This window comes from Mesoplodon bidens (assembly GCF_964165515.1).
Source record: "Mesoplodon bidens genome assembly, chromosome: 2".
NCBI classification, from domain to species: Eukaryota; Metazoa; Chordata; class Mammalia; order Artiodactyla; family Ziphiidae; genus Mesoplodon; species Mesoplodon bidens.
In genome coordinates this window covers 88,898,200-88,969,472 of record NC_138177.1, presented here as the reverse complement: position 1 = coordinate 88,969,472, position 71,273 = coordinate 88,898,200, and the positions used below count along the sequence as shown (strand labels likewise).

The window sequence follows — 71,273 nt, the reverse complement described above, 5'->3', positions numbered from 1 at the left end:
GAAAAGAAAAACCCTTTTTATGGCTCACACAGCTTAAAAGTAGCTGTCACTCAAACGTGCGCTCACAGTTGAGCTGCTTTTGTTTTATTCTAAATAAATTGTTTCTTTTGAGGAAAATGTTTTTCTGCCTGGAAGTGAATTGACGGCAAACCTTTGACCCCTTTGTTTGCAGCTGAGGGGGTACTTGCTGCTGCTCAGATCTTGTATGTCTTGAGCAAGAAGCAGGGAGACCATCATTTTGACTATCACAGTGTGTCAATTCTGAAGGATCACTAGTGTTACTGTGACCCCCTTTGTTTGCAGTGAAGGGGATCATTTGCTTCTCAGTCCTCAACTTGATGAGGAAATGGTGCTGTTTGCTGGCACGCAAGAAGCCGGGGCAAGCACCGTAAGCCTCACCACAGTGCACGAGTCGGGGGCTTTGCTGGTTTGAAGAGCCGGAGTTGCTGAAATTTAAGTTTTGATTTATTTTGTTCACCCATCACGTTTGGCCTTAGTTTCATTTTTAATTTGAAGAAAAGTTTGAAATTGCTTTATCTTGCTCTTAACATTTGCACCAAATTGCCAAAAGAAGGAGAAATGCTCCGCTTGCTTTTTAAATGTTAATGATGATGTTAATAAAGCCTTTCCTGACACATTTGAGGAGCTCCTCCATCTTCAGGGGCTTCTTACCAGAGTTATGCAGTGATGGGTTTAGTTCTGAATGGATGAAGAGTTCCTGAGAGCTAGCGTTTGTAATTAGAACCGTTACTTGGTATCTGTGCCTTATTTGACCTGTGGTTCCACATGCCTTGGATGTGCATGCACCGTGACGGTTTCATAGGTACGAACGCACACTCAGGCCCAGTCACTTCGGTTGGTAGTACAGATTGTGAGGAAAAAATGGAGGCATCCTTAAGGAGGAAAAAGTGTTTGCCTTTAGTTCCTGCATTATCCTGTACAGGGGCTCCTGAGCTTTGGAAGCTGTTTCCAGTACAGGAGAACAACTCCCCTGTTTGCAGCAGGAGACTTCGGTGCACAGTGACAACGCTGGAGTTCAAGAGGAAGCCAGCAGTGCTGCACCATTGGCTTCAGACACCATTGTTGTTTGCCAGTTTTAAACTTAACTAGTTGCAGACGAAGACCACCTTGAAATGCAGGCTTGTTGGGCTTGTTTTGAATTTTAACCTCGGATGGAAGAGGCCTAGTGCTGTCTGTCTCCATGCGGGATGATGATTACTTAGGCAACAGGTGATTATCAACAAAGGATGCCACGCTTATACTCTGCAAGGTGGTGTTCCAGTGGCAAACAGCTGTATAAACTCTTGTAAACAGGTAAGAGGGTTTTTAGAGGTCAAAATGCATTATAATTAATAGGGTGAGGGCTTTTAATGTTTTGGGGTATGTTTCTCTGATTGTAAGTCTTTAGGTACTCTGCTGCTGTTAACTAGCTTCCTCTCCTCACCAAAGTGTTGTATTAACAAAGTTGCAGGCCAGAACTTTTGTTCTACTTGGTATTGTGATTTTTTTAAGTTTTAAAATTTGAAAAAATTGTTTTAATGTGAGAGCCAAAGTATTAAAATCCTGGTTATGGATTTGGACCTGCAAAAATTTGACGTTTTCTCTTAGCCATAGCCTTCACCCTTAGTGGTGATTTAATGGTGCTGGAAGAACTCAACTGGTATAAAAATGTTGCTTATTACAAACACTGATTTCTAAAGCTCCAAGTTAAGAATATTTTCGTATGTATAACAAAAAAGTGTATCATCAGACTGGGAATGACAGCTAATTTAGTCAAAATAGTTAATTTCTTTCTTTTTCCACAGGGAGATTTATTTAATTATAAAATTAGGTAGCTACAACGAACTTCAGGAGGTGAATGGGCAGTGTTGAGGAAGATCTAGCTCTTAACCATTTTCATTGTCCATTTAGCCCTGCCAGCCTTCTGAGCCCTTCCAGCCCCTCCCTCCAACATTAATCAAGTGTGAGGCTTTGGCCGCTTAATACAAGCACAACTTCTTAAATGTATAATACAACTTAGGTTTCCTTGCTTTATTTTAAATGGGATCAAATATTTTGAAGAGAATTTTTCTTTTTCATGAGATTTTTGTTTTTCATCTCTTTCCAAAGGGGAAAAGTGAAGTACGATGGTTTTTAGGTTCTCAGTATGTCATTTTCAACAGTTTTTAAAACATGTGCTTATGAGTTGGTAAATGATCTCTCATGTACATTTCTTTAAACAGTTTATTCCTGTTGGAAATGTTAATTTCCAGTGTGTTTTCTTTCTGTGACTACTGAAAGCCCATTAAGTAGTTTTTACAATTAGTAAAAAAATATTTAAAATCACTGTGGCAATTTGAGGAAGATTTTGTTACACTCTACATATTTCTTCATGTTTGGGATCTTTCTAAGATCTCAGGCTTCATCTCTCAAGAAGAGGAAAAAATGTTGCAGACAGGGCATTTGTTTATTTGTATATGAAACCATGTCATGCAAAATGGAAAGATACACAGTTTTTTTGAAACTACTCATGAAATCGTTTTATTTCCAGCCACACCATGAAGAAAAAATATTAATTGGGTTGAGTATTAGATCTAGAGTTCTGGTTTTATAAATTGGAAACTGCCCTTTGGAATTATATGTGTGGTTTTTCCAGTGTCTTTTGTATGATCTAAATTTAGGGTTCTACTATAAAGGAAATAGTTCCAAGAACACCCCTGAGTTGACTTGTGCTCATTTTGAAAAGTCTGGTTGTATTAAAATTGAAAATGGGGATTACCCTGAGTTTAGTAAAACAACCTAGATTTTATAAATTGCCACTTCGGTAGCTTAAGGCACATTATTATTTACAAGCTGTTTATCTGAGGCAATAAATTTAGTGCTTATGGCTTGTACAGCATCTATTTTTCTTCTTTGCAATAGGATATATGGTTATGGCTTATCTGACCATCACCACCATTTCCCATTCCAGTTTGCTCTTTTTAAGCGTTCCTGGTTAAAATAGGATTTTTACTTAAAAACTTGAATTATAACCTAGTTATAAGTTCTGAGCAGAGGAGTTTATTGAGTAACAAAATTCCTTCAAACCTCAGACAAGATTGTTGCTAAGAAGCAACCAAAAAGAGATTTTGATTTTGAGGTAGAATTACTTAACATGCTTCTGTACCCAAATGCTGTGATATTAAGCATTCAGGTATGGTTCCTGTATAAATTAAATGCTGGCTGTATGCTAAGAACTAAGATGCTGAGTATATAGAACAAAGTATCAAATAGTCTCTACCCCTGTCAGCAACTTGTACTCTGATTGGAGAAACTAGATATAAACAGGTATATAGTTAAATATCAGGGAAAAAAGTTCATAGTTTAAGACAACTATGAGAGATGTCACAGATCAAATTTGATTAATTGAATTTTTACTGGCCATATGGGTATATGATTGAGTATATGAACTTTAAGCTGGGGTGGTCAAGAAAGGCTTTACAAAATAATTTGTTAGTTAGAGAGGATACAGAATGGTGGAGGGAGGTTGGGATTGAGATGTCAGGCCAAGAAGCATGAATAATAATAGAAGCTGATACATGGAAAAGATGCAGGCTGAGTCTAGAAAACTAGTAACGTAGTTGGGTCAACAAAATAGGGAGTCCTGAAAGGCAAGCCAGTTTTAGGCAGGTGGGGAGTGAGGATGGATAATCAGTTGAGGGGTGCTGATGTAAAGCAACAATACTGATAGCATTCATTTATTAAATGGCATTCTGCCAAGTCCTTGACAAACATTGTCTCATCCACTTTTCACCACAGACCATAATCTGGCAGCTAGTAAGTGATAGAGCCAGGGTTCTAACCAGGCTTTTGTTCTAGCTAGGGCTCTTGGTCACTGTACTGTCATACCTCACTTTTTTCCAGAGGCTGGGATGGGATTAAAGCTGCAAACTTGAGAAAATGTCTGGGTAGTGTATTTCAAACTATAGTGTATCAGCATTTGAGGTTCTTGGGAAACATACAGGCCCTTGGCTCCAACCCCAGAAATTCTGGGCTTTGTTAGGGCCAACATGGCCCAGGAGTCTTTGTTCTTTTACAAGCCCTCCGGGTAATTCTGATGTCGTCTGTGGTCAGTGGCCATGGGTTGAGCAACACTAACCCACAGAGAGTAGAGTGTTGAAGTTATAAACTTGGGGTAATGTCATATTTAAGGCATGGGAAGGGAAGATGGTGCTAGAAAAGAGGCTCAGGTAGGAGAGCCAGAATAGTGTTCAGATTCTGAAGCTGAGAGGAGCTTCCAGAAGAGAAATTCAGAGCTATTGAAGAGACAAGCAGAATGAAACTGCAAATGCCGTGGCATTTATTACTTAAAATTGTCACTTAAGTAATAGTTTTATAGTCATGTAATTATACCTCCCAGGAAGATATAAAATACTAGCTTAGTATTTAATTTTACCTTATAACTGTCTGTGAAGAAGTGTTGCTGTTTAGTTTATGAAATGCTAAAGGGGTACCAGAAAAGTTTTATGGCTTGGCTGAGGGGTACATAGCCAGAAACTGATTGAGGTATCCTTGAGTTTTCAGTTAATCTAAAAAATAATGTGATTGTAGTCTATCTTGAAATTGAAAGCGATTGTAGGATTGAGTGAGGATATGTGTATGTACACAATGTAAGTTGTTTTCCATGAACGAACCATCACTTTTCTCTACTACCTCCTAACTAGGTTACTAATAGGATTGAGATACAATGGAATTATAGGTAAAGTTGAGTGTATCTTTGACTTGTAAATGGTTGAAAGATTTCCCATTTTGAATTATGAATACTTGGTTTGTCTTTGATTGGTGTAGCTAATTATTTAGTTCTTCAAATATTTAGGTACCTGTTATGTGTCAATTAGTATTCTAGGTCTTGGGAGTATATTGGTGCAGAAAACAGCTCCTTATGTCTCATGGAGCTCATATTCTGATGAAAGAAGGGAGGTAGTAAACTAAGTTAGGGCCTTGTTGCCAAGGACAAAGGGTTTAGATTGTATCCTAAAGCTGAATGCAGTGGAAAGCCATTGGAGGTTTTAAGCAGGGGGATGCAGTGATTTGATCAATATTTGACTACGTGTCTCAGGAAAGTAACAAATAAATGTCTTTCAGATTTCTTTCAATTATTCCCAAGATCTAGAATAGTGCCTCATATATAATAGGTACCCAAATATTTGAAGAATTAATTAATTAGCTACAGAAATTGAAGACAAACACAGTATGAGTAATTCAAAACAGGAAATCTTTCAACCATTTACACATCAAAGATAAATGAACATTTCAAATTCTCTGCAAGACTGTGAATATGTTCTTGCTCAGAGATAAGCAGTGTTCTTTTATTTAAATACTGTAATAGAGATTTTATTTCTTCTTCAGGCTCATAATTGTTGACTACCCTGAGGTCTTCCTCCTTGTACATCCTCATTTTCTCAACATGTCATTTTTTATTCTTTCTCCTTTCAGCAAACTGTCATGACAGTTCACACTATAGTCACATACAGTTTCTGCTATAACACACTGACTGTGTTTTCTATATTTCATAACTTGTAATTTTTCTAGTCGTATCAAACCAAACTTCCATACTAAAAATCAATTTAGAGGGTTTTTGTGGAATGGCTGTCATCCAGTTACATGTGTGTATACAGTTTTAAAGTACTGAATTAGTATCTGACCTTTCTCACGTAACCAGCAGATTTTCCTTTTACCCAAGCAAGGGGCTTAATGAAAAGCTGTCATGCATAAGCTTGTTATTGCATCTATGTTCAGGGTAGAAATATTATTACAGGTAAAATTAACACTTTGAGGCACCATATACATATACATTTTTATTACATATTTTTGAGGCATATTGAGAAAAGTGTTGTTTGATAAAATTGTATTTTAGCATACAGAAATTGACTGTCAGTAGTTTTACCTTGCTCCCAAGATAAGCATATCGTTTGTGTATATTCTTTTATAGAGAAATAGTTCAATAAATACACTCTTTGGAATTTTTCTGCATTTTGTAGCGGAGGTCTCAAACCTGGCTATGCATTAAAATCACCCGAGGAACTTTTCAGTACCAATAGCTGGGAGTCTCTTGTAGATTATTTAAATTGATCTAGGTACAGTGGGGCTCTGCCAAGGCCCCACTGTTGTTTTAAGTGCCCACGTGATTCTAGTATGTAGCCAGGGTTGAGAACCACTGCCCTAGAGACAAATCTTAAACATACGGACCAACACACACACCATCAGCCTCTTAAAAACTATTTGAACATCAAAGCGAAAAACTTTCAGTATAATTTGGGTTCAGTAGAGTATGTATATTGTTTAGTCTTCTAGAATTTCTGCTGTTGAAAGTGTGGCCCTCAGACCAGCAGTAATAGCATTACCTAGAAGCTTGTTAAGAAATGTAGAATTGCAAGGCCTCACACAGACCCACTGAATGGACTCAGATCCCTAGGTGATTCCTCTGTACTGGAAGGTTTGAGAAGTACTTATTAAGATGCAGATACATAAATGTCCTTTGTAGTAAAAATGGGTGATTAGAATCTTATCCCTCATGCATAAGATTCTCAGATTTGTGCATTAGTCAATGACATTTACTTTAAAGATTTAAAAAAAATATTTCAATAAGAAAAGTAAGAACAAGGGTTCATAGGTAGTGAGCTTCTGGTGACCAGAGAATTGCCAGAGGGTCTCTGCCACCAAGATAGGGGAGGGGTTATTGTCTATCCTAGTTGGTTGGTTCTTGCTTATTTTGTTACACTTATATTTTTTTCTCTCCCTCCTATTCTGTTCTAGCCCACTCTTTTCATTGTGAGATAGAACATGTTATTTTTTTATAGATACAGGTGAGGATATTTGAGACACTGTACTGATAGGTACCCCATAATTTAGAAAATTTGGTAGAGGTAGGTTCAGAGCTTTCTATGGAGGGGATGGATATGGACAGGATTGAGGAGTGGTTCCTAATTGCTTTTGTTTTTAAATTATTGTATGATAATAACTTCATTAATAAACTGATTTTCCTCACATAGCAACAAGAATCTAATTATGTTAAAGTTCACAGTGACAAATAATAAATATTAAGATTTGTATATATTGAAGGGAATGGACGAATGTGAATGTTCAGAAAATACTGTAAATTGCGTGATATCAATTTAGATACAGAAATGCTATTTTTAATGCATAAGTTTTTATGATAAAAGATTCTAAAATACATTAACCAAGCAACCATGTTGATATCAAATGAAAAATTGTAACCAGATTATTCTCATCCCACAATTTTTTAATTTTTAAATTGGCATATGTGTTTTAGAGGGATTTTTCATTAAGCACAACAATGTCAGCATCTCTAGAAAACTTTTCTAGGGCTCTTTTATGATTTATAGATTTCTCCTGAGACATGAGAGGTGTTTTTTTATTTTTTAGTGGAGACTTACCTGTATCATTTATTTCTCCTGACAAATTTCATTTATGAAGTTTACCCTCTGCAGTGTTATTAATCTTACTGGAAATTCATTCATGAAAAGGATGAGTTCATGTGAACTTTAAGGTTTGGTGGTTGAACATAGTTTATTTCTGTGATACATGAGTGTTTTTTTCTTTAATATTAGTGGTTTAAAGCTTTTTGAACCTTCAGAGCCACCTTTTCTTCTATTTGCTGCTCCTTAAGTTTAGAGATGTCTGAAGCCCTAATTTAAAAAAAAAAATTTAACACATGGTATTGGATCTACCTCCTCTATTTTTTTTTAATAGCCAAGTTTAAAGGAGGGAACATTTCTAAGTATAGTAATTGGTTAAAATGTCTTTTTTTCCTCCTGGGTTTCTTTTTAGGAACTACTGACAATCAAAAACCTATAGCCAACTTTGGGATATGGCTTTATTATTCAGCAACTAAAAGATGAGTTCTAATTGGCAGACTTCTGGCATTGGCACTTGTCCTTCTGTTTCTATAGAAACTGGGTTGGAAGTCAGAGCTGCACAAAGGGAAAGGGTAAGTTTCTTCTAAACTCCATATTTATAAACCCATATTAACTGTGGCATGGTATCAGTTTTCACATAAGGATATATACATTAGTGTACTAGAACACAAATATGAACTACTGATTTTTACTTGAGTGGAAACTGACATCAAGTCATTAAATATAATAGGAGGGTTTAAATATGGATTTATTTTTCTCGTGACTCTGACTTCACATTTCTTGAAGCAGTGAACTCAGTATGATAATTCTCACTTTCACTTATATCTCATTTCGGGGTGATAAAATTGGTTTTTATCCTCTTAGATCTTTATTGTCGTTTTCTGGTAAGTGAAAATTGGGGTATAAAATATGTACAGAGGACATTTAAAACGTCTGCATGAATTGTAAGTCTCTTCTCTGGGGCAAAGTCTGATTCTTTCCATTATAAAACAAGTACTGTACAACTGACTAGTTTTTTAGCTTCTCTCCTCTCTTAGCCAAGCGGGACGAGGTCGTCTGTTGGGCACATACATGTGTTCTCATCCAGGCAGACACCCATTAATCGTAGAACCTAAGACACCTGCCAGTTGGTGAGTTATCTCATTACTATGGCTTCGGAGGACTATGCTGCACAGCTGGGGCATTTAGGCTTGAAATGGTTTAATCAAGTGTGATAAACTCCTCCGATCTACAGGTTGGTGTTTGTAAATAATTTATACTAAACTTTGACTAGTTGGGATATTGAAGGAAGTTAATATTAGCTCTTGTTCTTTAAAACTTATCTATCATTTCCTTGGTCATGAAATACTGCTCTTAAGTGATAGATTTCTCTTTTCCTTGCTAAGAGAATGTTGTTGTTGGTTGACACCAACCAAAGAGTGGGACATCTTGGCTTTATTTTGGCCCAGATTGTTAGTTTTGTAAAAATAGTGTAAAAACGAAAGTTGGAAATTTTTCAATAGGGAAAGTTAATTCAGTTTTAAAAATTTCATTTCACAAGTCCTTGGTCAGTTAATGCCTGAAAGTGGATTTTCATTAAAACTGTATGCCTCCCTTCCTTAAGGACTACTGTGTATCCTATTTGTTTCTATTTGCTCACTGGAGCTTGAATGATATAAAAATAAATTGAATTTGTGACTGTTGGTAAATGTGGATAGAAAAAACTTTAGTCTCTAGCTGCCTGCTGTCAAGTATCCAGACATCCAGATGTGTCTTTACTCCTTAGTAAGGGTGGCCAGCTTGTCCTGGTTTTAAAACAGAGAGTCGTAGGTCACAGGAACTCACTGATTTCTTGGTCACCCTGTCTTATTCTCTGCATGCCTGAAACAATGTCACTAGGTTGTTACTGATCATCGTTTTGGATAGAAATAGATTTTTACGATATGTTAGCTTCTGTTGGAATGTACCAGAGAGTAAGTTCTTCTTTTTAAAGAAATGATAGTCTTGGGCTTCCCTGGTGGCACAGTGGTTGAGAGTCTGCTTGCTGATGCAGGGGACATGGGTTCGTGTCCCGGTCCGGGAAGATCCCACATGCCGTAGAGCGGCTGGGCCTGTGAGCCATGGTCGCTGAGCCTGTACGTCCAGAGCCTGTGCTCCGCAATGGGAGAGGCCACAACAGTGAGAGGCTCACGTACAGCAAAAAAAAAAAAAAAGAAATGATAGTCTTATTTGTCTCAGTGATCCTAGGTAATGCAAGCTTCCCTCTCATAGAAATAAAACATGAATTTTATTTATTTATTTATTTATTTATTTTTTGTGGTACGCGGGCCTCTCACTGTTGTGGCCTCTCCCGTTGCGGAGCACAGGCTCTGGACGCGCAGGCTCAGCGGCCATGGCTCACGGGCCCAGCCGCTCCGCGGCATGTGGGATCTTCCCGGACCGGGGCACGAACCCGTGTCCCCTGCATCGGCAGGCGGACTCTCAACCACTGCGCCACCAGGGAAGCCCTAAAACACGAATTTTAAACTGATCGATTTAAAAGGTGATTACAAGGACTTTTGTTGTTTTTCATTTGTGTCCCCATGTTAAGACCATGGGTGATAAATGTGAGACATTTAGGTAGATATTTGTGGTGAATGAGTAGCCAAATGAGGCAAATATATATGTATATATGTCTTAAAGCCTTATACAAGTTGATTCTGTTTTAAGAGAAACACTCAAGGCTTTTAATAAGTATTGAGCTTTGGTTTTGTAATGAGGTCCTCAGAGAAACTAGGTTTGGATTTTTAAAAATTACATCTAAAATAAATATTAATATATGGTGTGCTTTTTTTATTTCTCATGGGTAAAGCCAGTTTTACAATTAGGCAAGTTTATGTGCTAAGGAGCTAATTTTTTGCAAACAAACATAGCATCACACATGTTAATATGCCTAGATTATTTGAAAAATATCACAAATTATTTCAGTCCATTTAAGTATAATTATTGCTTTCATTAAATTTTAAACTTTTAGAAAATCTTTAAAGAAGAAAAGCCAGGGGCTGTGATCTAATCAGCGTTGTTAATTAGTTTTCAGAATTGGCTCCATTAGGACTAGCTTTGTAACTTTAGGCAAATAACTTGGTCTTAATTTGCTTTTATCCTTAGGTGTAAGACAGGAATATTAATACCTATCCAACTTCCTCATAGGATTGGCATGATGCTCATGAGGTAATAGGTGGGAAAGAACTTTAAAAACTTAAAAGTACTATAAGGGGTTTTATTTATTTATTTATTTATTTTTAGTAATTTAATTTAATTATTTTTGGCTGCATTGGGTCTTCATTGCTGCGCGCAGGCTTTCTCTAGTTGCCGCGAGCCGGGGCTACTCTTCATTGTGCGTGGGCTTCTCATTGCGGTGGCTTCTATTGTTGCGGAGCACTGGCTCTAGGAGTGCAGGCTTCAGTAGTTGTGGTGCATGGGCTCAGTAGTTGTGGCTCACGGGCTCTAGAGAGTAGGCTCAGTAGTTGTGGCACACGGGCTTAGTTGCTCCGTGTGGGTAGAGTTTTAGTATCAGAAATAGTATTTCATGAACAACGTATATAGAAAATTCCTTTTACAGTGGTGGTATGACATTTTCTTAGAGTAAGAGCAGCAAGAAATGGTATCTTAATAGTTTTAAATATCTCAGCGAGTAACTGTGAAGAAAGTATTATTGAACTTTTATGTTCAAATTATCATGCTCTACTAAATATGTGTATTTATAGATAATACTTTATAAACATTTCAACTAATATTTTAGTATTGAGGAATTATAAGTGGCACATACTTAGGCATTACCTTCTTTGGTCAGGGTTGGTGAATATTGGAAGACCTAAAAAAGTTCATTATCTTTAACAACTACATTATTGCATTGTAGCAGATGTGTTTTGTGGCTTTAATTTGTTTGTTTTGATTCTTAGGTACTTTGCATCCTCTTTTTCATTTCAATCTAGATATTAAAAGTTTATGCCAGTTTGAGTTAGAATGAATTTATTATAAGATAACTGAGTACAATTAAATTAGCTTCGTAATCTTGTAACACTGCCAAGAAGCCAGGGTTGTCTGAAGGGGAAAGTGTAGGGTTTTCTGTCAGTTTGTGTTTGAGTTATGACTCCTCTACTTACTGGGTGTTTAATTACTTTGACCTTAAGTTTATTCATTTGTAAAATAGTCATCATAGTATTTTCTTCTAAAGTTTGTGAATATTAAATTAAGATTAAATATAAAATGTGTCTGCCTCAGTGACTAGTATGTATTAGATGCTGAAATAAAGTTCTTCACCAGCCTACTTCTCCAAACACATGCTAAGCCTGTTTGTTTCTTCTTTGTCCCATGGGATGTCTTGAGGGGGAAGGAGATAGAAAATCAGTGTACTCTTGCTTTTCTTGAAACCCTGTATCTGTCCGAGATAGTATGTCTAGATTATGGTTACTTAGAAATGTGTTAACATCTTATAATATTGTTCAAGGGCAGGAGTAAATGAATAGGAACATTTAAAGTTAATTGTTAATATAGTGAATACATTAGTTATGAAGTCTTTAGCTTCCTGTAGTCTAGGGAGTCAGTCTTTCTTGATCCACACCACCCAGGTTTAGAGGGGCTATTAGCATGGAGTAGGATGAAGAACTGCTCTGTTGTGTAAGAGTCATAAAGCCTCTGTAAATCAGAATTCAACTTGGAGTTCTTTAGTTGGTTCTACTTTTACTGTTTGGGGGGTTATTTTTTTTTGGCCATGTGGCTTGCGGGATCTCAGTTCCCCAACCAGGGATTGAACCCAGGCCATGGCAGTGAAAGCCCTGAATGCTAAGCACTAGGCCACCAGGGAACTCCCTGTAGTTGGTTTTGCTTAAAATGTATAGTTTGCTTTCATAGGAGGAAAGAATCTAGTTGCCCTAGGTAGTTAATGTCTTTTGAGAACAGTTATTGCTCAAGAGGGAAGGGGGAACGGATGAGAGTGGTTCCTAGTAAATCATTGATTTTCTTAATCTTGTGCTTTGATGTAGAAAGAAGAAAGGAAATTATCAGCTACTGTGTATGAAGGGTATTTTGCTTGGTACAAGTATGTTTTCATTTAATCCTCATAGTATAGCTGTGAGGTAGCTTGGTGGTATCCTCATTTTACAGAGGAGGAAATTGGGACTCAGAGAGGCTAACTTTCACGAGGTTACATAGTAACAAGTAGCAGAGCTTGGATTTATTATTTTTGCTGTTTGTGTGAGGTTGTACTGTTTCTGCTCTATTCATATTGTCTTACATCTGAAATGTAAAAAGAACGTTAGACATTTACATTTAAGTGTAAAACCTATACATTTTAAATAGGACCAACTACAGTTTTTAAGATAACCCAGATTAATTTGGTTCCAGAATTGGTGCTGGCCCTTGGGAAATACATCCATCTTGTTGATCTTGCAGACTGATGGAAAAGATTGACATGTCAGCTCATATAGTGCTCTGTTAAAAGTTAGATGAGATTACAGAGGAGAGAATGACAATGCTGGGGGAGGTTTTCCAGAGGCTTTTGGTGAGTCAGATTGTGAAGGATAAGTGAGACCTTGCCTGGTAGAGAATGGCAAGCCATTGGGATTGTAACTGGTGGCACAGCTTGTACAAAGGCACACGTAGAGAGTGAGAGGGCGTGGCATTTTGGAGCTAAAACCAGGCTTTCAGTTTAGGATTTTTCTCTATAGGGAATTAATAGATATTTCAAAGCAGAGAGGAATGGAAAGATGGAATAATAATAGTAATAATCGTCTTGAGGACCATTCTGAAGGGGATTCTAGAGGAGGTTGGTATTGCAGAGAACTCTAGGGTGGTCTGTTTTTCCATTTAAAATCACCCAGATAATGAAGAGTTCTCTATCCACATGTAGTTGCTTAGTCTAAGTGACATTAACTAGTTAACATAATTATTCCATATATATATATATATATATATATATATATATATATTTTTTTTTTTTTTTTTTTTTTTTTTTTTTTTTGCGGTACACGGGCCTCTCACTGCTGTGGCCTCTCCCGTTGCGGAGCACAGGCTCTGGACGTGCAGGTTCAGCGGCCATGGCTCACGGGCCCAGCCGCTCCATGGCATGTGGGATCTTCCCGGACCGGGGCACGAACCCGTGTCCCCTGCATCGGTAGGTGGACTCTCAACCACTGCGCCACCAGGGAAGCCCCAACTTTCATATAAAACTTGTTCTAAAGATATGTCTAGATATTTAGCTTGAACATTCTAGATAATTAGATATAGTGAAAAAGTAACATTGTTTGGATGAGTAGGAATACTATTCAAATGATCTTGCAATAAAGGTTTGTTGTTTGTGGGGTTTTTCCTTTTTTTTAGCAGTTCTTATTTATTTTTTATTACATAGCAATACATGTTTATTATAGAAAATTTAAGAAACAAAATAATGAAAAGAAAACAAAGATTATCTCTAGTTAAGAAGGAAAGATAAACTATTTGGGGGGTGTATACTCTTCCAGTCACTAAACAATGTTTCAATGTTCATTCAGATTCCAGAGTTCAATGGCTCTGTTTAATACTGCTTTATATGAAGGAAAATGGTTTTCTGTCTTTACACATTTTTGCAACTGAATTACCATGGCACAACTGAGAGTTTGGTTAATTTATTATTACAGTACATTCTGATTTTCATTTAATATCTAAAGTAACTGCTTCAACTGATTAAAATTTTAGCCTATTTGATTAAATACTAACAGTTTAATTTAAGTTGCTATTACTCTTTTCTTACCACCAGTTAGACATTCTTCAGAGTGCTAAAGCAAAAAGGAGCCTTAAAAAATTATGTGGTTCACCTTCTTAGTTTACAAATGCGGGTACTTTTCTTCCATGCTTTTGTTTCCAGTGACTTTTAGTTTAGACTTTCTTTTGTTAAGCTCTCATTTGATTGCAGTCCCTCTTTCTGGTCAGACTGTTTTTCCATCTCTCAGCCAATGGTACAAAGAAAAGGGAAACTGAAGAGAGGAGATAGCATATGCCCGAGAAGTAGAAGGAGCCGGTGTATGTCTGGGTATAATCATATAACCAGCCTATACGGAAGGAAGGATTTCTGTTAGTGATGCAAACCTTTCCATTAGTAGTTCTCAGACGTGAACCGTTCCTTGAAGGAAGGAGCCTCCTGTACTTACTAGTCTGTATTGTGACCCATTAGAAAGTTAGTCAAGCTGCTTACCTGTCTTATATTCTATTGTTGAAGTTAAATCAATACCATCTGAGTTAGGGGTTTAAACCTTGGGTTAAAAGTAATTGTGAACCCAGAGCCCATCTCCAGTCTTGTAATGGAAGTTGGAGAAAATTAGGAACACATACCATTTCATTTTACAATGAATTTTATTAGAAGACCACTATTCTTGTGAAGAAAAATATTGTGAATTACTATTTTCCAAAGAAAAAAGTGAGGACTGATTATTATCTTTTTTTCCTTCACTGAACAGACATTTGAATTCTTACTATGTTCCCAGCAACGTGCTAGGTGTTAAGGATATGATAATGAGCCAAAACAGACATGGTCCCTGCCCTCATAGACCATATAGTTTAGTGGGGATTTGGTATTAACCATGTAAATTACACCTGCGATAAAGGCTGTGAGGGGATGGATGGTTCAGGAGGTTATGAGAACAAATGAAAAGGAACTGACTTCCTTGGCCAAGTGGGTTAAACAATGATGATAATTCCCCCTGAAATCAAAGTGCTCTTTTAAAGCAAGAATTGTGAGGGTCCTCAAAATCATTTGGCTAATGGCACATACTAGAACTTCGTAGGTGAAATGCTTTTTTTTTTTTTAAAGTGTGAGTTTGTGGTGGCAAAGAATATTTGTGCAAGGCACCAACGTTTATACATTATTGCAAAAGTCAACCCTGTGAAAAAAGGCAAATAATGTCTCAATATTATTATGAAAATAGTTTTGACCTCAGGCTGCCTAAAAAGGGCTCAGGACCTCTGGGGAGGGGGTCACAGTCTTTTCTAGATTATTGTATGCATATTATGTTTGTAGATGCAAACTTACAATGTGGCTTTTATAAGTTTTTATATTTAAAATCTTGAAAAACCTTAAGTCAAGGATGTTATTCTGATCATTTATTCAAAAAATTTTGGTACTCTATGCCAGCACAGTTCTGGTTACTAGGGGTAAACCCATGGACAAAAATGGACGAAAATATCTGTCTGCATGGAGCTTACATTGTATCTTTTGATTTTCACTTATATCTTGGAACATGATTTCTCACTGGATGTGTAGAGTATACCCTTTTTTTTTTGTCTGATTGTGTATGTCTCTATCTCCTCTCCTTTTTATTCTCTTAATTGGCTCTGATAAGAGACTTTCAATTTTTGTTTGCTTCATTAGCTTTTTGTTTCCTTTTCTCAATGTAATGAATGAATGGAATGTTTTATTTAAATTCAGCTAACTTTAAGTTGCTTTTACTTGTTTGATCAGTGACCTCAATTAAATGTTTCTTGGAGTTAAGCAAAATAGTGAAACCGACTGGGACAAGTCTTTGTATTATGTTGATTGACCTTTAGATATCTAAGAAACGGTTGACCAATCTATCAGTTTTTCTAGAAATTTCTATGAAGGAGGAACTGTGGAAAGCAGCAGCAACCCCTCTTATCCTTTGTCATTCTTGCCTTCGTCCCTTAGTATAGCAATTTACCAGTTTATATATAACCTGTGAATTATAAGACAGGGGTATTTGAAGTAACACTCTAGGAAAAGACTACAAACTCTTGGAGAGGGAGGTAGATAGTGCTGCTAAAAGATCAGGAGGGTAAAGCTAAAAATAGTGAAACTGAGTTGTTTTATAAATCCTGGAGGGACTAAAACAGTTTAAGAGAAAACTGCTTATAAGCCTTTCATTTCACACACACTTAAAGTCAGAATGTTGTTTCTGAAATGTGAAAGATTAAGATATATTTAGTGTATTTTCTTACCAGGGCAGGGAATTACTTAGCATGCTTTAGAACTGTTTCCATGTATTTCCATGCAAAGTTTTTATTTATTTATTTTTGTCCTGTCGCACAGCTTGCAGAATCTTAGTTCCCCAACCAGGGATTGTACCTGGTCCCCTGGCAGTGAAAGCGCTGAGTCCTAACCACTGAACTGCCAGGGAATAACCAATGCAAAGTTTAATGAAATAATTTGTTTTAAATCTGTTTCTCTCATTCATGCTTGATTATTGACAGATTAGTATATTTTAAAATTCTGTCTCTAAGATCTAATTGCCATTCCGTACGATAATAATGTGCAGTTGAGTATTTAGTTTTAAGATGTTATTTATAATAACAAATATGAGGTGAAATGTAAGATGCAGGACTATATTGTACTATTATTAATTAATTGTCCTGTGAAATTATTAGCTTCATAATCAAGCTTAAATTTAAGTGGCTACTAGGTAAGTTAAATTCATAGCTTTGCTGCTCTAACCAAACATCTCTACTTGGTTGGAATAATTAGCCTTTCCCCACCATTGAAAGTAAAAGAAGACTGTATAGGGAATTCGCTGGCAGTCCCATGGTTAGGACTCCTCGCTTCCACTGCAGGGAACAGGGGTTCAATCCCTGGTCAGGGAGCTAAGATCCCATATGCCACGTGGTGTGGCCAAAAAAAAAAAAAAAAAGAAGACTGTATATTTGATCTGATTTTACTAGGTCTTTGTACTTTTTTTATAATAGCATGAAATAGATGTATACAAATGCACTTTCAGCCCTAAACAGTTTCAGGGTTATTGTTGGTAGTTCAGAAACCACTGCATTCTAATCATTTTCAAATGGAAATACACGCATAAGTTGACATTCAAAAGACTGGGTTTCTTTGTGGTCATAGCAAAAGCATTGTGAGTGGCAGAGAATACCAGCCACGGTCTAGGAAAGCGAGTAGTGGATCTGAGCCTCCACTCCATGCTAAGGAACACTGTATGTAGCCAGCATTCTGAGGAGTACGCTGCCTACTGGTGCAGACTTCCTAAGCTGAAGTCCCCTCTAAGCATTTCCTTGGTGTCTCCAGACTACCTGCATCAGATTCGCTTAAGATGCATGTTAATTGTGCAAATTCATTGGCTTCCTAAGCATACTTCCTCCTAGGTGGCACCCAGTTGATTCTTACGTACAATAAAGTTGTTGTCCAAATTACTTCTTTATAGCTGTAACCCTTGTTCTGGATAGGAATATCTAATAATGTTTCCTGTGATAATTTAAAACAACTAAGAAGATAGGCCTCAGCTTCCTTAAACAGTTTTGCAAACCAGTTTTCTTACAGTCAACAAAAAAGGGATTGGAATAATCTTTTAAGTTTGATGTTTAATATAGAATCTAATTTTTTTAAATGTCAACATTTTAAAAATGATAGTCTATATAATTTTATGGGTTAAGCCATACATGTTTAAAAATGAGTTTAACATCTTGTCTAAAAAGTATTCATATCTGATACCTCAGAAGTTGATTTTTAGCTGAGTAATGAATCCTTTTCAATAGGATTACTACTGTAAGTTTATTATTGGTCATCTTGTTAAGATTTGAAATACCCCTAGAAGGCCCTTAATTCCAAAGTTCCTTGATGGTAGTTCAAATTAGTTGTTGAGGATTCTGTAAGTGACTGGCCAGTGTTGAACCAGAGCTTCTAGCTGTTAGGCTGTAGAATAGTGGCAGACTTCCAAGGTGTGCAAAGACAATGAACTTCTCACATTCTTGGGGTCACTGGAGCTGCCCGCTGGCTGTTAGCAGCCTTGTCATTTTACTTTGGGTGTGCTGTACAAATATTCCCCGTATGTGCCATGAAGGGAAAAATCTTGGGAAACAAGGTTTAGCAAATATAAACCTCAGTGCCTTTTAAGACAGGAACTCTCTAAAGGCCTCATGATAGAAATTTGCCATAAGATTTACTGGTAGTGCTATAAGTATTGGCTCTGTGTTGTAAGTTTTATTAAGAGGATTGTGGACTGTGTTAGGATTTTGAAACTTGATTCCTTGGCCTTGAAAGGGAAGGACTACCTCCCCCCTCTCCTTTTTAAACCACAATAGAGAGCTATTTGGAATTTATTTTGGATGCTTTTGTAGGGATTCATTAATCCTAGGAATGCTGTATCAAAGTAAAATTCTGTGGGGTTTGTTGCTTATGGGGAAAATAACCACTGGATAAAGAAATGATTTCCATTGTTTCCTCTTGCCTCTTCAGGGTATAATATATTCCTCAGGATTTAAAGGACAGAGTACTTTGTTCTGCCTTCTCACTTGTCCCCCATATCCCCAATCTCCAAAATGGATTTATAGCAGACCAAAAGGTTGAGTTGCTTGTGTGTTTGTTTTCCAAATAAAATTTCAGGCCGTAGAGAAATTCTCAACTGATAGGCCAAGATGACTAATAAAACTGTAGAGGGCATGGTTGATAAAAGGTGGAGTGAGGACTGGGTGGATTATTTGTTTAACATTGTATCTGAAATGAGGATGGAATAGAGATAGGAAATGACCTGTCATTTCATGAGGAGATGAACTTGTCTGTGTTAATGGGACAGAGACAAGCTTAGATGGATGAATTTCCATTTTAGCCATTGTCTTTTCTTGTAAAACGCAGATAAAGAGTTAATGCAGCACTTCCCTGGTGGCGCAGTGGTTAAGAATCCGCCTGCCAATGCAGGGGACACGGGTTCGAGCCCTGGTCCGGGAAGATCCCTGATCCCTCATGCCACGGAGCAACTAAGCTCATGTGCCACAACTACTGAGCCTGCACTCTAGAGCCCGCAAGCCACAACTACTGTGCCCGCGTGCCACAACTACTGAAGCCCGCGTGCCCAGAGCCCATGCTCCGCAACAAGAGAATGAGAAGCCCGCGCATCGCAGCTAAGAGTAGCCCCTGCTTGCTGCAACTAGAGAAAGCCCATGTGCAGCAATGAAGACCCCTCTCAGCCAAAAATAAATAAAACTAAATAAATAAATTTATAAAAAAGAAAAAAACTTGGAAAAAGAGTTAATGCAAAATTACCAGTTTTGCTCCATGGTGTTTCTGATGAATTGTGAGGTTGAATAAAAATAGCAAGAGAGAGATGTACTTCTTCTTTAGGAACTAGTTACCTTTAGCTTATTCTGGAATACAATCAACTTATAGTTATTTGGCATTAGAAATAACTTTCCTTGAATTTATTGAAAAAAATTATTTTTGTGAAATATCTGCTTGATTGAGTGAAGCTTTACTATATTTTAAGGTCATTTTTATTATACCAAAGCTTAGGGTGCCTTCATTTAAAGGTAAGAAAATGGAGACATGGGTTACAGTGGCTCAACCAAATTTTCAATTAATGAAGTGGAAGAAGAATGCAAATTCTAACAATTCTCAGTTTTAGACATTTTAGACTAAGTCCTAATGTTAAGCAGTGTATGTGGCTGACAGAGTGAATGCTATACCATGATCCAATAAGGTATGAAAGAACATTGAACAAATAATTTTGTCTTCTCTGTGTCCATGTGGCAGCTAGTAGAGTTCTGTGCTAATAAGTTGATTAATAATTATTGAATGAATACTGAGTTATAATCAACTAATTATTTGTGAACCAAACAAAAACAAAATAAATGAACAAACCAAACCAAACAAACATGTAGATACAGAGAACAGAGTAGTTGTTATCAGAGGGGAAGGGGCAGGAGGGAGGGCTAAATGGATAAGGGAAATCACCTGTATGGATGGAAAATAAATATTTGGTGGTGAAAACAAAAACAAAATTATTTATGGCATTTTAAGGGAGTTTTCAGAGATTTGTGATTTAAATTTTTTATATTAAAATAAATATTAGCATAATATATGCACTCATCAGTTGGGAAAGGGGGGGTGTATGTGGAAGAGAGGGGAACTACATTCGGTGGTTTTGTTTTATAGGCAGCTGATATGGGTTGTTGGTGGTTTTATTTTTAAATGAAACTGAATAGCCCTTAGAATTTTGAGCTCATACGTCAAATACCTCGGGTACAAGACTAAGAATTTCACATAAGTAACTTATATCTGTCTTGTACATTGGAGAATATGATTATATACTTGCTTTTTTTGCCCAAGGCACTATTTTTGTATTTAGATTGCTTTCTGCAGGTGTACTTTTGTTAACAGGGATCTATTAGAAATGTATATTAAGTTTTAAAAATATTAATACTTTTTATTTTTCCACAACCTTCCAAGGCTTCCATCATGGTGTCAGTGTTTAGTTCTGGATGCCATCTACCAGCAAAAAACAGCATTTGGGTTTGGATGAACAGTGACATTTGGCCTACCCTTGGGTCTACTGACCGCCTACCTAGGTCAGGAAACTAGAACAACCCCAAAACTGATCCAGTCTGAAGCAGGCCATATTATTAACTAAAATTGAATTTGTTGCTGAGTATTGGCAAGAATAGGGAGGGCTGTGGGGTGGAGCGGGCAGGGTGGTCGCTTGTGGGGAGGCGGGGGGATAATTTTTAAACTATTATTTATTTCAATCCCTGTCAATTTTAACCGAGATCTGATGAAGAATTTTGTTGCCACTATATTTCTTATCATAATCACCATTACAAAAGATGTATAAATAATTTTCTTGACCATATGCTCTATTTATGTTTTTTTAAAGAAAAAAGTAACTTTAAAAAATCTCAGTTATATGATTCCTTGGGTTTCCTATGCTTTATTTTCCCCTTTCCTTGAATTTTTAAAATATGCTGTATAGAACTAATTTGTTTTTCTTTTTCATTTCCATACAGGAAGGAGAAAATTATTATTCATGTACCATTTTTAACTAGTCTTTTTTTTTTTGGTGGTACGCGGGCCTCTCACTATTGTGGCCTCTCCCGTTGCGGAGCACAGGCTCCGGATGCGCAGGCTCAGCGGCCATGGCTCACGGGCCCAGCCGCTCCGCGGCATGTGGGATCTTCCCGGACCGGGGCATGAACCCGTGTCCCCTGCATCGGCAGGCGGACTCTCAACCACTGTGCTACCAGGGAAGCCCTTAACTAGTCTTTTGACTGAGGACTATTGTGAAACATTTTACTGTTTGCTAGATTCCTCATTTTAAATGCCTGTAATCTTTTATAGGAATTTCAACTTTTATAATTTGGTAATAACAAGTCTAGGTAAGTAAAAAATGAGGATCTCATACAGTTCGGAAGATCTAAGTTTGGTTTAGAATTTAATATTTTATAACCAGTAAGCCTTTCGATTTAGTTAAAGCTAAAGACAGTAACGTAACTTGCCTGTACCAGTTGACGGTTGAATGGATCTGTAACTCAGTATTTCTGACGTTCTTTACTAGTTGCTGCTGGAGTCAGAAGTTAGGAACAAATCTAATGGCCTTTGTAAAACCCTCTTGTCACTTCACAGAGCAAGGACCTACAGCAAGGGCTCTCCCGAAGTCTCCCTTCAGCAAGAAGCCTAGCACTACATTGTAGTCAATGAGAGACCATGATACAGAGCAGGCAACTTAACTGAATTATATATTATTATCATAATCTTGTTTAAGATACTCTGAGCAACTCCCAGACTAAAAACCTGTACCTAAGCTTTCAGCAATAGCCTTATCACTTCCTTTGACTTTTTTGTAGAACTTAAAAAATTTATGATTGCCTAAATAACATTTTCAGAGTTAGTAGGTAAAAATTCTACCATGAGCTCTGTCTTTATCCTCACATACAGTGCTAGGGTATCATGGACATTGGGTAATAAAAGGCTTGTAACTTTTTTTTTTTGACTCACTAATAGTAAGAAATGTGTTTTACATCACATATGTTTTCTGTTACATAGGTGTGTGTGCGTGTGAAATAAGTTTCACAATAAAGTGATGCACTCTGATTTCTAATCTGTCCGTGGTCCTTTTTTATTAAAAAGAAAATTTTAAAGATCATGACCAACAAATTGGTTTCAAGACCCACACATACATCTATAGCTTTTTCCTTTTAAGTAATACTCCTCACAAAACTTGCTTTGTCTTCTCATACATTGAACTTTTAAAATATTTTTAAATGTATACAAAAACATTTATCTCTAAACATGTTGTAGTTTTGTTATTTGCCTTCATCATTTGAATAAGATATTCTGTACCCTGGTATTTGTTACTTCCCTACACTTTCGGCCTAATAGACTTGAAAAGTTCCAAGGCATCGTTAGGACAGCCAGTGAAGAAGGGTCAAAATTGAAAAAATTCATCAGCAAACTGTATTTGAACTCTGTATTTCACTGACCTGGATACGAGCCATAGAGTAGCTAGCTCTAGCCACCTCTGGTGCTTGGTCTTTTACCACTCCCTGTATAACAGTTCTGGGCTATGAAATTCTAGCCTGTTTTCCAGTTACAAAGTATTGGCTGAGTTAGAGCTCATGGGAGGAGGTGTGTTCATAAATGCAAATAAGGACTTAGTTGTGTATTTGTGTAATTTTTTCCTTTAGATAGGTGTACCTAAATTGAAAGATAGTGGTACATTGTTGTACCTTCAGTAATAATTTCTTTTATTAAGTTTTTATACTTTTGATATTTGCCTTTATGTCTTACGTTTATAGAGGTGCAAATCTAACGTCATTATAAAACTTAGTTAAAAAAATGATAGTGGGACAAGATCAGACCCTTTTTCTGTCTTACTTCAGGACTGAGGGAAGCAGAAATAAGTTTTAGGCTGAATTCCTTTTTGTGGATGATTGGAAATGCTGTAGTAATTTGTAATTCAACTATATTGAGAACCTATAGTGTAAGATACTAAAGCTTAAGTCTGTTTCCTAAAGAAATTTGTGTGAGTAGGCAGTCTTTTAATAGTCTTAGATTAAATGTTCAGCAAGCACAAAATGTCCCAATAGGTAAAAAGTGAATGTAAAGCAATGCTTCAGCCTTAAAGTTACCTTAAAAACAGAACTCCCTGAAGTTTTACTCTACTTGTATTTAATGTTCCCCAGTGGCCCCACATATCCTCTCCACAGATTCTGGCCTTTAGTCCAAGACAGCTTTTGTTTGTTTTTGTTTTTAACCATCATAGGTCTTTGGGCATCTGATAAAACTCTGGATTGTCTCCCCAGAGAAGTAGATATGCACACAGTCTCTGTTCTAAGACTCCCAAGAGAATGTAGGAGTCTGCCTAGTGCACATCTGTTGAATTAACCCTCAGATTCTCCTGGATTAGTGATGGAGTTGTGAGAGTTGGTATAGGAACAGCAGAGATAATCATCAGTAACGTCCTTACGTGTTGCCATTTATCATGGATCAGCATTTTGTTTCATTGCTGTTGAAGTTTACTCAGAGTGTGGGTAAGCTGTTACCTGCTAAAGGTGGTCCAGAAAGGACAGCCATCCCAGCAAAGAAACTGGCAAGCCCCAAGAACCTGTGTACCATAGAATTCCCAGACAGATCAACCTGCAGGGATTAGAATCCAATGTTAGCCATATTGAGGGTGAAATTCTGTGGAGACCTTTTCCTACAGAGGGGCAAATACTGTGTATGTCATCTGAAACTGTGAACAGTTGACTTCTGAGGTGATTTGGATGGCATTTTACCCTGATACTATGAAAGAGCTGAGGCAGATAGGGAATAGTAATTTCAGTAGGCAGACAGTGTTTTCATTTTATTAGTAAGGAACGTTGGTTTTTGTTTCTTTTTAAAAATCTTTTCATTGGTTCAGGGATACTTTTTTCCCCTGAACCTCACCGCTCTTCTCTGTTAGGAAATGGTATTTACAGTTGGAGCTGACAGTGGTATTATTGAATCCACCTATGGCTGAATACCAACCACTGGTTTATAAGAAATCAGATATCACAGGAGTTGATTTCAGCTTTAGAAAGTTTGCTTTTTGCTTAAGCCTCATATAAGATCCTGCAGCACTTACGCTAATACTGATATCAGGTCAGAAGATTCCGGGGGATTCTGTTGCAGCACACTGGGGACCTAGTTCTAAGAACCCATGGGGTTCCAAGAAAAACCCAGAAGTATTTGTATAACTCAGTTCCATTCAGGTCTAGGACTTTATGTCAATTTGGGGTAAAGATGGAGAGGAGTTAAAAACACAGTGTCCTTATTAAAGTATACAGAACTTCTCTCAACAAGAGAGAAGCCAGTGCTGGTCAGGAAGCCCTTTTTTCTTTTAAGGAGCTCTTCCAAGATGTGTCTTAGAACCAAAGAAATTTCTGAAGCTGAAGGAAAGAAGTGAACTGAAGTCTAACCTGGGAGACTGATAAGCAAAATGGAATCCTTCTGATCCCTATTTTGCTCTTCTTTCCTGTCCCACGTGGATAGTCCTCTCGCCCCCCGGCCCCCCACCCAAGGTAAGATGAATAGCTGGATAAGATTTAGCTAAAAGGTTTCTGAGTATGTTTTTAATTATAAAATTAATCCAAAATATGTTTTCTCGTTTGGGGAGGTGATTGTTAACACTTTTACTAAATGGTGTAAGAACATTAATGAGTGCGTCTACTCACCAGTACAGGAAGTATCAATGCCAGGTAACCACCGGAGAAAATGGCAAAGAAGATGGTATAGGTCATAAGTAGTGGAAATGTGGTGGCAAAAGGAGCAAGCAGGTTAGTGATGCCGCAGAGGATGAGATAAGACTTGTGGTAATGATACTTCTTGATCCAGTTACGATCAGCAACCCATCCGGAGATAATCTGACTGACTGTCTCAGTGATACCTGGAACAATATTGAAAAGGTCTCATGAAATCCTAATTCCATTTTCCTAGCCCCTTTGAAAACTGTAAGTGCATAAGGCATCTTTTCTTAAGTAATATGACTTCATCCTGAGGCTGGGACATAAGGGAAAAAAAAACGGTTCCATTTGTCTATCAATAGATTCTTTCATTTACTTACCTATTCCAGACACATCAATAAAATACCAAAAAGCCTCCTTCAGAGTTGGGTAGAGGACTCACCAGTTGTTTTTTCTGATTGTTTTTGGGAAACTCATACCACCAAACTGGGAATACCAGGTTATAGAGAACGCTGGGCTCAGTAGGCCTCCCTTGAAGAGGTGAGGAAGTGAGATTTCTTGAAGATTAGTAAACCCACAGGTTAGTGTCCTGGGGAAGTTATATGGTGGATGACTGGAGTATAAATAATAAAGTCTTATGGTGAAGAAAAAAAACAGATGTTGAGACTCATAATTGTATATGAGGTTTTGGTAATTAAGTCCAAAGGCTATTATGCTTAACTTGAAAATATGTAGAAAGTCTGGAAATGGGAGATCATCTCTTGAACACTGGAACTATGGTGTAACTTGAATAAAATTTAAGAATAACATTTTTCACTTAGTTTTATGATAACAGAACATTCTTATCCTTTATCCTATTATATGTTAATATAGCAGTTAAATACTGAAAGAGATTTTCACCAAGAGGAGCATGAGCTGCAGTTGTTTTACACTTAAAATTCTTCATATGGTTTAAGCATAAATTGCTCCACAAAAAGGAATTAAAAATTCATACTACCATCTCTATATCTATTTTTACAGTTATTTCCTAGATTACATATTGAAACTTTATTGCGTTCTTTGGTCCTGCTATAAAGCCCTAATCTGATCTAAATTGATACTACCAGACACTTTAGTGGAAAAAAAGTCAGTTTAGCTATGTATCTTTTTCTTGTGTACACAAGTTTTATTTGACTGAAGCAGTTGGAAATGGGGTGCAATCAGTTTTGCAAGGGCTTGGTAAATAGTCTTTTCCAGAAATTAGCAAGAGAAAGGTTAATGTTGAGCTACTGAGAATTTCCAGATAGAGCAAACCAGTTCTATTTCATTCATTTTCATTTTTTTAGACTCCCTATTTTGTCAGTTGAAAGAATCCATATCTTCTAGATCAAGCATTCTGTTTCCATACATTTTTATAAGTACTCAACTAAAATGATTGTTTTTTTCATCCTAGTTCATTTTAAATGTCAGCCTACCCATTAATGACTAGCCTTAGTATGCTTATTTATCTTATCCTCTTACTTTGAGTTAAAGGGGGAAAAATTTTTAGCTACAAATACTACTAGAACATTATTGAATGCTTACAGTAGTTCAGGTACTATACTGAACTCTACATGCATTACTTGCTTAATCACCTTCTGAGAGTAGATGCTATTATTCATATATTACACACAAGGAAATTGAGACACAGAGAAGGCAAGTAACTTGCCCAAGGTCACACTGTCATACACTGCAAAAGATTGAACCTGGAAAGTCTAGCTCCAGAACCAATCCTTTCAACCACTGCACTGTGCAGCCTACCTAGGATTGTTTTTGCTTGCTAAAATGGCAGTTGTCACTGAGCACCAGGTTTCTAAAGTTCGGTATCCAACAAATACTTAGATACTGACATGAAAATAAGACTTGCTTTGGGGTCCGCTGTCTGGTAGGGAAGAGCCTGTGTGCAAGATGCAGTGACAGGTTGGAGGGAAAGTCCTGCTGTTCCCACCAGCCTCAAAAAACTTGCTTTTCTGGCCTTCCCAGAACTCCTTTTTTTAAAAAAAAAATCCTTCTTAAGCTTTTTAAAAATAAAATTTAATAAATTTTTGTAAAATTAAGTTCATTTCTCCTTTTGAGGGTGAGGTTGAAGTAGACTTTCTTACCAGCTACAGAAACGAGGTAGGAGGCATCCATGATATTAATCCCCAGTGTTTTGGCTCTGGCTACCAGGTGAAAGGTAGGGATGAAATATGCCAACTGACTGAGGAGAAAAGACCACGTAAATATGTAGAAAAAAGGATTCTTAAGAAGAGAAAAATCAAAGAGTTTTTGTTTGCAGCTCCACAAAATACTCTTATTCCCATAACTTTCTTCATTAGTTTTTCGGAAGAGTCTGTTCCTGTTAGGTTCATTGTTGAACTCTTCATTTTGATTTTGTGAGACTGTTAAACTTATACCAGGTTGTCCATCCTGCATAGTATTGTCCCTGATGGCAGACTCTTGTATCTCATTGCAGCATGATGTTTCTGTCCCACACGCTGCCTCTGGACCACTTGCAGGAAAACTGCTACTTTTATCTTTAATATCGGAATTGCTCTCGCTTTTGATATGGGTGGGTCTCAAGAGCATACTAGAAGGCACCAAATGCAATGTGATTGCTCCAAATAATATAAGGGCACCTAAACAGGAGAGAGAAATTGAGAAGTTAAGCTAAAAATTACCTCTCTCATTTCACAATACTCTATATGCTTAGGCTCAGAAGAGGCCCCACCACTAAATATTCAATCATAGTGCAATAATTCCTGAAAACCCTGCTTTGTCCTTGTATTTAGCTGAAAGTATTTAAATTCATTGACTTAACTGTTAGCCGTACACACTGCTGTATCCTTGTGAAAACAGGGAGTCCTTGGAGATGGAAAAGGGGAAAGCTGTGCCACTAGGGGGCATGGAAGGAGAGTTATTTGTGCTAAAGGAAAAAAATGGTTTGGGGTGGGGGGAAGTCATTTCAAATGGTAGAAAATTACAATGTGTTTTAAATATCCTGAAGTGAGGGTGTAGATTTAGGTACAGAAAATACAGAATTAGGTAACGGAAATCATTTGGAAACTGACTTAGAAGAGGAGATAGCCTGTCATCCTGTGATGTTTTAAATTTCCTCGAAAGAAGACATGCCAGTGTTGCCTTTGAAGCTGAATAGTTGCTTGACTTCAGCATGTCCTGACCAAAGCTGTGACTTGGGTGTGTTGCTTCTAGAGATAGAATTAGCTGTAGGTTCTGCTATTCTGTCTTATGGATTTGTCAGCTGGTCTTGTTCACCATGAGACTACTGGTGTTTTTTTTAATCAGGAAAGGAAAAGTTCAACAAAACTGCTCTGTAGATAGGAATAGGCTTATATATTCATGTATATGTATATATACATAGATTTTTTTCCCCCAATACTTTGAGGTTATTTTAATCCAAATGTTTTATCTCAGGTATGAAGAAAATTGTGGAGTGAATGGTTTTTATTCATTTGTGAAAATTTATAGTTGACAATATATAAAAGATTAAGTATTAAGGAACATAATCCTCTTTTCACTCAATTTTTTTCCATCTATTTTAGTGAATCTGATGGAGGAGACTTTTTTTAAAATGCAGAGTTTTTTCTTAAAGAGAAAATTTGAAGAGAATGCTTTGAGTAGAGGATCCTTGTTTCCCCAGGAGTACCGCTTTCCCTGCAAAGGTGTGTTTCCCCAGCCGCATAGATTGCCCTCCATCCCCTCAGACTTGAACTCTATGGTGAACTCTGAGTTGCCTGCGTGGTGGGCAAAGCCTGCAAGTAGTTCAGAGTCTCTTTTGCCATATATTCTCCAAGGAAGAATACTTTACTTTAGAATCATGCTCACTTCCTCTGTAGTCATCAGAGAGAGGGCTCAACATTAAATCTTACAGAGTTGATGGTTCAGAAACTTAGAATGACTCACCTGTCCAGTCATATAGATCTATCAGGACTTTTGTGAAAGGCGCTAACAGAAATGTCAGTCCCATCCCTGAACGGGCAATAGCTGTAGAAAGAGCTAATCGTTTTTTGAAGTATTTGGTAGTGACCACAGCAGCGACTTGGTACAAGAAAGCAGAACCCAAACCTAAAAGAAAAACATAATAGCTTGGAATCGCTTTCACATTAAGTGGCTTGGTACTGGACAAGATATTCTCCTGGACCTGAGATAATATAAGTAGGCCTTTTGAACTCATGGAGAGTAAAAGGGAAGGTTCCTGCTTCCATTTTTTTTTAAGTCAACTTTTACAATGGACTCACCAGGTAAAAATCCCATAGTCACACAAAGAAAGGGAATGCTTGTAGCCCAGCTGCTGATCAGATATCCACCAGTAACAAGGAAAGCCCCAAGAATGGAGGCAGTTTTCTCTCCAATTATGTCACAAATAACAGCAACTAGGGGACCTTGGGAAAAGAAACAAATGCTAGTTAAATGTGCTCTGGCATCCCTTAGCTTCTGGTGTGCAATTTAAATGGGCAACTGAAGGGAAATAAGAGGACTCTACATTTGTGTATCCTTCAAAAAGGTGTCTGTATTGAGTTTCTTAATATTCCCAGCCCCACACTATTTTGCTTTTAGGAAGAAGTTTTGTTGTTTTTTGTTTGTTTTAAAGAAAAGATTGTAAATAAGCAGGTTTGGAAAGGAAGCTTGGTGAAAATTCATTATGAGACTTCTGCAAAAAAAGGTTGCCTCTAGTGACCTATGACTAGAACAAAGTTCAGTTATTTATCTACACCATGTTCTAGCTCCAACTAGAACTAAAGGAGGAGGAATTGGTTCTGTCTTTTAGAGCTTTATGGTCAGAGCTTTATGGTCGACATTCCAGTTGAGAGACTGGCTCACTGAACCTATATTAAGACACTGTTGAAAGAAACAAGGCATGAAAATTGAATCATGGAATTAAATAGTTGGATTCTTCACCTTTCTTTGCTTAAGCACTAATTTTTCTAGTTTGTCCAAGTCAAGTGGAGGCTAAACACTGCAAGTCCTTTTCTCAACTTTACATATTGATAAATGAACCTGAGTTTTAGCAAAGCTTCAGTCTTGATTGACTGACAGATGAGTCTTCTTGGAATTGCCCTTTGGTGGTCCTTTTCCTTGGATAGCAAGCTTATTGATGGCTTTATACCTGCAGAAAAACGAAGTGATGACATGATGGATCCAATCCAACCAGTTTGCTCTGAGGTGCCTTCAAACTCTTCTTGAAAAACCACAAAGAAAATTGCAAAAGTCTTGGTCATCCCCATCACGAATACGTTTACCTAAATCAAAGCAGACCAAAGAGTCCAAGTCAGGTGGTGAGTAAGCCATTACAGGGGAGGTTGGAACTGCTGGAGGCTCTGATTCTCTGTGTCACCTGTATTTTACCAGTTTGTTTGCCAGTTCCTCTTTGTAACATTTTATATTTTGGGGGCAGGTTGTCCACTTAGAGTGTCTAGTCACTTTACATGAAAGCATCTCATTTAATTCTCATTACAAAGGCATGGAATAGGTGTGTCAATATTGTATTAGAAATTCAGGAAATTGAGATTTAGCTTAAAAGTTGCTCAAGATGGGAATGCTGGAGCTAAGACTTGAACCCAGATAGACTGACTCCAGACCAACCACTATACCATCCTGTTACAGTAGCATCTGTTAAAAGCAGCTAATTCCAGTTACCTTTGTGAGAGATGTGTGTTGGTCCAAAAGAATTGTTCTGTCAGTCCTCAGGTTAGCTTTGCTTTAACTCTGCTTTTGAGCTGAGTACCCTCCCTCACCTGGTATATAAATACGGCAACCATAATAATTTATCACCCAGTTGAAGCTCTTTGAGAGTGAAAAGTAGCGCTATTAATTGATGCCTGGGCAGCAAGGGTAATGAGGATATATGGTCACCTTACGGTTGGGTCATGTGCCCCACCCTTTTTTTCTGTCCCATCTAACCCTTTTGCCTGCACCACCCTCCTTCCTTCCACTAGGGGGAGCTCCTCTTTTGAGGTCAGGTTTTCTTTCAGTGGAGTACCAGCATTTGTTTCTTGGAATTCTGATTAGAAGGGGGGCAGTGAGGAGCAAGGTTCTGAGGGGAACTAGAAGGGAGGCCTAGCCAGGCTCTGCAGTCAGTCAAAGCCCAGGAGCCACATGTACTCACTCTTGTCTCCAGGGGCTTCCTAGTGGCCCCTTTCCTTTTTTTTCAGTGGCCTTGGTGTTTCAAGGCCACTTTCTCTGCTTTCAAGTTGTCTATGCATTGTGGAAGGACCACAGATCCTGGGTTCCTTTTCACTGATTCTTTCTCTGTTCACCTGGTAAATATTTCCCCCTGTGGTTCTGCAGTCATCTCACTTTATACCTGCCCCATAGACAACCATTATATCTCAAGGTTTTAATTACCACCCTTGAACTCATGGTGTAGTTGTGAATACTGTGTTCCATCTGCAGTCAGCCTGCCTCGGCCAGAATCCTGGCTCTGCTTCCTATTAGGGGTGTGACCTTGGGCAAACCACGGAAGTTAAGCTTCCTCTTTTATAAAGTAGAGGTAAAGGAAATGTCACCTAGCTCATAGGACTGTGAAGAATGAGAAAATTCTGGTAAAGTAATACCTAGCACTTAATACTCAAACTATTAACTATGTTTTTGTTATCATGTGTAACCATTCTGCTTTCCCAAGAGCTCGAGACTCATATTAATGTCTACCACATCTTTCTAACTCAGGTTAACTTACCCAAAACTAAACTCATCTTTCTCTTATCCCATGCCTACTCTTCCTTTTCATTTCTCTTGATTGGTACCATCCACCCACTCACCCAAATCAGAGACCTGCCTCCACTTAGGAACCTCCTTCCCTCAGCCTCTACCTACTGAATAAAATAACCAAGGCCTTCCCCTCCATCCTTTCCGCTAGACTCTTACTTCAGACTAGTATTATTTCTTGTCTGGAGTAAGGGACTAGGAATCAGTGGTGGTGCTCCAAGGTTGCAAAGATGGGGTGGTGAGGAGGAAGTCCCTTAATGTATTTTTTCCCATTCTGATTTGATAGAAGCTACAAGACTTTCCTTATTTAGAGTGAACAATGCTATGGACACCAGGGCTATATACTCAAAAATGAAAAAAGCATTTTCTCAAGCACTTTGTAATCATAACGTGCCTCAAAGGCACCTCTATCAGGAAATGAGGCTAGAGAATATACATGAACCTTAAATGACCCAGACTTGTTTCTTTCAATTTAAAATACAGGGCGGTGATTGCCTCCTCTCATGAGCAGGGAATGTGACAATGAGGCGTCATTCTGTAAAATTACCCTTCCTCTTTTTCTGTGGACATGGGTTCTGTGCTGGCATCTACACGATGCTGGCCTCTATGTTCTTAGCCATCTGAGTTTGGCTAGCTACTGGTCCCCCTCTCTCTGGTCTTTCCTTGGTGTCTGGGCATAGCAGCTGTAAGTGGATATGACTTGTCTCTAATAACTGGGTCTGTGCCTTCCACTGTGTATACCAAAAAGACCAAGGACATAGCCTTTGTAGCCACCCTGCCTCCCTCCCTTAACTTGTAACCTTCCAACTTTGTTTCTGTTTTGACTCAGAACTATTAAAAATCTTTTCCCCAAGGTCCAGATATTCCCTTAGTTAACTAAGCAGACTAGATAAATCTGTATTATACTATTTCATCTCATGTTTTGGACCAAGGTTGATGGGTTTCAGTCCTGTTCCAGAGTCCACATCAGACACTGTACATGGGCTTACCCCATCATCCATCCATCCATCCTCCCATCTGTCAACAGGTATTTATTTAGTGCCTACTGTGTTCTAGGCTATTTACTAGGGCTTACAGTGGTGAGCAAACAGACATGGCCCCTGTGCTCATGGAGCATTCAGTCCTGGGACACAGGCTGAATACAGAAAACAATCATGCAAATATGTAGTTATAAAGTATGGTAAGTTAGAATGAGTCATTTTTTTTTAAAAAGTAGGGAGCTCCTGAAGAACATGTTGTTATTGGGTTTTTCACTCACCTTTTCAGGAGCTCATCTATTATAGAAAAGTAGACTTGTAACTTATGCAGACGCAAAAGCATCGTCATCTTAAGTACCCACATTACCGCTGTGGGTGATTGGCCTGAGTTAACTGTTAACATTTTGAGGACCCAAAATGTTTTTTTTGTGTGTGTGATTTTATAAGTAGCATCACACCCAAAAAAGTGGGACATTGTTTATTAATCTGGTTGTTAGACAACTTTTCTTACCAGCAACTAAATTGGTCAAATAACTTCCTATCCTCAGAGGATAATACAGGAGAAGGAAGGGTGGTTATTGGGGAGAAAGGTGGGAGAATTAGAGATCCTCACCAACAATGCCAGTTATGCAAAGCCTGTGATGTGGGGAGGTGGCCCAGTCACAGGAAGGCTCTCAGACTCAGGGTGTCCTTAGTTTCCTTTTTAGTAACACTTCTGGGAGGAAAAAAAAGAGATTCCACATTCTTTGGTAATGAAGCTAATGTTTAACAAATAGTCCTGCGGTTTGGAGTTTTGTATTATGTATATCCTGGCTGAGGACTTCTTCCCCTCCTTTCCCCTTCTCTGTCATAAGGGAGGAGGTGTGGTATTTCTACATTGTGGGCTTCAGGGTAGTTAGTAGTCACCAGGACCTGCACTCCCTTCCCTGGGAGCTTCTTACTATAGGGCTGGGCTGGGGAGGAGGATCAGGAGGGAAGGGTATCTTTGTGAATACATCTCAAAGTTAACTTACTTGGGAACACTTAAGAGGAATTGGGGAGCTGGTGCCATTCTCAGGGTCGTTTGGGATATAGCTGTGATGGGATTCACCAATCCCATCAGAATGAGCATGCTGATTCACATCACCACTGTCTCACATAACGACCCCAAGAGCTTCTAGGAGGATGAAGGAAAGACGTTAATTAAAAAACAGAGTGCAGAGTCCAGCTGCTTATGGATGAAGGAGAAAAATCAGGCTCCAGTTTCAGAATCCACATCATTCTCTCCCTTTCCAGACATGTCAGAAATATACACTGGGCCTAACTCTAGCATAAGTTATGGTTGGCAGGGATGGGTTGGGAAGTGGACAGCAGGCAGAAGAGAAGAAAAGTCCCTGCCCCCCAGGAGAGACGGAGGTTGCTTCCAGCAGGGTTACGTCTATGCTGGGCTGAGCTGGGGAACCCCCTCCCCACCCACCCCTGCAAAAGCACTTTTTAGCAGTTTCCAGTGCTACTTCTGGGATGGTTAAATGTACGATTGTCCCCAAATCCTAATTGCCATGCAGCCAGGGCAGAGCTGCTGATGGTAACCGGAGCACTCTGTAGGTTTAAGGAGGGGTAGGAGACAGGATGGAATCCTTCTGCTTTAACTCAAGGAGGACATTTTCAACTTTCTGTTGGGTTCATTGGCAGTTCCTGGCCTTGCTGTAACCCCCTTTCCATTCAAATGTCAAGGATTTCATAAGTGATCTTAGTCTGCTCTGAGCCTTTCTCAGGGAGCCTTCTTTCAGGCAGTAGCAAAGGGAAAGTAAATTCTTACCAGGAAGAAATGAAACACAACCATCCATCCCCAACCTCCATCCAGGGTTTTCGTGTAGGCTCGGACCTTCCCCTCCCTCTTCAGCATGATGCTTCGTTTGTTTTAAATGCAGAAGATCCCTGTGACGAATCCAAGACAGAGTTGACTCAGTTGACAAAATGTCAACTTTTATTTCCACTTGTACTGCAATTTTTTTTCAGCCTACCTCTAAAAATAGATGACATCTCCTCATTTCTAAAGTTTACAGACTCTCTGGAGTTTATAGGCTCTCTGGTCTCAACCTCAAAAATACAAGCAGGGCTTTATACCATTTGGGGGATTTTTGTGGAGGTCTGCTGCCTGGCTTCCCCTGGAAGTCCACAGGGAGCTGACGGTTCTCTTGGAGTATGTCCTTAGTTACATATAAAGTCTGCCCGACTAGACTGTCCCCTTATCCTCGTTTATTCCATAATCATGATCCAGGCAGAACCATGGGGGAAATTAGAAAAAGATAACAAAAGGCTGTGATGTGAGGGACATCAAAGCCACCACAGAAATCTCTCTTCCACCAGTTTGAATGGCCTCTGAAAGATGACCACTCAGTTCACTTCAGGCAGGAATAGCAAAGGAGTTGATCGCAAAGCCTGACCTCACTGATTGTGGAGTGGCCATTCCTTGCCCTATTCTCCCCCCAGGTCTGCAAACCAAATCCTAGGGCAAGCTGTGCACCACCCTCTTGTCCTCTGGGTAAGCTCTTGACTTTAGAGAAATAAAAAAGGGATGGGGAACTTCAGGTTTGGAAATTCCCTTTCACAGCACTTGCTAAAATGAAAATATTCGAATGGACTAAATAGACATGACAACAGCATGCAATGACTGTCCCTCGAAAGGATCCCAGGCCAGAAAAAAGTTGGAAAGGACTTTAGGAGCTGCGTTGGGGAAATTGGGATGAGGACTGTATAGCAGACCAGGTTAGATCTCTTGGGGGTGATGGTGGTCTCGTGGTTCTGCCAAAGAATGTGCTTGTTCTTAGGAGGTGTGTGCTGAGAAGCTCAGGAGTGAAGTGTCATAGAGTCTGCTACCTTCTCACAAGTGGTTCAGTAACAGAAATATATATATATAGAAAAAGCAAAGAGAAAATGTAAGTATTCTGAGAGAGAGGGCGGCATTCTTTATTTGCCACCGGCAGGTAGGCAGGCAGGCTGTTTCTTCCTGGGAAGGAGAATCTGCCCGCACGGTGTGTGGTATGGCCGTCTGTCTGGTGAGCAGGCCGCGCAGGGAGAGATGCCGGTTGTTCAAAACATAGAGGACCAACCCCAACACACAGTCCCATTTTCATCCTACCTTTGATGTGGTGTAGCAAGGGAATCCTCCACAGACTTGAGACAATCTGGGAAGAAAAAGAAACTATACAATTTTCCAGAATGTTGCTCTTTTTCTAAGGCGTTTCATTCTTCTGCCCTGTGAAAACAAGCAAGCATTGTGAGAGCCCAGGGTTAGAGCCAATTTAGGCACTCCTGCCAGTGGACTTTACTTCCTGAGGGGAGGAGGAAAGACTGTAATTTGACATCATCTTAGGCCCTCCCTCCACCCAAAAGCAAGCATCAGAGTAAACCAAGTAGAAAAGCCTTTGGGTAACTGTTGTTGATTAAACCTGGAGGCCGTCACACTAAGGTGGCTCTAATGCCAAGTTGGCCTATGTCAGCAAACCAAAATCGAAACAGGGTTATGAAATGGAAACCTAAGGATGACCAATCACAAACAGCCAGTCAGGAATTAAGCTGTGGCCCATTAATGACTTCCTTGCTTCGCTTCTCCTTTCTCTCTATAAAAGCCTCTCCCTGAGCTCCCGTTGGTGGAGCGCTCCTAACGTCTTCCAGTTTGACACTGCCAGGTTTGAATCCATTTTTGTTCAAATAAACTCTTAAAATTTTTAATATGCCTCAGTTTGTCTTTTAACAGTTCTGGTGTCAGAAGAGGGAACAAAGGAAGGAGACCCCGAGCAGCCAGAGGTAGGTATCTGCAGAGCCCATTGGCTTGCTGGTTTCTAGCTGCCTCTGGAGGTGTGGGTAAGTCCCTCTCCCACCCCAGCTCCACAACTTTTGCAGTATGAACTGTCAGACTTTAGTTGAGCCTTTCTTTTTCCAGACTGGGTCCAGAAACTGGTTGGAGTCAGCCTGGGTCTGGGGTCAGACTGGGTTGGACTTAAACTGGGCTGGTCCTGTGTGAGGTCTCAGGTGAATGAAATTTTGTTTTAAGGGTGAACAAGTAGGCTGTCCTTACCCAAGATAATCTTGTACTACAGTAGCCACAGTTTATCCACTTATGAGGTGCCCTAGAGAAAAAGGGATCCCAGCCAACCCTTACGATAAGGGTAGAGGGAAAATTATTCTTTCTCCTCTACAATTTCTGGTGACCAGGATGACACCTGCTGGGACACTCCACTTGCTTTAGAGCCTGCTGATGGGATCCCGGGAAAGCTGGCAGAAGCCCATAAAGGGTGAGAATTCTTACCAAAGTCAGTTCTCCTGGACCTCCAACTGTGGTGCCTGGTTGAGAGAGGAAGGTACAATTTCGCAGTGTTCCTTCCATTCTAGATTCAGTTTGGCAGGAGAAAAATGTTTGTAAGAATTAGATCTTTGGGGGCTTCCCTGGTGGCATAGTGGTTAAGAATCTGCCTGCCAATGCAGGGGACATGGGTTCGATCCCTGGTCCGGGAAGATCCCACATACCGCGGAGCAACTAAGCCCGTGTGCCACAACTACTGAGCCTGTGCTCTAGAACCCTCGAGTCATAGCTACTGAGCCCATGTGCCTAGAGCCCGTGCTCCACAACAAGAGAAGCCACCACAATGAGAAGCCCGTGCACCGCAATGAAGAGTAGTCCCCACTCACCGCAACTAGAGAAAGCCCGCGTGTAGCAACGAAGACCCAATGCAGCCAAAAATAAATAAATAAAATTTATTAAAAAAAAAAAAAGAATTAGATCTGTGAATGGTGGCCTGTGAACTTTCATTTAAGTCCCCACTGGTTCTTGGTCTTTTTCCTCCCAGGGACAGCTATAGCTTTCTCATTTGTTTTGTTTTATGTCCTGAGAACTTGGCTTGGCTTTCTGCCCATCAGGGCACACAGGTTGGCAGTTCTTATGTGTCCAGGCAGCTCAGCTGTCACATTGGGGACCCCCAAAATATGGCTGGACAGAAATGTGGGTCACCAGCTACCAGGGGAATTATCTAAGTCTTTCTTTATTTGATTATCTTTGGGAGTGGCTCTGGATCTTGGGGCTGGGGGAGTAATATCTTTTGCACTTTTCTTTGGGGATGCCTCTTGCATCCATGGTTAAACCATGGTTTTGTTTTTGAGTCATTTGATAGGGATACCTTTGGTTTAAAAGTAAAAGAAAAGTTTGTTCAGTATTGCCAGGAATAGTTACTGTTTGTCCCACCTAAAACGTGTTAATAAAATATTTAAAAGGATTTTTTTTAGTGAGCTTTGTGGTTAGAAGTTGGCCACTCTGGGGAGTTCCTTGATGGCCTAGTGGTTATGATTTGGTTCTTTCACTGCGGAGGCCGGGGCTCGATCCCTGGTTGGGCAACCATCCCACATGCCATCCCACTTGCTGCGTAGCGTGGCCAAAATGCAAAAAAAAAAAAAAAAAAAAAAAAAAAAAAGTTGGTTACTTTGGAAGCTGATATTCAGAGCCTGATAGGAACTGTTTTTAAGGGCTTCTCCATCAAGCTGAAATGAAATTATGTACCCAGAGGGAAAGAAAAACATTCTGAAGCCACTGTGGAAGAATTTACTAAAACATTCAAAAGATGCACAGCTCCAAATCTGGAACATAGGAATCTTTTAATTTTCATCCTAGTTGGAAATCTCCCTGACATAAAGAAGCAAATTGAAGATAATATAGTTGGATGGGTGGGTTCACTGGGCCTCTTGATATCATTCAGCTGGCAACCCAGTTCTTTTAGGAATAAAGAACAACTACTTGTCTTACAAATCGAGTTTTGACAGGAACAGAAATGCAGCTCTAGAAACAATGAAAAGTCTGTCCTTTTTACCAATTTCAAAACCTCCCCTATTCAGCTCAAGAGGCTTGCAGATATTATAAAACATCTGGATTTAGGGAATAAGAGTCCTTCTTGGTGGAATTTACATCCTTTTTCTGTGCCTTTGAGCTTTGAGATGTAAGCGTTCTGCATCTCAAGTATTTAGAGCCATTTCTTTGAAAATGTAGACTTCAGGGAGGTGATTCTTATTGGAAGGACAAAAACAAGTATGTGGGGGGCGATTTGGAAACTAGGTGAAAGTTCTACTAAGTTAAATTATGGATATTCATTGACTAGATCATTTCCAAGTAAGATAAAATACTGAAACATTAATTACTGAACACAGATTTATCTATTTTGGCATTTTATCTACCTTGGCTTCTTATTACAGAGGAACTAAAGATATTTGGGTTTATCGGTAAACGTGTTTTATGCCACATTGAAAAATTTACTGTGAGGAAGAATATACTTCTGGAAATTATGAAATGTATTTATAAATGTGCCAATCCACAGAATGCTAGTGTAACAGTCCACAATTGCTTGCTTCTTAGTTTTCACTAGGAAGTAAGGAGTCTAAGGGTTACGAATTCTCATCGTTATATGTAATTTAAAACTACTAAAATAGGCTGTAGGCCGGAGAGGTTGCTGCCGACATGGGCAAGTTCATGAAACCTGGGAAGGTGGTGCTGGTCCTGGCCGGTCGCTACTCTGGAGGCAAAGTGGTCATCGTAAAGAACATTGATGATGGCACCTCAGACCGACCCTACAGCCATGCTCTGGTGGCTGGAATTGATCGCTATCCCCGCAAAGTGATAGCTGCCATGGGCAAGAAGAAAATTGCCTAGAGATCAAAGATCAAGTCTTTCGTGAAAGTTTATAATTATAATCACCTCATGCCTACAAGGTACTCTGTGGATGTCCCCTTGGACAAAACTGTTGTCAACAAGGATGTCTTCAGAGACCCTGCTCTCAAACGCAAGGCCCGACGAGAGGCCAAGGTCAAGTTTGAGGAGAGATACAAGACTGGCAAGAACAAATGGTTCTTTCAGAAGCTGCGGTTTTAGGTCTGTCTTGTTTCAGTCATTAAAAATACAAAAATACAAAAAAAAAAAAACCTACTAAAATATAGGGGTAAAAGGAAACAACTGTGTGAAAAGTAGGAAGGAAAGTAGATGTGTCTAGGGGGTAAGGAAAGGTATGGAAGGACTTTATTAAAAGTCTTTTTGTCATTTGCAGAGAGTTATTGTTTTACTCATGCTTTCACAGAAATGCTTTGTCTTTAGAGATTCATGGAAAGATCTAGAATACAGGTTTCTGATAAGTTTAAGAGCATAAAAGTGAACTGGGTAAGAATTTTCAGAGCTAATGAAAAAACTGGATTCATCCTGAACAAGAATTAATAACATATGATTAAATGAACTGATGAGGATGATTATAATGTTTTTTACAACTTTTTCTTTGAAACACTGCCGATTCCTTAATGTTTTGTTTTCCAAATTTAAGGAAACCTTTCTCTCTAGCTGTTTATGACTTAAGGCAGTTTGGTAAATTATACCTTTGTAAACAAAAGTGAAACGTTTTTTTCCCTACCTGATCCCTCCAGAATTTGGAAATTGGTTGTGTAGTCTTATTTTCATGGCAATAGAGTGATTTACATAAGCCCAATAAGAATATGTTCTTATAACAGGACACAATTGGAAGCCTTGGTTATATTACCAAAGCTTTGACTGGAATGTCATATTTGAGAATATGCATAAAATCAGATATGACCAGACAGTTTTAAGGAACTAAGGTTGACTTTATGGAGGCAATAAAGCTCCTAAGAAAAACTGGCCTGGCATCTTGTTTATAGGGTTCCAAGAAACCTTACCAGGTGAGTAAGGAAGGTCACTTCCTGGCAGGCCCGAGAACCTCAGGATATCTTGGGGACCTTGAGAAGAGAGGAATTCACCCAAATCTATAGGTATTCCAGATGAAGTCTGAAATGACAAATCCTTGACTTGACTTCTTAATTTGGAGAGCCTTTAAAAGTTCAATCTAAGATTCCTTATGAAAAGTCCTAGCAAAACAGATTTTAAAAGAGCCTATATGGTCAATTACTCTCCTACTGCACCTCTGTAAATAATCAGCCCAAGTTTTATGAGACTAGACTTATTTTGCAAACAAATTAGTCTTACTGTGATTATCTTTGATAGAAATGGGGGTCATTTAATATAAATTTTTATATAAATTTATATAATTTATAAATTTTAAAAAATTGATAAAAAATTTATTTAAAAATTATGTTGCAGTACAAAATTATAATACGATCTTGTGGATATCAGATTCTAGTCCTATTCACTGTCTTTGAGCTTTTGTTATATACTTGTAAACCGGACTGGATCCTGAATTGTTCGTTTTCTCAAATATCTGGCTACTCTCCAAACTAAGATTTCCAGTTTTCTCCTACCCTTCTGATTTGAAATCACTAAGAACAAAGACTAACCTTGAACCTCCTTAGAAGGGACCATACCAAGTCAGCAGTCAAACTTCAGGGCCTTAAACCTTGGGTCCATATCTCCCAGTTAAAAAGGGCTCCTGCAGACTCTTGGAATTGTACAACTGGAGACCTAAAATTAAAATTGGCTTATGGAGGTTCCTCCCCAGAAGCAGATAGCATCTTGAGATGGACAGCTCTCCCGAGATCACGGATCAAGATCTTTATTTCCTATTTGAAACCTTTATAACTTTTGTCTTTTCACTACTTGCTTTTTTCTCTCTGTTAATGCACGGCAAGACAATGCTTCTCTGGCAACTATCGCTGAATCTTGCTAAGGCCATACCTACAGAAGTCCCTAGGTTTTCTTGGTAAGATGATTTGACATAGTAGAATTGCTTTAGATTACTTGTTGGCTAAACAAGGAAGAGTCTGTGCCATAGCAAATACCTCTTGCTGTAGCTGGATCAACACCTCTGGTAGTGTAGCAAAATGCAAGAAATTAAGCCACTGGGCTAAGGCAACAGGAGGCCATTAGACTGAGGTGGCTCTAGTGCTATGTGGCCTACATAAGCAAACCAAAACCTAAGCCTGTAAATGCCTCAAGGTTATGAAACTAAAACCTAAGGACAGCCAGTCACATACTCACATACAGCCAACTAGGCTTTAAGCTGTAGCCAATCAATAATTTCCTTGCTTTGCTTCTGCATTTTCTCTGTAAAAGCCTCTCCCTGAACTCCTGAATGGTAGAGTGCTCCTAACCTCTTCTGGTTTGTCAGTGCCAGCTTCAGATCGATTTTTGCTCAGATAAGCTCTTATCATTTTTAATATGCCTCAGTTTATCTTTTAACATTATGCTCAAGGCAGGGAGTGGGGCCCCAGAGTTGGGCAATACATTTCCTGGGCTATAAATGGCAATCTGCAGCATATTTGTGTACCTTCTGTGTAAGGACTGAAGATTCTGGTTAGTACTTTGGAGTTCCAAGCCCTTTTAATTACTTTTCTATACATGTTACCTTAACTCCAAACACCTCCCATGAAAGGTGTATACTTATATTTAATTTTAATGAAACTTTTTTTTCTATTGCATTTTGGAAATGGTTAAGGCTGTGTCTCCTAGAACGTTACTGGGACAATTCAGTTTTCTTATCCCATTTCCTTCCTCTGCTCCACCCTCCACATCAAAAAAAAAAAAAGTCAACAGGAAATTGCCTTTCATCTTCCCAACACCAACGTTCCAGGTTTTAAACCAGAGTGTATTTTAGGCTGATGTGTGTTTTTCTGGTTTTATCTGGAAAATCTGCACATATTTATGCATGTTCCTTAAAAGATAAGGGGCTTCTCAGGCTCTTAAAAACAACTCTATTATATTTTTGATTCAAGCGCTAGCAGAAGCACAGCTTAGTGGTTTGGGAAGGTGGCCTCTTAAGTTAACAATGGAAAAGATTATCCAATTATGTGGGTCTGTGGTAAGGATCAAACCAACCTTCAGCAGAAGACAAAACCCAAAAGAGGGAAGATGAGTGTTTTTCAGAGAGTTATATGTAGTTACTAACATAATCTAGAAAGCATTTTTTAGTAAACATCTGTAAGACTTTGTTTTGTTTTTGGTAGGTACTTGTTGCTCTTTTAAAGCAGGGCTATCTATGATTCTGATCACAGGATCACATGAGGCTAGCTTTGTATTGCTAGAGAGCTCTGATGCTGAGGGCTGGGTCAGATTTGAAATGTGGCAGAACAATGAGTCATTCCCAGAGGCTAGGAAAGCTGCAAAGATGCTGTCAGAGATGAACCCCTTGAAACATGTCTTTCATACAGAAAGCTTTGAGGTTTAGTGGGAAATGCAGACTTGGTTAGAATCTCAACTTTGCCATTATTTAAGCCTGCACACTCTGGGCAAGTTACCCTCTCTGAATCTGTTTCCAAACCTGTAAAATGTGGCTAATGTTATTTACAGGTTTGTTGTGAGCACTATGTATATACAGTAACTGCACATTAACAGACCTGCTATTGGTACTTAGTTCATTAAAAATGGTTCTTATTAATCATGTGGGGCTTTATATCAAGAGCAAAGAGTTCTTAAGCCACCATTGGGATATTAGTTAAATTTTTACATCTGTACCCAATCGACTTAATAAAGCTTATACGATTTTTAACTAAAATAATTCCCTCAACCTCTGACTTTCTAACTCTTGGCCCTAAAGTTATTCAGCAAGGATGCAGCATGATTTTCTTGTCACCACTATTACCCTCACCCCACTGATAAATACAGTCCATGAAACTTTTTGGCACTTAGGGACTTAGAGTATAATACAAGCACTACCAAGATTTTATTTTCCCTGTCCTCACTCTTTGTGAAGAAATGAGTTAAGATTTGGGGAGGGTTCCCACCATTCCTTAAATTATGAGATCACTGTGCTTAAACTAGCACTTTATATTTGTAGGTGCTTGATATTTTTGAATAAATGATATTATTCTGGAAATTTCTTTGTATACTGTCAAATATTAAATTGCTAGAGAGCAATATGAGCTGCATTCAAATTCAACAAAATGAAGTCTTTTGTATCTTCTTATGCACCATTCTGTTGAGAATGATAAAGTCTGAAGAGAAGATAATGTCCTATACTTTCAAACTGGTAAATTTTCTTCTGGCCAATCATACCTACTTCTGTAGTAGTCTGGCTGTTAAAAGTAAGGCTCTGACTTGGAGGCTTGGGTCCAAATGGTGACTCTGCTAATTCCTTATACTTAGTTACACAAATGCAAAATGGGACAAATTAGAGTACCTACCATACAGGGTATTTTTGACAACTATTTATGAAACTTTTATGCTTCCCTGTAATATTAGAAAAGTTTGCCAAGTTTACCAAAAAAAAATTCCTACTGCCATCTTTATTTTACAACACATTGAATTCGGGAAAAATTCTTTGCAGATTTGATATCCTTTTGTTACATTGTATTCAATATTTTGTATTTATTTAGTTCTGCTCAATTTTTAATCCTTAAGAGTTTAAACTTTTTCTCCATACAGGTTTTTTTTCATCCTTTATTAATTCCTAAATGCATTATTGTTTTTGTTGCTATTGCAAATGTTTTCTTATTTTCTATTTTGAGGTATAGAAGAAGCTTTTTCACTTTTTGTAAGTTGATCTTCATCTTGTAATTCTGAATTTTTTATTAGTTCAGGTGGTGTTTTTATTAGTTCATGTTTTTTAATTAAAACTGTTTTATTGTGGTAAAATACATAAAACAAAATTTACTGTCTTAACCATTTTTTTATCTTAACCATTTTTAAGTGTACAGTTTAGCGGTATTAAATACATTCATATTATTGTTGCCACCATCACCACCATCCATCTCTAGAACTCTTTTCATCTTGTAAAACTGAAACTCTGTACCCATTAAACAGTAGCTCCCCATTTTTTCCCCTCACCCTAGCAACCACCATTCTACTATCTCTATGAATTTGACTGCTCTAGGTACCTCATGTAGGTGGAATCATACAGGATTTGTCTTTTTGTGACTGGCTTATTTTACTTAGCATAATGTCCTCTAGAGTCCTCCATGCTGTAGCATGTGTCAAAATCTCTCCTTTTTTTTAACACTGAATAATATTCCATGGTATGTATATACATTTTGTTTATTCATTCACCCATCAACAGACATTTGAGTTGCTTCCACCTCTTTGCTATTGAGAACCCATATAGGGTTGTTAATGAGAACTGAATGTGTTCCTGGCATATAGTAAGTACTTACGATATCTACTATTATGTTTTTATTATGGCGTAGGAGTATCCTTGACTTGTTTTATATATCCATGGATGTTTCTGTGAGAATCTATGTATTTCAGGAGCCTCCAAAACAGAATGGTTTGGAGCAGTTACCTTTTTAAGAAAAAATACAATTTGATAATTGAAAAAATAAACATTTGATAAGAGTTTAAAGAATTCAGAAAAGATCCAAGCTTTCCTCCAACCAGTTTTATTAAACATAACAAAATTCTGTATACAAAGTGACCTAAACTTGCTTCAAAACATACTTCCCTTAACTATTTTGATAAGTCAATCCACAGAGTGTCAAAAAGCAGCTTACTCTAAAATTAATAGAAAAGTGCCCAATGCACATTACATGAATGGCCTAATTACTGGAACTCTAATAGCTCTATAAGATAATTAACATAAGGTACGATTGAGTCCCCATGACAAGCTGCTGGAGAACTGATACAAGATGTCAAGAGGCCATTTTGTGCACTGCCACTGTGATGCCATCGTGTTTCTGGATCATAATGTTCCTGAAAGGCAAAATGGAAGATATTCAGTAAAGTGTTGCAAGTGGGAGTCAATGTAAGATTAAAGATGCTGTTTGGTTTAGGACACAACTAAAAAAATAATACTTTTCTATGTATGAAAGCAATATCTAAACACAATAAAACACTTGGGTGCTCGCTTCGGCAGCACATATACTAAAAATTGGAACGATACAGAGAAGATTAGCATGGCCCCTGCGCAAGGATGACACGCAAATTCGTGAAGCGTTCCATATTTTTGAAAAGGGAACACTCTTGCACTGCTGGTGGGAATGTGAATTGGTACAGCCACTATGGAGAACGGTATGGAGGTTCCTTAAAAAACTACAAATAGAACTACCATATGACCCAGCAATCCCACTACTGGGCATATACCCTGAGAAAACCATAATTCCAAAAGAGACATGTACCAAAATGTTCATTGCAGCTCTATTCACAATAGCCCGGAGCTGGAAACAACCTAAGTGTCCATCATCGGATGAATGGATAAAGAAGATGTGGCACATATATACAATGGAATATTACTCAGCCATAAAAAGAAACGAAACTGAGCTATTTGTAATGAGGTGGATAGACCTAGAGTCTGTCATACAGAGTGAAGTTAGTCAGAAAGAGAAAGACAAATACCGTATGCTAACACATATATACGGAATTTAAAAAAAAAATGTCATGAAGAACCTAGGGGCAAAACGGGAATGAAGACGCAGACCTACTTGAGAATGGACTTGAGGATATGGGGAGGGGGAAGGGTGGGCTGTGACAAGGCGAAAGAGAGGCATGGACGTGTATACACTACCAAACGTCAGGTAGATAGATAGTGGGAAGCAGCCGCAGAGCACAGGGAGATCAGCTCGGTGCTTTGTGACCGCCTGGAGGGGTGGGATGGGGAGGGTGGGAGGGAGGGAGATGCATGAGGGAAGGGATGTGGGAACAGATGTATATGTATGACTGATTCACTTTGTTATAAAGCAGAAACTAATTAAAAAAATGAATAAATAAACTTAAAAAAAAAAAAAAAAAAAACACTTGGGAAATACAGAAAAGTATAAAATATAAAAATGAAATTAATTCTATAATCCTATCACTCAAAGACAACCACTACTGGGGCTTCCCTGGTGGCGCAGTGGTTGAGAGTCCGCCTGCCGATGCAGGGGACACGGGTTCGTGCCCTGGTCCGAGAAGATTCCACATGCCGCGGAGCGGCTGGGCCCGTGAGCCATGGCCGCTGAGCCTCTGCGTCCGGAGCCTGTGCTCCGCAACGGGAGAGGCCACAACAGTGAGAGGCCCGCGGTACCACAAAAAAACCAAAACCAACCACTATTAATATTTTCCTTTTTTAATCTGCATGTATACCATATATACATTTTTTCTCACTTTACAGAACTGTGATCATAATGTGCATAGTTTATTTATTTAAAATTTTTATTTATTTATTTTTGGCTGTGTCAGGTCTTAGTTGCAGCACAGTGGGATCTTTCATTGCAGCATGAAGGTTCTTCATTGCGGCACACGGGCTCTCTGTTTGTGGCACGTGGGCTCAGTAGTTGCAGCGTGCAGGCTTAGTTGCTCCGCGGCATGTGGGATCTTAGTTTCCTGACCAGGGATTGAACCCACGTCCCCTGCATTGGAAGGCGGATCCTTTACCACTGGACCACCGGGGAAGTCCCTGTGCATAGTTCTGCTTTTTTCATTTACTATTATTCGGAGGACACTCACTTGGAATGTCTTTGGTATTTCTATTACTACAGACACTGTTTCTGTTCTTTGTTTAGTCTTCCTCTGTGTTATTTATTGCTTCTTTTATTGATAGTTCATGACGACTCTTACTCTTCATTTAAATGTCTTTGTGGTGTGAAAGCACATTAGCTTTAGGTCAATCCATCTGCTCCTGTGGTCCAAAGGGTGGAACCTTCCTCCAAGTACTTTGAGAAATCACTGATGAACACAGGGCAAGCCCCAGTCAAGTTTCCTGGGGATTGATTTTTCTGAATGAAAAGGAAAGGAAGGGATCTGCTGCCATCTACTCACCCATTATCTGATTCTAGACACACCACAGGAATATCAGTGGGGTCTGAGGTTAGCTTAGCTGCTTGCTGGGCTAAAACAGATATCACCCCAGCATGCTCATCTGACAGGGTTCCGCGGCCTGGAAGACAGAGATGATATCATGCTGCCTGACTGTCCAAAAATGAGTATAGAGGTACAGTAGAACTGAATTGAATTATTCACAAAAAGAAGGTTCAGCTCATGGTCTCTTAGGTTAGGTATTGACATAAAATGATTCTGCCCTGATACTCAGTGGTTACATCAGTGAGAAAGCCAATAACAGCTTTTAAGTCAGTAAAAGGCCATAACACTCAATTTTCCAAGTCATTCCCATCACCATCTCTAAACACCTTCTCAAGCATATAAGGAAGCTGTAATTCAAGTCAATCTGAAAGCAAACTGAAACGAAGAAATGCAGAGGTAAGACTGACAAAAACCAGTAAGGGCAAGAGACTTGTTGAAACTAATTAATTCCTCATGGAAAATCTGATTTCCTTTTACTGAGATCAACCTCAAAGGATATAAAGATCTTTACTCAGGAGTTTGGCTGTAAGATCACCTTAACAGCATGTATAAATATTCTGTGAGCAATTGTTTCCACTAGAATAAACTGGTTTTTCAAATAGCAACAGAATTGGCTTTTTACTAATGTTTGTTTTAGCCTGTAGATAATAACTAAATCTTGGATGTCAGGAACAAAATGTAATTACTAAGTTTACAATATCTTTCTGTATATAAAGGCCACACAAGCCCATCTGCCTGAAACTAACTCAGGTAATAGACATGACAATATGGCAGAGTTGATGGATTTACTGTTGTTACATAAAACATTAACTGGGCACACAGTGCAGTCTTTTGGGCCTTGAAGTTTCTTGAAGGAATACATTTAGTTCTACATTTCCACACTTGAATTTCAGCCTTTCCTTTGTGAGCCTGGCAAGTGCCTCAAAAAAAATCTGCCTTTTTTCTTCCAGCTAAACTGATTTGTGTGTAAAACCTGAGTTACAGACTACTTCCTTCAATTACCATCCCAGCAAAAATTCAGAGCTTTAAAAAGCCCTGCAGTACAGAGGAGTAAGGAGCAAGGTGTCCTGGGTTTACTAGTTCTGACATTACTTAGCTGAAGGCTTCCACTGTTTACCTTTCTGGATTTATTTTCTCATCATTAATTGTTACCATTTATTGAGCATTATGCCTAGGTTCTGTGCTGAGTGTTTTACATATATAATTTTATAGTATTCTGATTAAGAGGCTTCAGAGCCAGACTCAAATCCTAGCTCAACCACTTACTAGCTGTACGACCTTATAGGCAACTCAGTCAACCTCTGTGCCTCCATTTCTTTATCTGCCTAACACGGTTGTCCTGAGGATTAAATGACTTAGTATACACAAAGCACTTAGAACGGTGCCTGGCACATAGTAAGAGCTCAATAAATGCAATTCCATAATAATAATTATTATTAAGCAACAACTCAGTAAAGAAACTGAGGCTCAGAAAGGTTCTTTTTGGTCCAAGCTGACACCACTAGTAAATGGAAGAGCAAGGGGTTGAAGCTAGGTGTGTCCAACCCTGCAGCCCCCATTTTTACTACCTACTCACTTACTCTTAAGTGAAGTTGGACTAAAAAGTAACACCACCCATCTAGCAGGGTTATTGTGAAAATTAGAGATAATGTATAGAAAGCTTCACAGTCTCACCATATGGCATAAATTCAATAAATGGTAACTGCTGTCATTATCAAGTCCTTTCTAGACCCAATTTAAAATGATTCAAATACTTTAGTAGAAACGACTCTGTAGTGCTAGAACTGCAAGGAACATTTCTACCTTTATAAACACCAATTGAGAAGTTTCAATTTCCTAATTTTGTTATTTGGGGATGATCTCTACGCTTGCAAAAGTCCCCAGAAAGTGGCAGGGTAACAGGAAATAAAAACTAGAGAATAATAGCACACTAGGCTCCCAGTCAACATCAGATGCTGTGCAATCCACCAAAGGGTTGATGTGAGATACTTACAGCCCAAATTGAGTCCTTGTGAATCTGTGCACAGGACTCCAACAATGGATGGATTCTTCATTCTAATTCCAGGAATGCAGGAAGAAGAAAGCAAATGATGTGGGAAAATGAATTTAAATAATTATAACACAAATATGCTTTCTCTGTACCAGGCATTTGTTGTAGTACTTTAAATCAGTGTTAATCTTTTTTCACTATGGCCCACCCCTGCCCCAAGAAAAATTAAATTACAATTAACTGATTTAAATTAAATAGTTAAACCAGTTTCTCTCTCATGAGAATAAAGACTGTGCCAGTTACTGTTGAGCTCTGGAGGGCCACAAACGTTGCAATAGTTGGGATTTTGTTGCCTTCGTTAAAAATGCATATGTTAACATACTAACTCACTTGAAACAACTGTTGAAAAACTCTTCAGTAACACGGGCTGCCTCCTGGAGGGGTAGTGGGAAGCTGAGGGGCACTGATGCGAGGGAGGTGTTTCCCTGTACGCCTTCTTGTATTTTTCCAACTTTGGATTTTACGTAGATATTACTCATTCGAAAAATTTAACGGATGCCTTTCAGCAAGTAACTGGTTACACCCGGAAGGAAATACGCGTGTGTGTTTATATTTATAAGGCAGGGCTCTGCACAAGTGGTACTTCCTTGCCCCAAACGAACACGGTTCCTAAAACTCCCGAAGAACGACCCTGTCCAGACAGACAATCTCAGCACGAGAGTCGGGTTTGGGCTCTGGCCGCGGAGACCCGCTCGGGAGAGAGAGTGCGGAGCCCCGGCGGGATTTAATTCCGGGTCATTTCGCACCCACACCGGAGGCCCCGGGACAGGGCGTCCCCAAGACGCCCGGCCGGCGCTCGCAGCTCGCGCCCTCTGTCCCGTTCAAATCCCCCAGCCGCGACCCCAGGACAGGCCGACGAGAATACTACTCACGTGTCCTCCAAGTGCTGCTCTAAAGTTGCCTCCATCCCGCCGCGAGTCGTCTCCTTCTTCGCCGCTGGTCTCGGGTGCCCCTCGGTCGTTCACATGACGCGAGCGGGCCGTGGGCAGGAACGGTGCCTCCAAAGGGACAAACTTCGCGGCGCAGCCTTCGCGTTGTGTCCAGGATGACATCTTTACGCGCCCGCGAGCGGGGCGGAGGTTCTGCTGCCTGTGCAACAGGCGAGGGGACGGCGCGGAATGCCGCCGCGGGAGGGAGGTCTGCAGTCGTCCCTCGGAGCCGGCCTCCTGGCCTGTCCCTTTGTCTCCTCCACACAGACCTTTGGATTCCAATTCCACCGACTCCAAGAAGTCGGGCCAGACCCTGTTGAAGTTTTACAATAACCCGGCCGGTCCGACGGTGTCTCATCCAGGCGGTGGGGCAGAGAGAGACAAGAGAGACACAGGACCCCGGTGAAGGGTCCCCAGGCTTGTAGGGCAAAAGACTGGACACAGGGACTAGAGGACGAGATGGAACAATGCTAATAGGTATGGGGAAAGTGTCGGGATTTTAACGAAAACGTTGGTTCTTCCCCTTTGGCGAGGGCTTGGGAAAGAACGTGTCACTTGTGATAAAGACTAGGTAGGACTACTTAAAAATAATCTTTAAAAAAGTTAATTATAAAAGCAGTTTTAAAAATAAGGAAAGAAAGCCCACCCATAGCCTCTGTCCAGAGATGACTATTAATCCCTTGGAGAATATTCTTTCAGCCAATTGTCTTTGCAGATGTATGCTCTTAATGTTGTTGTTGTTGTTTCTTTTTTAAGCAAAATTGACACACATGCTGGACATACAATTCTGTAGCTGACCCTTTTCACAGAATTTAGCATAAATGTCTTTTCATGTCAGTAAGTATTCATTTACACAACCTCTGTAACACAAAATAGTCCATATTATAATTGTTAATTGATTTAACCAACCCATATCAATGTGCAGTTAGGTTGCTTATAGTTTTATTGTTATTTTGGGTTCTTTGGCTATTACAAATGCTGGATGAATATCCTCATAGTCAAATATTCGTGCAGTTTAAAATTTTCCTTATGAGTTACTAGAATGGAATTATCGGGTCAAAGGATATTGACATTTTTAAGGCTTTTAAAATACACTTACAAATTGCCCCGCAGAAAGGTGGTAACAATTTACACTCAGATTGGTAGCATTTTTTTTTTTTTTTTTTTTGGTGCGGTACGCGGGCCTCTCACTGTTGTGGCCTCTCCCGTTGCGGAGCACAGGCTCCGGACGCGCAGGCTCAGCGGCCATGGCTCACGGGCCCAGCCGCTCCGCGGCACGTGGGATCTTCCCGGACCGGGGCACGAACCTGTGTCCCCTGCATCGGCAGGCGGACTCTCAACCACTGCGCCACCAGGGAAGCCCAGATTGGTAGCATTTTGATGAAAATGGGAGTATGTCCAGAGGTCACCCATCCCCCATAAGCCAATACCCACTCCCTGTGCTTAAATCCTCCTAACATCACTCCTGGATCTACCTTTTCTCCAACCCTCTCACCTCCAGCTTTTACTCACAGCCCACCTTCTGTTCTGGGGCCCAGCTTCAAGGCTTCTCTCGACTTGAATTCACAGTCCCTCTTCATTCCATAGCTGTGATGGTGAGAAACTTGCAGCTGCCTTAAAATTCCAGTCTTGAATATTGTAATTCAGGAGTTTTAGACTCCTGCCCTAGAAAAATGATTTATATTAACCTCGGGGTCACATAATATGGGCCATTTAAATTTTAGAAAAAGCTGTTTAAAACTAACTGTTTTAAAACTGTGCCCTTAAAACATAGCATCAGAAAATGTGAGGAGCCGGGCTGCTTGCTGTTGAAGTCCTGCCCCAGGCAGCTCGGCACCACAGTACCGCCCCCCTTGTGGTCCCAATGTGGTGTAAGCTTTGCTGGACTGGGGCATCTTAGCTCTGGCTTTCTAACCCTCAGGGCAGCGACGTCCAATAGCAACGGAATGTGAGCCAGCCACAGCTGTAATTTTAAATGGCCTGGTAGCCACGCTAAAAAAAGTAAAACAGGTGAAATTAATTTTAATAATATATTTTATTTATCCAAATACTATGTCCAAAATATTATCATTTCAACATGTAATCAATTTTTAAAATACAGAGATGTTTGCATTCCCCTGCCCCACCCCGGACTAAGTCTTCAAAATCCGGTGTATATTTTACACTGACAGCGTGTTTCAATTCAGACTAGCCACATTTCAAGTGCTCAATAGCTATGTGTGTGATGAGTGGCTACCATTGGTTAATGCAGCTCTAGGATATCTCTGATTATCTCAAAGCCAGATCAGTGATTATAGGATTCCCGGAAAAGCTGGTGATCACTTTTTACGCTGCTAAGGAAGGCCTCCGAGGGGAATATGAGCACGTAGGAAGAGGTTGACTGCTGGCTCAAACATCCTTGTTGCTCCGGAGGTGGGAAGGCAGGCTATTCCACACCACCCCCTCTTTCTGTGTCCTCTTGCTGTTTTGTCCCTGCAGAAGGAGCGGTGGCTTATATAAGCTGGGGACATGCTGTGGGCTGGAGTGATGGTTAGTTGGACAAGGTGTCTGACCCCTAATTGTTTTCTACTTCAGCTTGTGAGGTATTTGATGATTCTTTATTCTCAGTTTTGAGTACTGATAACCATTTTGGGTGTGACAGGAGAAGTCCCAGGACACCCATATCAGAGTACTTGCCTCATTGAATTGTAATTTTTTTTTTTTTTTTTTCTTTTCTTTTTGCGGTATGCGGGCCTCTCACTGTTGTGGCCTCTCCCGTTGCGGAGCACAGGCTCCGGATGCGCAGGCCCAGCGGCCATGGCTCACGGGCCCAGCCGCTCCGCGGCATATGGGATCCTCCCAGACCGGGGCACGAACCCGTATCCCCTGCATCGGCAGGCGGACTCTCAACCACTGCGCCACCAGGGAGGCCCTGAATTGTAATTTTTTATATGTTTACTTTTCAAGACAGAAAGGGTGTTTTCTCCATTTCTGCATCCTGAGCGCTGCGGAGCACAATAGGACTCCAGTAATATTTACTGAAGAACCTTGATGGGTTTTTTGAGAAAAAGACTCTGTGTTATGTAAAGAAGCTTTAAGTCCTCAACTTTAACCACCTTTATCCTCTTCTCCTTCCCCCCCCCTCCATAAACTAGCTCTTGGAAAATGGAAACCCCAGGAGGGTGCTGCAGAGATTGCCCATGCCCACATGTCCTGACTGGGAAGGGGGAGATGAGAAGCTGGGTGGTGTGAACCAGACCTTGTAGGTCATCTCACGGCTGTTGGCCTGAGACCCTAAGCGCTCTTCTTTGACCTATCAGGAGCAGAATCCTCGGGGCGGGGGCGGTCCATTTAAAAAGTGACACTCTAGTAGAGGGTCTGGCCCTTCCCTGGGTGCAGAGGGCCCTGCTGCGCCAGGGCCAGCCCCCTTGTTCACTCTTTCAAGTGCTTAGGGTCGCAGGCCTGCAGTGGAATGGGCCTGAAGCTGGGCTGGGAACGAACCCTCACATGCCACCAGGGGGCACCAAGGCCACGGAAAACTCTGCTCAGGCTGGCGGATCCTAAGTGAGTTACAGGGACCCACGAGCCTCCTGAGCTGGTCCTCAGCTTGCTGAGGACAGCACTAGGCTAGATTGGTGGCCTTGGAGTCAGGCGATGTAGAATTGGATCCTGGCTTAGCCACTGCCTACACATGTGACCCCCAAGCCTCAGGGGCTCATCTGTGACATGGTAACACCATTACCTGCCTCATCAGGTTGTGGGGAGGATGATATGAGATTTTTCATGTAAGCGGGCCGGTGCATTGTGGGAGTCAATCAATAAGGTTTGCTAAATCTCAGTAAGAAGACCCATTTGGGCTTCCCTGGTGGCGCAGTGGTTGAGAGTCCGCCTGCCGATGCAGGGGACACGGGTTTGTGCCCCGGTCCGGGAAAATCCCACATACCGCGGAGCAGCTGGGCCCGTGAGCCATGGCCGCTGAGCCTGTGCGTCCGGAGCCTGTGCTCCGCAACGGGAGAGGCCACAACAGTGAGAGGCCCGCGTACCGCAAAAAAAAAAAAAAAAAAAAAGGAAGACCCATTTGTCTCCTCAGGTTGCTTACAGTCTAGGCGAGGACACACATGAGCAAATAACTAACAGCTCAAAGAAGATAAGAGCCGAATGACCACTACAGACCTCAAGCAATCTAGTGTTCATGTGGGTGTGAGGTCGCAAGGCTGCATTTAAATGAGACGATGAAATATGTTTTATTATACTTTTCTAGGGTGTGTAAAGTTAATAAAACTGTGAGAAAAAAAATCACCTGGAATCCTAGCCCTAACCTTAATGACATGAATGTGAAAAGCTAAATGGAATGGGATGGGATTTGGAAGGTGGAGATGGGGAAAGGCATGTCCCAAGGTTCACAGGAGTCCTGCCAGCTAAAGCCTCTCACTCCACATGAGCTACTGGATAGGACACTGGGGTGCAGACCCCTGTCTTCCGATCGTGGACACTGCCTGAAAGCTGAGTCCTAGATCCAAAGCCTAACTCCTGATAGTAATAAGAGCAGTAATACCCTTAGCAGTTCGTACACACGGAGTGACAGCTGCGTGCCAGGCATGTCACAGGCCTTATTCGTCCTGAGAACCTTTTTGAAGTAGCTATTGTCACTGTCCTCACTTAAGAGTTAAAAAAAAACTCCCTGAGGCTCAGAAGATCAATCCTTCCTCAGGATCAGCCTGCTTGTGAGTGGCGGAGCCTCACCATTAACGTGCCCCCTGTGCTGCCTCAGCTTCTCTTACTTCATCAGCAACACAATCGCGGTGACGTGAGAGGGTTCTGGAGGCCCAGTCCAGCTCTCTTATTCTCTAGAGAAGAAATCTGAGGCACAGGGAGGGGAAGTGGCTAATTTAGAACTTGAGCATGGAATTCTTAACCCTCCATGCAGTGTTCTAACTATATTGTGTTGCTACAGGTTGTCTTAGAGCTTTAGTTAAAACAATTTTAGAGACACTCTTGTTGAATTGTGTCTCCCCAAAATTCATGTTGAAGTCCTAGCCCCCAGTACTTCAGAATGTCACCTTACTTGGAAACAGGGTCTTTACAGAGGTAATCAAGTTAAAATGAGGTCATTAGGGTGGGCCCTAATTCGATATGACTGGTGTCCTTATAAAAAGAAATTTGGACACAGACATTCATAGAGGGAAGACAATGTGAAAAGACAGAGGGAGAAGACAGCCATCTCCAAGCCAAAGAGAGAGGCCTGGAGCAGATCCCTCCCTCACAGCCCTCAGAAGGACACCTTGATTTTGAACATCTAGACTCCAGAACTGTGAGGCAATAACTTTCTGTTGTTTAAGCCATTCAGTTTGTGGTACTGTGTTATGACAGCCCTGGGAAACCAATATACTCCTATATCCATAAAGTCTGCAAGTCAGCATCTGTGATCACAGGCATTTGGCAGCCCTTAATTATAGAGAATCTGGTTGGGAGGCTCACCCTCTCAGAGGCAAAAGGATAGAGCAGATAATCATTCCAGCTTGCTCCCAGCCTTGATACTTGGCTAACGAAGATGTTTTTCTTGCATTTGCCAACAGTGGTGGCATGACCCATTTGACTGTGGCCTTCTAGAGCCTGTTTTATATCTCCCTGAGCCTGGCCTATAAAAGGTGCTCAATAAATGTGTGCAGAGGGGATAGTGGGAAAATAGGCTTCTGGCCACTCTGGTCCAAGCCTCTCCAAGCAATGGGTTGGGCAGGGGAGTAGGGTACAGGCTATCAGTGGATGGAAGTTGAAATTGAGCACTGCCTCCTAAAGTTTATAGCTAAGCCCCAATTTTGGAAGACACAAGCAAAATATATTTTAGATGACTCAGGGTGGGCCAAGGACATTTCAGTTCAGGAAGCTATTTTCCTGCTGCTTTATTAATTTTGCTACTGAGGATAGATGAGATGCAGACTTCCATATCCAAGTCTTCATTAGATGCCCAGTTAATGCAGCCATGACAAATGGGCATGAAACCCTTATGAATAAAAAAAAGATCAGCCCAGTATAAAAAATTGTAGACTAGAGAAAAGGAAATTTAGAGGAGCTGATAAAATACCCTATCCTTAATTAGACTGTCTGCATCACACATCAAATCAGCCTTAATGCCAAGATTTATTGGCCCTTGGGATTGTGTAAATGAAATAAGTGCTTGAAAATGAATGGGAAAAAAAATTACCTGTATTAAAATGTATTTACAGTGCCGACCTGCACACTGATGCTTTTAGTTAAATGCAGGCCTTCAGCTTCTTTGGCTACGCCTCACTGTCTACCCAGCATGGACTCCCTTAGCCCCTGGGGAGTTTCAGAAAGCATGCTTGTGGGGTAACAATGTGTTCCCTTGTCAATCATCTCTGCCACTGTCCTGGAAAAATGCTTCGTGGGCAGTGAAATATCTTTGTGTCTTTATTTCAGCGTCTATGAACTTAGTGAAGTGTTACTGGTCCTTACTTCAGAGTAGAGAACGTTGTGAAGACAAGATGACCCATCTCGTTCTGCACATCCTGCCATGAAGAGCAGAGCGAGAAGCTTTTTTGTTGGCTGCCACCGTCTCTCTTGGAATCTGAATTTAGCTTCGGGAGCTTACCTATTGTTACAACACTGAATTACCCTCTTGTAAGACCTTGGACAAGTCCTCTAATGCCTTGATATCTCAGATTTTTTTCAATTCTCCCTGAAGATAAAGAATAGTATCCACCTCATAGCGGTGGTGTGGGAACTCCATGAGACGATGCATGTGAAGCCCCTCACACAGTCTCTGGGGCCACCGCAGACAGCGAACAGGTGAGAGCTGCTATTGTTGCCAGGACCTCAGGAAATGATAGCTGAGGCAAAGTTGAACTAGAGTGTCATTCAGGGCTCTTAGCTGCAAGCAACAGAAGCTGACTTTGGCTTATAGAGTAGGAAAGGAAATTTTAAAATGACACTGGGTAGCTCACGGTTACCCAATTGTTGGGAGGGCTGGAGAGCTCAGTCTAAGCTTCCAGTGACAAAGCTCCGAGCCCACCATGCCACCCCTGCCACTGGTCTTGTGGCAGCCCACGACAGCTTGCGGCACCAAGGCCATTACTGTGGCAGGAACCTAACCCTATGCCCGCTACGCCCCCGAAGCCAGACCCCCTCTGCTGCTGCCCTTGCCAGCAAAGTGGAATTTTCCCAGAGCCTCTGAATTGAAGTCTTGTGTGGGTAAGTTTAAGCGATGCAGCCTGTATCACATCCCTGGCTTTAGTTGCAAAGGAGGCTGAAGAGGAAATGTCTGCTTTCTGTATCTGTTCTGCAAGTGCCTGAGCAAAGCAAAGGCATTCACCTGGGGCCGGGCAGCAAGAGAGCATTTCAAGTGTCTCTTACAGGGAGGGGGCTTCCTTCTTTGCGTGAGGGAGAGCCCTTAGGTGAGGCACCCACAGCTCCTTCCATACCTCAGAGAGCAACTTTACCGGGCAAAGTTCCACGCCCTGGCATGGGGAGGGGAGAGCTATCTGCCCTTTCTTCTGCTTGAGTATAAGAATATGGAATTCAAGAGGTTGGTCATTTTGCTTTGTGCTTCTAGAGATAAGGGCCGTAAAATGCATCTCAGGGTATGTATGTCCGCCAGCTTCATGCTGTGTCCTCAATGCAGATCTGTAGTTTCATTTTTAAAATCGATTTCTCACTCCTAGTTTGCCAAATTCCATGTGAGTAGTAGTAATAAATCAGGCAGAGCTTCCTCACTCAAGGAGTTTATGTTCTATACAGTAAATAAGCTAGAGATCATGGAAAGAAAAAAAAACCCAAGTTTTATTTTGGGTAAGAGAAACTGTTCGAACCAATGATCATTACCAACAAAAACCTGAGTGTCTGGCCCAGCCCCGAGTCTGGGGCTACATTGTAAGGAAAGGACTCAGTGGGGCAGGCAGAGCTGCTTCTGGGAGGGAGAAGATGCACGAACGAGTGAGCGAAGGATGAAAAGAGAAACACCAAACCCTCAAGGTCGAGGGCTTATCAGAACTTAAGTGTATTGTCTTTGCCCTCCACGGTCCCTAGGAAAGCGTCTAGCACACAGAAAGTGTCCAGCAAATGTTCTGTTAGGCGGGGAATCCCTTTGAAAATCTCAGGAAAGTGACCCTCTTCAACCGTTCATCTGTCCATTATTCTAGCTCCCAAGGAACCAGTAGAAAGTGGGGGGCAGGGGCGCAATCACAGTGTGAAAAGCAGTGAAGGCAGTGGACAGTCTTCCTAACTTACCTGACTGAAAATGGATTTCATCTCTCTAGTCCTCAGTTTTAATATCTGTAAACTTGGTTGGTTTCTCACTCAAGAACATTGCATTTACTCTTGTACTTAAAGATAAAAAATTAACATTTACAAAGCACATCTCTTCACACACATTATCTCTTGTTAATTCCACAGTCATCCCATCAGGGATCTCCATCCTCATTTTGTGGATGAAGTAACTGAGGTCTGGAGAGGTCTATAGCTTGTCAAGGTCGTAGAACTTGAGAGTGTCCATGGCTTTGGGACTCCAGAGCTCGGGCCGGCCAGTCTCCAGGATGTAGATCCCAGGCGAATCAGTCTCTCTGCAACTGTCTCCTCAACCAGTCTAGACAACACAGGCCTGTGAGCCAGACCCAGAAAGTGGCCAGAGGCTGCTGTCTCCCCATCTCCCCTCCCAGCAGTGGGAGGACTTGTCTTGTGCCTTTAGACACCAGGAGTAAATCAACTGCCACATTAATTCTGGGCTGTCAGCATTTCCCCCAGGAGAAAGTCAGAGTCAGGGAGACTAATGTCTCATTGATCTTTCCAATTGCCAAAGGGGAAGGGAGATGAATGTAATCCCATCTGTCAAGGCGGAGAAGGGCCCGTCTGAAAGCAGACTGGATGACTTTTAAGGAGATGGCAGTTCATCACTCTCTGGACAAGCAAATATGAAAGTAGGACAGCCTTCTCTATGAGTTGGTAGGAACATTGGTCAGCAAAGAGAAGGCCTGGAGAAATGAGTGGCGCCATCTCTGGCCTTTGTTCCACTTGTCCTTCCCCTAGGACTTCGTGTTCTTTGTGTACACACAACCGCACAAGTGGGACAAAACCCACCCCTGACCCCCAAGAAATAGTTGACATTTGTTGAGGATTGATTATTGCCAGGTGCTGTACTAAGTGTTTTATATTTACTATCGAGCAGCTTTCTGAGGTGTTATTATGAGCACCATTTTACAGATGTGGAAACTGAGGCTCAGAGAGATTGAGTGAGTTGCCCAAGGTTGCTGAGCTAGTGAAGGGGGAAATCAGGTGGAGGCTGGCTCACCCTGAGCCTGCCCTCAACCACTCACAGAACACACTGGTTACCCAGCCAGGAAAGTAGCCCAGCAGCCCTGCTTCGAGATCACTGAGTCTTCACTCTACTCTCTGCTTCCTTGGTCAGCCCCTTAAGGAGCCCTGCTGACCCCAGCAGGTAAGTGTCTTTACCAGTGGTAGAGGCTGAGCCAAGTCTGAGGGGCTGGGATGCCTGGAGGCCTCAGTCAGGGTGTCTGGACAGCTGAGGCTCTGGGAGCGGTAGAGGAGTGGGCAGGCCCAAGGCCGTGGGTTTCAGCAGCACGCAAGGCACAGGCTCTGCTGAGGCTCCTCTGGGTTACTGCTGTGCACGGGTTCCCATGGAGGAGGGAGAGGTCAGCGACAGCCTCTCAGCAAGCCAGAAGCTGGGACATCCAGTGTCAAGCCACCGTACAGGCTGCTGTGGCCGCCGAGAGCCTGAGGAAATGCCATGGCCATGGGCTAGGAAGCTCAGGTGGGAATGGCCTGGGGCCCACAACAATGTGATCTCAAAAACCCAAGGAGGAATGTGCACACCTGAGATCCTCGGGGAACACAAGTCTCAGCATTAAATTCAAGCAGGGCAGAAGCACCCTGCAGAGTAAAGATCCCCAAAGAGAGGGGCTTTGCCGCCAGCCGTGGCTGGGGACACTCTGCCAAGGGAAAGGTCACTTGAGGGCGGCAGTTCTTATCCTCTGTGGCCAGAAGTTAAGGTTTCTAATTAATACCACTTTGGATCCGATAGAGGTGGCTGCTCTGTCCCGGGCTTGTTTGCGGTTTATCGCTGTGATTGATGCTGGTAACACTTAGAGTCTGTCAGGGAGCTATTTCATGGATGTCCCATGTGGTGGGATGGAGACAGCCAGGAAATGCAATTCCCTAGTTAAGGCAGAATCAGAGATGAATCTGAAGTATGGATGGAAAGGCCTAGGCCCCTTCTAGCCTCTTGTCAGGTAGGGGAAGGGGGTGTGGTGGAGGTGGAAGCTTGAGAGGAAGGCACTGACCTGGAGCTGTAGCAGGGACCTGTCGTGAAGAGAAATGACATATGAAAGAGGCCAGAAGCTTTTTTTCCCTAAGGCTTTCTCATGAAAAGTGTCACATCTGCGTTGGCCAGTAGACACACAAGAAAGGAAGCCAACAGGAAGGAAAACACTCTTCCTGCTGTTCCTGTGGTCTTTAATGTTCGCTCCAAACCACCATGTCTATCTGCCAGAAGTCTACCCATTAATCATAAGGCTGATTTCAAAAGTGAAAAGGTGTTTGAATCCCTCGATTAGAAATGATCTTCACCCTGACACCCACAGCACTTTGTATGTTACTGTCAAAGCATAATGTTCAAATATTTAAAAACATGGCTCTCATAAAATATGGAATGGGCAGGTGTCAAAGATTTAGTAATTCATGAATGAGGGAACCAATAAGATGGCAAAGCTGGTTCAAAGAGCATTTTGAGGAACTGGGTATTTATAAGCACTTAAAAGGAAATGTTCAAGTAAAATATCTAGGTTAAGAATAAAACTGGTTGCCCTCACACGTATGGTCAAATGATTTTTGGCAAGCATGCCAAGACCATTCAATGGGGAAAAGACGGTCTTTTTAAACAAATGGTGCTGGGAAAGTGGAACACCCATGTGTAAAAGAATGAAGTTAAATTCTTACCTTATACCATGTACTAAAGTTACCTCAAAGCAGATCAAAAGACCTAAATGGAGAAGCTAAAGCTATCAAACTCAGAAGAAAACATAAGGGAAGAACTTCATGACATTGGATTTGGCAATGATTTCTTGGATATGACACCAAAAGCACAGGGAGCAAAAGAAAAAAATAGATAAATTGGACTATATCAAAATTAAAAACTTTTGTGCATGGAAGCACACTATCAACAGAGCGAAAAGACAGCCCATGGAATGGGAGAAAACATTTGCAAATCATGCATCAGATAAGGGGTTAATATCCAGAATTTATAAAAGAACTCTTACAACTCAACAATAAAAAACCCAAACAACCTGATTTAAAAAATGGGCATAGGACTTGAATTGACATTTCTCCAAAGAAGATATACAAATGGCCAATAAGCATATGAAAAGATGCTCAACATCGCTAATCACTGGGGAAGTACAAATCAAAACCATAATGAGATAGCTTATACCCATTAGAATAAAAAAACCAAAAAGTAGTAAGTGTTGGGAAGGATCCGGAGAAATTGGCACCTTTGTGCACTGTTGGTGGGAATGTAAAACAGGAGAGCCACTGTGGAAAACAGTATGGTAGTTCCACAAAAAATTAGACGTAGAGTTATTCTTTGATCCATCAATTCCACTTCTGGATATATATCCGCAAGAACTGAAAGCAGAGTCTCAACAGATGTTTGAACACCCAAGTTTATAGGAGTATTATTCACAATAGCCAAAAGGTGGAAGCAGCCCAAGTGTCCATGGGCGGACGAATGGATGAGCAAAATGTGGTGTACATGTACAATGAAATATGATTCAGCCTTAAAAAGGAAAGAAACTGACACATGCTACAATATGAATGAAACTTAAGGACATTATACTAAGTGAAATAAACCAATCTCATGGACAAGTACTGCACGATTCCACTAATATGAGATATGTAGCATAGTCAAATTCATGGAGACCGAAAGTAGACTTTGGTTGCCAGGTGCTGGTGGGAGGGGAGAATGGGGAGTTATGTTTCATGGGTGTAGAGTGTCAGTGTTGAAGAATGAAAAGAGTCCTTGAGATGGATGGCGGTGATGGTTGCACAATGTGAATATAGTTAATGACACAGCTGTACACCTAAAAATGGTTAAGATGGTAAAATTTTATGTTATGTGTATTTTACCCCAATTAAAAATAAAACAACTGGTTAATGTCTTACAAGGCAGTTAAAAAAATCAGTCTTTATTGTTATGCTTTCTATTGAGTAGACATTATTTATATCTTTACTGGACATGATCTACAAGTTAACATGTAACTTCACAGAGTCTGAGCCCTAAATTAATGGTAAATAGCCATTAAACAAAGATACCTTCCCCTGGGTGATTAAATAATCCTTGGGTGGATTTGCGAAACAATGACCAAATGATGTTGAAGGGACTTACTGTCCTCTTGTGGCCTTATTTCCAGGTTTTGAATTATTAGTATTATTTCTTAACATCACAGTCATGTACATCCTTGCTTTTCCCACCAGTCCCTCAAGGGTAGGGGCTCTGTCTTATTCAGCTTTGCCTTCTCACTGTGTGCTCTGGTTTGCTGAATGGAACTGAAGAAGGACCAATGGGATAGAGCCACTTGGGAGCAGAAGACCTGCATTTAACTGTGTCTGTGACTATGACCATAGTCTCACCCATCAAATGAGGACATGGCACCTGAGTCCTGGGTGCAATGCTGGGCACTGGGGGTGCTGTCTAATCTCAGGGTTTCCTTCCAGCTCTAAAATGCTCGGATCCTACTTTGGTCATCATCACACAAGAAAGGATGCAAACACATAAACGAAACATATAATGAACACACACAAGAGCCTTTTTCAGGTGCACATAATACACAGAGGCATTTTTTTCTAGCTTTTCTTAGAAGAGCCATCCTTGATGCCATGTGATGTCTGTGGCCCTGGCTCCTGAGTTGGGAGGTGCACAAAGATGTGCTGTTTGTAGCTTTGCTAGAGAGGGAAGAGCTACAGTTTGCTGGAGGCAGGAGCACCTCCTCCCAGCAGCTGGGGGGCCCTGGGTCAGCAGGCCTCAGAGGGACAGTACCCGACCTCCAAGGCTGCTCTTGAGAAAGGAATTATATTGTCTTATATTGCTGTTTTCAATTAATTTCTTGACAGATTCTGGCTGTTCCTCTTCTTGTTTTTGTTAGGACAGGAGGACTCCCGGTGATTTATTAAGAAGGTGAAATTTTGTGTCCAGTTGGGAACTCTGGGGAGCTCTCGCTGAAATTAACTTGAGCGTTTTGGAGCCAGATTTACACGGCAGAATGGACCTGGGACTGCTCCTTCTGGCAGAAGCTGCTGGGCCACTGTGGATGATCTTTCCCATGTTGCACAATGTCCCCAAAGCCCTTGGAGCCATGCTCAGCCCCATCCTGGCATCCCCTGTGTCCCTCATGCCTCTGCCATGGAGGTCCAGCCACTTTACTTGGCTGTGGGTCTCATCAACTTGCAGGTGAATCCATCTATCCCCCCTCCCAGCCTGGCTTGGCCCCCTACTCATAAGCACTTACACAGTATTTCACAAAGACAATGTCTGCTGGCTGTGTCCCAGACTCTTGAATGTCAGCTCACATTAGTCATGGCCACGGATGCGGCTGGAATCTTGCTGACCAGGTCCCAAAGGTCTCTGCTGGTCTGCACTCCCCATGCTTGGGTTGGAGGCACTGCGGAGGATTTGGATGGTGAGTGTGGGCACCTCCCAGCTGCACCATTTCCTGGCATCCACCAGGCTGCCTCACGTCCACTCTAGACCCTCGGTCTCAGCAGGGGAAACCAAAAATCTCTCCCTAGCACCACAATCATCTTTTGCTGGCTGCTAAGCACCCTTGCTCTGAAAACAATAACCAACCACCATAAAAACAGTAGGTCTGCCTTCTCTGTCTAAGCATATACTGTGTAGGTGCTTTAGGGAGAGCACCAGAGGCCAGGGAGGATAATTTGTCCAAGGGCACCAGCTAAGATGGGACAGAATGAGGATTATTATTAGTTCTATAATTCCAATAATAATAATTCCAATACTCATGTTCTTTTTTATTTTTCCCTTTCCCACCCTTTTATAATTATTCTAAAGTAACATTTACTTCATTTTCTATTACAGAAAGAACGTGTGCACAAATAGAAAACAGAAAATGTAGAAACATATGAAGACGAAAGAACCACCAAGACAAATAAACCAAACCCAGGGTCATTAGCAGTTCCTCCTTGCCAAGATAAAATTGTGAACATTTTAGTTCCTTTCTTTTCCATCTTGTTCTTTTTGTGTGTCCATGCATTCACACACACACACACACACATACACACACACACGTGTAAAATGGGGATTACATTGTATATTCTTTTTTGTTTCCAGCTTTTTCCACTTAGCCATATAATGTTAACATTTCCCCACATTAATAAATGAGCTTCAGTCCTGGGCTCATTAACTCATCCAAGGCATGTTCTGCCCAACTTTGTTTTCTTCTGGGTCCAGTCATATGCCTCCTCTCTGGGCTGCACCCCAGGGGGACACTGAGCCTTTTCCAGCAGATTGAGCTTATTGGTACTGAGGGGCTTGCTTTGCAAGTGACACATACTCCTTTTGTCTGTAAATCTATCGAACTGTATTCAGGATGGGCCTGTTATCTTGTTCAAATCCTATGAGAGAGAGAGAGAGAGAGAGAGAGAGCGCCTTTCCCACAAGGATGCTCCACGGCTGTGTGCACACCCCTCTGTCCATACTGGATTTGGAACCAGAACAGCAAGAGCAGAGAATGGGGCACAGCCCCATTAGGATGGCTGACCCCCTTCCAGCCACTCCAGTCCTGTTTCCTAAAGGGAATTAGTTGTTGGCCTTGGGGAAAGAATTCTCAAAAGACTGTTGCATGGACATAGTAGGAACTGTTGACCTTGAGACCTGCATATGCTAGGTCTTATTTTCAGCTGAAATGAACCACTAACTGAGGGAAAAGAAGAGTATTTCACTTTGTGGTGAATCTTCTGAGCCTACGGGAATCATCTTGGCCCATGTTTATGTGTCACCTGGCCTCCGCCCAGGGTGACCACCCAGGGGGGCCACCTCCTTAGAAAGGACTGGCAGTCCAGGAGGCAAGCTTCCTGGGCAGCCTTTCCAAGGCTCAGCCCTGACCTCTTTGCCAAAAGGTGTTTTTTTTTTGTTTGTTTGTTTGTTTTAAGCAGTTTATTTCATGAACCACTAGAGCTGGGGAAAATGTTGATGAGTCATAACCCCATTCCCAGCACCAACAATCTATAGCTCTCAAAGGAAGAACTGTAATTCCAACTTGTTGACCTGAACCAGGAGGCTAAATGCACTGCTAGAATTCATTTCTGTGATTAGAGACAAAAACACAACTGGGGCCTCCTACTAGGAGATGAAACTCCCTTGATCCCGAGCCTTCGGCTGTTATCTCATTGATATTTTCCAGGATAAATCCAGTATAAATGGATTATTTCTGAACAGTCCCATGATTAGAAAATACATGGCACATGTGCCAACAGTTTCCCATCCTGTACGCATGACAGACATCACCAATCAGTGCTGGTGCTCTCTCCCACGGAGCCCAGAGATGACTTCAGACCCAGTCTCAACACATTCCTCTAGGCAGCCATTATAATCAATCAGCATTGGTGTATGGAATGAAATCATTTGACTTTCCTGAATTAGTTTATAATCATAGGCAGGATTTCCTTTTTTGTTTGTCTGTTTGTTTTTCCCAATAAGAATGAGGGCAGAGTATGGAGGTTCCTTAAAAAACTAAAAATAGATTTGCCATATGATACAGCAATCCCACTCCTGGGCATGTATCCAGAGAAAAGTCTAATTCAAAAAGATACATGTACCCCAATGTTCATAACAGCACTATTTACAATAGCCAGGACATGGAAGCAACCTAAATGTCCATCAACAGATGAATGGATAAAGAAGATGTTACATATGTATACAATGGACTATTAGCCATTAAAAAAAGAATGAAATAATGCCATTTGAGGTGACATGAATGGACCTAGAGATGATCATGCTAAGTGAAGAAAATCAGAAAGAGAAAGAGAAAGACAAATATCACATGATATCACTTATATGTGGAATCTAAAATATGATACAAATGAACTTACAAAACAGAAACAGATGCACAGACATAGAAAACAAATTTATGGTTATCAAAGGGGAAAGAGTGGGGAGGGATAAATTAGGAGTTTGGGATTAACAGATACACACTACTATATATAAAATAGATAAACAACAGGGTCCTACTGTATAGCACAGGGAACTATATTCACTATCCTGTAGTAAACCATAATGGAAAAGGATATGAAAAAGAATATGTATATACTTTGCTGTACATCAGAAACTAACACAGAAAGGTGGAGGAAGATGGAGGAAGTTGGGTTAAGGAGAGCCACGCGTCTTTTTCTGCTCCTACCATTTTCTGATTTAAGACTTGTTATGACTCTTCTCACATTGCCACAGGCAGCCTCTGTTCCTGCCTGTTCCTAATCCAGCCCTAGGACTTTTTCCATCTCTAGGCAGGGCAGCTTGAAGTGGGGCTGGAGTTTCCTTCTTCCTGAGGGTAGGCAAGGGGCAGAGCTCTGTCCCTGGTGATTTGCAGCTGGCCCATGCCCTCGGGTCGAGTAGTGACCCCTGGCTGGCTGTGCTTCCCAAGACCCCCTACTTTAAAGGATTCCACTGTGCCACTCCATACCCTGCTGATCTCAAGATGTTCTCAAGAAAAGTTATGTTCAGTCACTAACTCTTACATGAGAAAAAAAAATAGAGGGAAGTAGAAAATGTCCCTCGGCTGAAGAGGGTCCCCAATATGCCACCAAGAGAATTATTTGTTTTTCATTTAACTGCTTTTATTTAATGAAATATTTCAACATGGGTTGAAGAATAATATTAAAACTATCACCCACATACTCTCTGAGGCTTCAGAAATTGAAGGATTATTCTTTAATGAGAAGAAGAGAGTAATACAGGGCCTGAACTGGGCCAGGGGCTCCCCAGGGCTCTCCAGGAGGATGCAGCTGACTTATTTCAGTGGGAAATTGGCCAGCTCAGATTTATGACCCAATATAGAGCAGCTTCCATTTATTGTCTTGTTCATTCAGCACCGGCTGGAAATGATACCTGCTTCCTTTCTGTGAGGCCCTGCCTCTGTGTCCTGACAGGCTGCACGAGCAGGTGGCTCTTGCAGCTGTCTGCTCTGATGCTCCATCATTGCCGTGTTCGGACCATCCTGAGTTTTTACTTTCCATGTGTTTCCATGGCTCATCCTGTGTGAGGGATTGTGGAGCTCACTCTTCTCCAGGGACTGGCAAACAACCATTTGCTTCCTCACGGCAACTCACAGACCACAGGCTTTTGGGTTTTTAATGGCAGAGCACAGAGCGGGCAGGAGGGCTGTGTTGGGTCTTGCACTTATATTAGCTCTTCCAGGTGGATGGGTTCCTAGTAGGAGAAGACGAACTGTTTCATTTTTTCGTTTTCGTGTTTTCACCCTCACCAGGGACCTGGATTTTGCATCCCAGCCAGGTGGGTTGGGACCTTGCTAGCATTTGCAAGTACAAAATCTGCACTTAAAGAAGCTTTTCACAGTACTTATTATTAGAACGACCATCTGGATGATGCTTACTAACCTTCCCTCTGCAGCAGTCCACTCCAGAACACACCTGACTATGTTCTTCTCCTCTCAAAACACTTCAGGGGTCCCCATTGCCTTGAACTTGATTAAAAGTCCAAGTTTGGGCACTCAGTTCCTTCATGAGCTCCTGCCTGCTTACCCACCAAATCTGGTCTCTCACTCCTTCTTGCATTGAATTTTTAACTAAATTAAAAAAAACTTTAAACACTAAACTGAGTTCATTTCTGCACATTCCCCCGCACGCTCCCCTCTCCCTCCAAAATCAGGCTCTGCTCATTCCCAGTATGCTTTTCAACTTCCCTCACCTTCCAACCTGCCTAATACCACCTCCCCACCTCGGCCCCGGCCCCCATCCCACTAACAACGGTCTGCGCTCAGTGAAGCCATGTGGATGGCTCTGTTGTGGGGAACTGTCACGCTTACCCTGGTGGCCATCTCTCCGAGCACAGATCAGAGCCTCTAGTCTTGAGCACAGTGCCGGTCACGTGGTAATCCTATTGCACAATAACTAATATCAAGGCTGCAAAGAACAAAGAACTTTATTTGGGGTCTTAAGAATTGCAGTTTGGGAGACAGATTTGGGTAAAACTGAAAAAGTGGTCTGGGGAAAAAAAAATCAGGGGCTTATAAAGGCAAAAGCCATGAGGCTGCCTTCTGACACAAGAAAGGAAATATTTGTCCTTCAGGGATAGACCATCATGGGTTGTTTTAGGGTAAGGGTCTGATAAGCATCTTGAGTTTCTGGCAGAAGTTCTGGATGTCTTTGTCAGGACACTAAGTGGTCAAAAGGTCAGCTTCCACCCAGGCTGGGACGTGCATAAGTCACACTTCCTCAGAGGCCTCCTGGCTCTGTTTTAGAGAGCTCTCTTACCAAAACCGACTCCATTTTGATTTCCTTTTCACAATCCCTAGTAGGTGTCCATCAAGTGGACGCAAGGCCTTGGGGTCATTCCTCAGCCTGAGACCCTGACTCCAACCCCAGGTTGTCTTCTACCTTCTGCTGGAGCCCACTGACCAGTCCCCCAGTTCTCAGAAGCAGATTCTTCAGTGTTTTGACTTAGTCACTCAACCCACGAGGACTGAGTAGGTGTCAGCCTAGTTGGGCTGGGGGGTGGGGACAAAGGTGCTCACACTGTGACGGGAGCCACGTGGAAACAGTGACAACAAAATCCAGTGAGAGAGGTTGAGGGATAAGTGCTGAGGAGCCCAGAGGAGGAGGCTGCCCACTCTCCGTTTGCTCCTTCCCAGCCTCCTTCCCTGGGCTTCTTCCTCGGGCTCCTTCCTCAACCTCCCCCAGGTCCCCAGTCTCTCTGCCCCTACTACACATTCTCTAGGAAATGGTGGCCAAACCAAGGTGTCTACCTTTCCACTGATGACTCCTAAGTATTCAGGCCCAACCTCTCTGTGAGGATCAGAGAGGTTCAGTGACTTGGCCGAGGCCACACAGTGACAAGCAGCAGAGACAGGGCTTGCTCTCAGGCAGAGTACTGCACCCCTCGAATCTGCTCTTTGCTCCTCAGGACCACTCCCCCACTTCTTTGCCTTGCTTTGCATCCTGGAGGCTGACCTCGGGAATGGCATCCATGGGCTCCTGTGCTGGCTGGTCTCCAGTTGGCTTTGGCTAGTAGGGCCCTCACACCACTGGAAGAAAGGAAGAAAATGGAACTAGGCGTTTATTCCTCTGGCATGCTCCTGGTGAGGTCACCTGGGTTGGCAGTCCCTTGGCCAAAAGGTCACAGAATCTCTCAAGAGAACTCCTCTACGTGGCTCTCTCCTTCTGGTCTATGCAACTGTCTTCTGGCCTGGAACTCCTCCCTCTGCCGTTACCAGCCCCAAGTTGCTGCACTAGCCCTTGTCTTTCCCCTACACCAAGCCCACACACACTTTTATGAGAAAACTCTCCCTGCACTATCCTAATTTGAGTTCCTCCCCATTTCTTGTGGGGACCCTGACAGATGCGTGTTCCTTCTCCTGCACACCCTGAATTGGTGAATTATATCAACTCCTACACAGTTCTCCAAACCTCCATCATCCGCTACTCTTCCTTCCCCTTCACCCTACTCTCACACCCACAAGTTTCTCAAGTCTGTCCCATGGTCCCACCCCACCTCTGCCACCTAAGGCTGGGCTCTCTCCACTCTCACCCCATCTATCGACACAGCTCCCTGGTTGACAGAGCATCTCCGCACTTGACTCCGCTCATCCATCTCGTTCTTGCTGAAGGTTCCTTCAAGTATAATAGTTCTTCATCATCCACAAGAAGAAATCTACCTGTATCAGCATGCCTGACTCGGCTCCAGTCTCACCCCTGCTGCTCGTCTCTTCCAATCCATATCCCTGTGCACCGCCCCCAAATGCACTGGGCTCTGTCTTTCTGCCTTCATAAACTTGACTTATGCTGGCTGGAGCTTCTTCTCTCCATGTCTGTTGAGTGAACTCCACTCAGCCTCTGGCTCCAGCATCTCCTCCTCCAAGGGGCCTGTTCATTTGGCCGCCGCTGAACCTGGTGCTTTGATAATAGCCTGTCCATTTCCTGGAATGGATCGTCTGTTTGCTCACCAGCTTCTCCACCTGCTGTATGGCAGAGCAGGAGTTGAGTCCAAGAGCTGATTCCCAAGCTTACATCCTTTCCACCACCCTGTACCCTCCTCCCCACAAGAATAGCTACTTCATGGGGTTATTGGGGATAATGCCTGACACACAGCAGGAGCTCAATACATCCTGTTATGAATGAGAGACCAGGCTGGGAGTCCCCCTATCTCATCTCTTATTTTCTGTGCCTCTCCTTGTCCTTCTGGTCTCCTGTCTCCCACACCTAAAGTACGTTTCTGGACAAACTGCTGAGCCTCTAGTCAGAGATGAAGCTCCATCAGGAAGATTGGATACTGGGCCAGCTGTCAGGAAGCCTGGCTTGTCAGGTCCGAAATTGAAAATGTTAGTGATGGGCCGCACTCCGGGTGAGTCTCTGTGTGTGTGCGTGTGTTTGCGTCAACGTGCTGAGGAGGTGCTATCCATCAGGGGCACGATGATGGATCTTGCCCGCCAGCAGTGCCTAGCTGCTGGCCTCACTCGACTCTATCTCTAAATTCCTACTTTCTTTGGAAATCCCACATGGGTCCTTCCCAGAACCAGAAAAATTATTTTTCTTTCTTTCTGAAATAGGGCACCTTAATTCCATGACTCTACTTGCCTAGCATTGAGAGACCTTGACCACCTCCCATGTTTTGTTATATTGTGGTAGAATTTCATTTTAGGGGAAACCCCTACAGTTCAGCCTGTAGAAGCTGAAGGAAAGAGCAGATAGCTGGTCATTATGGGGACATAGGGAATTACAGGGCTCCTTCTCCTGCTTAGTGGGGATGTAGTTGATGAAAGGTACAACTGGTATTAACCTCATCTCCTCTATCCTCCCAAATACCAAGAACAGAGAGGAGCTGCTTCCTGAGCTCAGCCTTGCTGCTCG

General features: G+C 41.2%; 3 protein-coding genes, 1 long non-coding RNA gene and 1 pseudogene across 6 annotated transcripts in view; 3 read left to right on the top strand and 2 right to left on the bottom strand.

Annotated features, from left to right (window-relative positions):
- Positions 1 to 121, top strand: part of RBM15 (RNA binding motif protein 15) — a 7,557-nt gene extending 7,436 nt beyond the window's left edge. Inside the window, exon 2 of the mRNA XM_081224081.1 lies at positions 1 to 121. This exon is cut by the window's left edge and continues 245 nt beyond it. The gene's annotated coding sequence lies outside the window, so the exon portion shown is untranslated.
- Positions 122 to 14,265: 14,144 nt separating this feature from the next.
- On the bottom strand, positions 14,266 to 35,842 carry SLC16A4 (solute carrier family 16 member 4; the record flags this gene model as incomplete). Its single annotated transcript, XM_081258626.1, is given in 10 exon segments — positions 14,266 to 14,331; positions 14,337 to 14,443; positions 23,658 to 23,751; positions 24,810 to 25,021; positions 26,939 to 27,454; positions 28,740 to 28,901; positions 29,075 to 29,218; positions 29,944 to 30,076; positions 34,317 to 34,435; positions 35,640 to 35,842. Coding segments are annotated over 9 exon segments (1,521 nt in total). The 5' UTR covers positions 34,404 to 34,435; positions 35,640 to 35,842.
- A 3,104-nt stretch (positions 35,843 to 38,946) lies between these two features.
- LOC308612398 (large ribosomal subunit protein eL27-like) lies at positions 38,947 to 39,490 on the top strand (annotated as a pseudogene). The gene has a single exon. The product of its transcript is annotated as a large ribosomal subunit protein eL27-like (transcript).
- A 5,297-nt stretch (positions 39,491 to 44,787) lies between these two features.
- Positions 44,788 to 50,248, bottom strand: LAMTOR5 (late endosomal/lysosomal adaptor, MAPK and MTOR activator 5). Of its 2 annotated transcripts, none has more exons than XM_081220031.1 (4): positions 50,121 to 50,248; positions 49,192 to 49,253; positions 47,157 to 47,274; positions 44,788 to 45,113 (listed from the first exon to the last, which is right to left on the bottom strand). In XM_081220031.1, exons 1-4 carry the CDS (start codon positions 50,153 to 50,155, stop codon positions 45,053 to 45,055), a joined length of 276 nt encoding a protein of 91 aa, XP_081076157.1. In that variant the 5' UTR covers positions 50,156 to 50,248; the 3' UTR covers positions 44,788 to 45,052. The 2 variants fall into 2 exon arrangements, with proteins under 2 accessions (XP_081076157.1, XP_081076156.1); XM_081220030.1 differs by lacking the exon at positions 50,121 to 50,248 and adding an exon at positions 49,579 to 49,944.
- A 78-nt stretch (positions 50,249 to 50,326) lies between these two features.
- Positions 50,327 to 64,474, top strand: LOC308607794. Its single transcript, XR_014014047.1, has 3 exons — positions 50,327 to 50,654; positions 56,595 to 56,963; positions 64,273 to 64,474. It is a non-coding gene; the product is annotated as an uncharacterized lncRNA (long non-coding RNA).
- Positions 64,475 to 71,273: the final 6,799 nt, after the last annotated feature.

What these genes read in the sequence shown, in the direction of transcription:
- LAMTOR5 (XM_081220030.1), bottom strand. Translation starts at nt 49,727, where the DNA reads ATGAGTAATATCTACGTAAAATCCAAAGTTGGAAAAATACAAGAAGGC. An exon ending in TTTTTCAACAGTTGTTTCAA is followed by an intron (nt 49,254 to 49,578) that starts GTGAGTTAGTAT and finishes TCCTGGAATTAG; the next exon opens with AATGAAGAATCCATCCATTG. An exon ending in ACAAGGACTCAATTTGGGCT is followed by an intron (nt 47,275 to 49,191) that starts GTAAGTATCTCA and finishes TCTGTCTTCCAG; the next exon opens with GCCGCGGAACCCTGTCAGAT.